This window comes from Corylus avellana, chromosome 7 (assembly GCF_965113065.1).
Source record: "Corylus avellana chromosome 7, dhCorAvel1.hap1.2, whole genome shotgun sequence".
NCBI classification, from domain to species: Eukaryota; Viridiplantae; Streptophyta; class Magnoliopsida; order Fagales; family Betulaceae; genus Corylus; species Corylus avellana.
The window spans coordinates 6,025,219-6,097,307 of NC_142496.1; the positions used below are offsets into that span (position 1 = coordinate 6,025,219).

The window sequence follows — 72,089 nt, forward strand, 5'->3', positions numbered from 1 at the left end:
AATTTTTTTTTTTCTTCAGAGTAAGACAAAAAGAAAGACATAATGGCAAGTATGCCAGAAAGAGCTTAGCTAGCTCCCTTGGTTTCGTCTTTGTCATCTTTTTTTTTTTTCTTTTTTATTATTATTTTTTTTTAATCTGAATGGTTTTTGACATGCTAGTTTTGGCACGTCAAAAATTTATGACGTGCCAAAACCAGCACGTCAGAAATTATTTCAGCTCCAATTTTTTTTTTTTTAAATTTGGTTTATTTCTGATGTGCAAGCTGTAGCACGTCAGAAGTTTTTGACGTGCTAAAACCAGCAAGTCAGAAATTTCTGACGTGCTATTACCAGCATGTCAGAAATTATTTCTGCTCAAAAAAAATTTTATTCTCCTTGCAATAGTATAGGGAAAAAAAAAAAAAAATTGATGTGCTAAAACTAGCACGTCAGAAATTTCTGACGTGTTAAATGTTGGCACGTCACTAAAAAAAAATGAGCGGGATTTTTAACTTTTTCCCTCTTTTTCCCTATCTTCTTCCCCTCTTCTTTTCCCTTTATAATTCTTTTATTTGGTCCTTTTTCTTTTATTTCCAGACTTAGCTCTCTCTCTCTCCTCTCTCAATCTCCCTAGCCTCTTCTCTCTGCAGCAGATGCAGCCGGCCAGCTCCCTCTAGAGGGAAGAAGAAAGAAGAGAAAAAGAAGAGGAAGAAGAAGAAAAAGAAAAGGAGAAGAGAAGCAGATCTGCAAAAAAACAAAAAAAGGAGAAGAGAAGAAGAAGAAGAATAGAAGATATATAAGAAGATAAGAATATTTTTTGGGTTTTTTAAAATTTGTTGAGTTTCACGTTTGGGTTTTTGATTTTTCAAGTTGATTTTTTGATTTGGTTTTTGATTTTTTGAAGATTTTTTAGGTTTGGGTTTTTGAAAATTGAGGAAAGAAGAGAGAGAGTGAGAAAATGGAGAAAAGAGGAGAAATTTAAGAAAAGAAGAGGGGGGAGAGAGCTGGGGGAGAAACACGGTGGGGTGAAATAATTAAAATATATATATATATATTTGACGTGTCAAACGGAGTGACACGTCAAAAAGGATTGCAAAAATTTTTGACGTGGCTGTTTTGCCACGTCAAAAAAATTCTTTTTGACGTGTTCTCTCCAACATGTCAAAATTTTTTAAAGTGTCACTGTAGACACGCCAAAAATCTGAAATTTTTGACACCTACCCTTTTAATCGTTGAAAAATGTCAAAAACCGCACGTCAAAAACTCCTAGTAAAAAATTATCACAATTTTTGTAGTGGATGTTTCACCACGGAATGTGATCTATTGTTTTAGTAAATAGAGGCATATGATGTTGGGATGATGGTACAACATTTGAAAACCAAATTGTTGGGAATAAATTTGGTAAGCCTAGCATTTTCCAGAAGAGAATAGTTCCACATAGAAAACAGAGAAATTAAAGGACACATTCTTAATGCCCAACTAGCACAAAACTATTTCTTTAAAGCAAGTAATACTCAAGTGTATGCACGTTTGATGCATGTATATATGCGTGGCAGTGGTTGTAGGGCACTAGTGCTGCCCTTGACCATTCATTTTAGGATGTTATAGAGAATTTCATGGCTCTATTATATTATGGAGAAGTGTTTGCTATAATACAGTGCATATCAATTGATTAGAATGAGTACTGCTAAACACACTTCCATTCTCCCACTCACACTCTAACAGTTCTTGACATGATTTTTAAAATCACCATTAGATCAAAATCTATAAGTGATTCATCCTAAATTCAATAGTGATTTCAAAAGTCATATGAGAGTAGGAATGTCTATAGCATTAATTCATCAAAATTGGTAGGGGCAAATAACTTTTTAAGAAAATCGACTCTAGAATACATTACAGGAGCATTTATTTTTCTGTTTTAAATTTTTGTATTAACAACATATGCAATATATTTGGTTTTCAAATTAATTTGTTAAAGCATCTGTGCTAACAAAGACAATGGTATTGATTTTGGTCCAAATGAGTGTTTTAACTTTTTGCAAGGCTTCGAAGAGGGATTTCTGGTCCTTCCTCTTCAACTTTTTGCCGGCAAAGTGAAGCAATCGCTTCATGGCCAAAGAAATGGTGACAATGACTGTGCAAACACGGGCCGCCGCCCATGCTGGCGTGTACTCCAACATTGTCTCTTCCCCTTCCCCACCACTCATCCTTTCCATTTTTCCTCTCTCTCTGATATAGATCAGAGTGATTAGGATTTCATGAGGAAGACTCGTGTAGATGTAAGTGTAAAGGGGCCCCAGGAAGTCGTACTAAGGAGAGTCAAGACGAGATTGCATACTCATGCAGAAGCTACATTCCAGAGGGCTTCGTCTGCAACTTCGTCTGAAGCTCGTCCAGACGAGAAGATTGAAGTGTCTTCCTGAGAGCCTCGTCTACAGCCGTCCAGACGCCTATGTTTTATTTCTATTTTCGTTCTTTTATGTAGTGACCATTCGGACGAAGTTATGTTCTGTCCGGACGGCCATCGTAGAATTTCAAACCGACTTTATTTCTATTTACTATTAGGGTTAGGATATAGGGGTTATAAATACATGCTTATAGCCTTCCTGAACGTGACTTTATATTATTCCGTTTTTATCAATAAGAAGCCTTAGAGTTGAGTTTTTTTTCAATTTTTCCTTCAAACCCTAGATAGACTCTAGTGTTTTGAGAAAATTTCTTAAATCTTTGATAGACTCAAAATTTAGAAATATTTATCCCTTCTTCTTGATGTTCTTCTTTGTATCCCACGACGTCACGCTGCATCAGTTGGTATCAGAGCCAAGTTACTTTCCTTGGCTCCATTGACAAGGGGAAGGGGCAACCACTATGCAAACTTGAACGAAGTGTATAAGCGCGATGAGGCAGTTCATGAAGAGCAATCGGCAGCTCGTTGGCAATGCATGGAGGAGCAATTAGAGGTCAAGAGGGGCCAGATGGAGGCTCTCACTACCCAATTAACCTACATGGGTGGTCACAATGGGTGTCTTCATCAACCCCCACCGCACCTTTTGGAGGAGGAAGATGATTATAGTGATGGGAATGAATCTGACAACCTTTTTGCGGAGCGTCGTGTGCAGGAACGTCAGCCCCCTGTGCAAGCTCATGCCAATTGGTGGGAGAATGGGTTCAAACTCAACATTCTGGAATTCCAAGAGAGTTTACAACCCGAAGAATTTTTGGATTTGGTGGTAGCAATTGAGGAGGCTCTCGATTTCAAGGGGATTCCTAAGGATTGACAGGTCTCTTTGGTAGCAACCAAATTCTGGGGAAGAGTTGTTGCATGGTGGCAGCAATTGAAACAATCTAGAATGTGGCAGGGCAAGGGGAAGATCAATAGTTGGGAGAAACTATTGAAGCACATGAGAGCCACCTGTTTGCCTCACAACTGCACCGAACCATGTATGAAAAATTGCAGAATTTAAGCCAAGGTTCGAAGTCCTTGGATGGGTACAGAGAGAAATTTTACAAGTTGTTGACACGTGTAGATCTGGTCGAATCTGACGATCAATTGGTTTCCTGGTATATTGGAGGCTCGCACTAACAGATCCAATATTCTTTGAATCTCTTTGATCCTGTCAACGTGTCGGAGGCCCACCATGTTGGGATCTATGCGTATATTTGAGAAGGTAAACTTCAAAAAAATTTCTTTCTATACACAGCGGATTAAAACGATCCCCAAGATCTTTTACCATCAAGATAAACATGTTTTTAGATTTTTAAACAAATATATAAGTCAGAATTATACATGTTGATTCAGCCTCTCCTATGCATGAAGTTGTAGAATTGCCCTTTAATTTTCCGATACAGTTGGACTTAATAATTGAAGTTGCAACACATTTGCAAACTTCATATATTCCTCCATACTTATCTTTCCTTCATTGTGTTCTTCGTGAATTTCAAGATCATTATGTTCTTCGCCAATTTCATGAACACTTGATCTCATATCAAGAATTTCAAGATTACCTTGCTCTCTGGCGAGCGCTCACTCTTGAGGGCAAGGGTTCGGCCAGAGAGTTAAGACTCTTGGCCAGAAACTCCAAATGGTGTTTTAGAATTCAATCAGGTACTATGGGTTGGTACATCTCTCCCTAGGCCCTTAACAGACACATTTAAGTACAAAACATACTATCATGCAACTTTAAGGAAAACAAAGGCAAGTTGAAAGCTTTTTAAAATCATTTTTGGTTTTGTAAGAAAATGGGTACAAGAGTTTGTCAAGGCATACTTAAAAATGTGTAACACTAAGAAAGCGCACAATAATAGCAGCATGAAGAGTAAGAAATACACTAGAAATCACCTTGATGATGGCAAGACCACGTCTAACATGGTAGAACTAGTAGTATACCATGTATACTGAATGTGTGGAATCAGAGCCACGTTTATCCCACGCAACTTTTGGGATAACTAGTAGTTTAATACGGTATCAGAGCCACGTTTCTGTTTCTGCGGCTTTCAATAAAAGTCCTATGATGTTTCTATGGTGTTTTATAGTATTCTCTTATGACAATCTTCCAATTTTGTTGTGATCCACAACTTTATTCATTGGCGAATCTTGGCACAATGTGGTTTGACCCTTCACAGGATTTTTAATGGCTAGTTTCCTTTCTCGGGCCTCATTGTCAGTTTCGGCTTGGCCTTTCATTGAATTCTTTTAGCGGCATGTATCCGTTCTCCGGTATTTCTTCAACCGTCACTTTCAACCTTTCTCGTCTTTCTTGTCGGAGAATCTTGGCACAATGTGGTTTGGCCCTTCATAGGATTTTTAATGGCTAGTTTCCGTTCTCTACCCTCATTTTCAATTGCGCCTTGACCCTTCACCAGATTCTTTTAGCGGCTTGTCTCCATTTTTCAGTATTTCTCTAGCCGTCACTTTCAGCCTTTCTCGCCGTGATCCAACCATCGACTTTGGATGCCTTTAATTTCTTCTCTTTTCCAAACTCAAGCTTACACCTTGAGTTTGAGGGGGGATGTTGGAATATTTTATATTTTCTAAATTAGGTTTATTAATATTTTCCTTAACAAGTTATTTCTCTTTATGTTAGAATATTTTTATTCTCGGTTATTATATTTCTTTGTAAGATTTATTCTCTTCCTTAATTAATTTAGGTCTACTTTAAAATTTCTTGGTCACTATTCATTGTCTCTCTATAAATAGAGAGTTATATAATATTGTTTGATATATTGAAGAAACAAGATGTAGCTCATACGTTTCTCTCCGCTTCTGCTCTCTTTACTTTAATACATGGTATAAAAGCCAAAGATCTTAAAATCAAATCTTGTCTCAGTCAAATCACCCCCATTTAAATTAAATATTTCGCGTGTTGGGCCTCAACTATTAAAAAAGAATTTGAGCCCACAAGGGAGAGGGAGTGTTAAAGAGCTTAAACTTTTGGGATAATTAATAATTTAACATGATATCAGAGCCAAAAGTCTTGGAATCGAACCTTGACTTTGTTAATTTACCTTCCATTTTCAATTAAATATTTCACGTATTGAGCCTCTCCTATTAAAAGAGAATTTAAGCCCACACGTGAGGAGAAGTGTTAAAGAACTTAAGCTTTTGAGATAACTAGTGATTTAACCGTAAGTATGTTGTTGTTCTTCTTCTTGCATGATTGCATCCAAATACATGAAAAATTAATTAGAACTCCATAAGAAACTCCTTGTCCTTCTCCAGCCTCTCCATCGTCGCTGCCTCCAAGCTAATCTCCACATTGATGCTCCTCCCACCACTCTTCCCCTGCAACAAGTACACCATCCCATCAAACTTGTTGTTGGACCCCATCCTCACACTCTCCGCCTTCCCCCACCCGAAATCCACCTCGTACGCCTTGAACCTTGGTGAGCTCCCCACCACAACGGAGTTCACTCCGGCATCCTTAAATTGGAAGATCTTCGGTGACCTCTCCCACTCTTTGTTGCGCTCCTCGATGGCCTTGGCGTCATGCATTTCTATTGATTTCTGAATCATTGCCGCACCAAACTCTGCCGGGTTCGCCGATAACAACCCGACTGTCGTGACGGTGAACACTGCCTGGATTAGGTTCCCGAAGTAGCTCTTCGGCATCGGCGGCTCAACCCGTTTCCGGCAATCTGCAAAGACGGTGAACACGGTGTGGTCTTCGGGGTTCAGTTTACGTGCATGGGTTACATGGCGCCAGATATGGACGGAGAGTGATTGGAATGTGGAGAATGGTTTCGAGCCGTCGTATGAGGAGGAAGGATTTGAGTTGACTTTTAACTTGATCTTGTCGATGGCAGCCTCGGAGAAGCTGAAGATCTTCTCCCTGAGTTGTGGAGCCGTCTTTGCGTCGCCGTTGGATGAAGCGAGTGTGTCCGAGGGGAGCGAGATGTCGAACTTCACGCGTGTGTTGCGGGCTTTGGTGCGGTCGAGGAAGGGTGGGACCGAGATGGAGTGAGCCCCGCCGCAGATCTCGGCCCATGATCTCATGAAGTGCCACGTGGAGGTCCCGTCGAGGATCCCGTGGTTGAATGCGCACCCCATTGCGAGTCCATCTTTCAGCTTGGTTAACTACGTACGTCAACGACGAAGATACGTGTGTTAGTGGGCTCAACTCACATGCATGCTACATATAACATTTATTTAACGAGAAATAGAAATGTATTTTAATCATATAATTAATTAAGCTTCAAATTAATGAAAAATAATAATAAAGAAAAGAAAGAAATTGATGAAGTTGAATATGATTGGACGCTAGTGGCGTCTCAAACAGACCAAAAGTCTCGGCCCTTATCCTTGAATGAAGTGTAAAGTGTTGCTTTCAAGAGACGACTGACAATTTGCGAAAAAGGCAATTATTTGCCTGGTGGAACATCCAATCGGCGGACATGTGATAAACATTTGAAGGCACTGGGCCCAAATACGACAGCATGATAATTTTTTTTTTAAAAAAAAGTAAGCTACCTATTAAATTTAATATGATATTAGATTATATATATATATCTTTAGTTCTTATAATTTATCACTTATTTTAATTAAATAATTTATATATTGAGTTTTTATTAATGAGAAATTTAAACACACACTTTAATTAAATAATTAAAAATAATAAAATATTAATTAAATAATTAAATTTATTATTTTTCAATGATTTAAATTTTTTTAAATAATTAATTATTTAACAAACATCCTTAATATATTACTATATATGGAACTTTGGGCTGCTCTTGATAAGGATAACCTCATGAAACAGCTAATCCCCACTTAACAACCTAAAAGTCAACTTTGACATTGCCATTCGCACCTCTCAATCTATTCTGCCGCCATATGCACAAACTTTGAAGGGTTCATTAATTGACTAGCTCATAAAAACACCCAACTCTGTCATAGTTGGAGGATCATCAGAAATTGTAGATTCTCACCATTTCGTATAAAATGAAGTATCTTATTTTTTTTTTGCTATTACGAAAAAACGTCTTTTTAAAAGTTACGAAAAAAATAATAATATAATTTTTTTTTTTTTTCAAATTGTTTGATGCAAAATAAATATTATAAAATTAAGCAATTTAATAATCTACTATTTATCCTTATCCGGTTGGGGAGGGGTGTGATTCATGCATGGTTGTGCTTCAATATTGGGGCAATTTCCACTATTTTTTAAGCAATAAAAACAAGGTCGTCGACCTTAATGGTTTCAACTGGACAAATTGTTCCATTTTTAACCCCTAATTATGATAAATAGTTTCTATCAAATTGTGAATAAAAAAAAAAAGAAAAAAAAAAAGGATTTGCATGAAATTCTAAGTGTTAATTACCTGCACTGCTAACAGAGGCCTACGGATGCCCTCCACGTTCAAGACCCCAATGTATGGTATCAACTCCTTCAAAGTGCTGCAGCCCTCGTCGGCGGGCAGATCAGAAATTTGGATCCCGTCGGCGATGGCCTCCGCCACCTCCACGCCGTCCATTTCATCGTCATACTCCACCCTAAAGACCCCCTCCTCATCTTTGCCTAGCCTTCCGGCCAGCTGATAGAAGTCTTCCAAAACTACCCCCAGCCCATCTCTTAATTTCCCCGCCATCGCCTCAAAGTCACTCCCTCTGTAAAGCAGCAACTTTTGGTTGTAGTAGAAAGCTAAGTATGGAAGATCAAATGTTACCAATTGACATTCTCTTCTTCCCAGTTTCTTGTTGGGCATCACATGGGTTTTGCCAGTTATTTTCACTCTCTTCTTGTCTTGATCCGCTCGCCCAAATTCAGCTCCCATGGTTGATTGATGAGATACGAAGGTGAAAGTGAAAGGGGTTTTAAATTTTTTATGAGAAAAAAATGAAGAAAATTTGGTAACGTGAAGAAAGAAATTTGAGTTTTTTGAAAGAAACGAGGGAAAATGATTGCTAAACATAGCCATAATATTGAAGGAAAGAAAAGCTTAGTTAAGTTGGGATCGAAGGACTAATCCATGAGATGTAGATACGTGGTCCAAGTTGTACTTATAGGAGATTACATTTGATGCAGTTGGCAAAAGGAACCTCTCCTATTGAACAGGGAAGATCCGGTTTCAACGTAAAATTAAAGAAATTAAGAAAATCTTTATTTCGAATATCGCCCTCAATTTTAAAAAATATTATTATTAAAATATGACAAATAATAAATAGTAAATAATTGTGAATAACAGATACAAGCCGTTAGAGCATTCCCAACAGCTACCCAACCATGTTCCCTATATTTAAGGATCCAAACCACTTTTTGCTTCTCTACCTACAAAAACTCCACAATAGCTTCCCTTTATCATTCCCTACATCATTAAAATATTATTTTCATTTTCATTAAAATAATATATTATTTTATTCTAAAAACATTTTTTTTTTTCATCTCTCTCATCTCCGTCTTCTTTCCCTTCCCTGGTCACATCTCCCTCTCTCACTCTCTGTTTTCTTCTTTTCTTTACACCAGCCACACCTCCCTCTCTCACTCTCTGTTTTCTTCTTTTCTTTACACCAGCCACACCTCTCTCTCCCTTTCTAGATCTCACTCTCTACCTCACTTTCCCCCAGTAGATTCTCGCTCACGAAGACAGAAAAGGGAGAATTTTTGCTATGCCGAATGGTTATCCTCATATTCTTATCCTCTCAATCATTATCTGCAGCGAAACCAGCTTTAGAAAACAGAGAGAAAACGTGAGAGTGAGGGAGGGAGAGAGAGAGTTATGGGTATTTGATTGTGATGGGGTTGATTCTCTGGGTATTTTTATTTGGGTAATCAATTGTGTTCTTGATGATTTTTGATTGGGTTGTTGTGGAGCTTGTGGTTGAGTTTTGGTTGAGTTTTGGTGAGTTCTGGAACGATTTAAGTTGTTTGGGGATGATTGATTTTGTGGGTTTTATTTGTTGTTAATTTTGGGTGTAAATCCTTTGAGTGGCCGTGAGAGTGAAGATGGAGATTTGGTTTCTTGAGGGCAAAAATCAACTGGGTTTATATTTCTGCTAGTAATTTTGCTTTACTTGAACTAGATGAAGTGCAGAAGAAGAAGAGGGTGGAGAAGAAAGAACGGAGAAAAATAATGGTGATGACTGCGTGAAAAGGAGTAATAGGAGAGAGAGCGTTTTTTTTTATGATTATAATAATCACAAGGATTGCTACAGTTGAACCCCAAACATTGGGTTCAACTGTAGCAGCTGATGGTTTAAGGAACCATATAGGGAATCTGCTGTGGGGTGTTTTTTGTGATTTTTTAGACATATTCCCTAAATTTAGGGAACAGACCCCCTTATAGGGAGTCTGCTGGGAGTGCTCTTAATATTCACCTACATCTATGTTCCTAAACAATATATTGAAATTTTGAGGACCGAAATGTAGTTTCAAATGAAATAATAATAATAATAATAATAATAATAATAAGAGTGGTGATATTACATACGCCAGCATAAGTGCACAGTGTCTCACGCTGGTGTGAACAATAACCAAAAGTTATTGTTTCAATATTTTTTTAATATTTTTTTGGTTACTCTTCACACCAGCGTGAGGCACTGCATATTCACTCACGCTGGCGTGCGTAATTTCACAACTCTAATAATGATAATAAAAGAAATTGATGTAGTTGAATATGATTGGAGTATGAAGTGTAAAGTTTTCCATCCTTATCCTTGCATGAAGTACTGTAAAGTGTTGCTTTCAAGTAGGGCTGAGCAAATTAGTGACTAACCGACTTTCGACCGATTTCGATAGACACCGACTGTTAGTAACTAGATGGAGGACGGTAGGCGGCATGATTTTTTTTTTTTATTCCGAACTTTTCAGTTTGATAAGCAGAAGAGGTTTTTTAACCGAACCGACTTTACCGACCGACTTTTAATCGACTTTACCGACAAATTTGCCACTTTTTCACATACCGACATTACCGACTTCCGACTGACACCGACTTTTTCGACCACCATTTGGTTCGAAATGCAAAATAAAATAAAATTTGGCAGAATAAGTCGGTAAAATAATCGACTTTACCAACATTGTCGGTTAGAAAGGTGAAAATAAAATTTTTCTACCGAAACCGACATTACCGATCGGCGCTTAGCCCTACTTTCAAGAGACAAGAGAAGACTTTTCAAAAAAAAAAATAGAGACAAGAGAAGACTTTTCAATAAAAAAAAATAGAGACAAGAGAAGAGACAAGAGAAGACTTTTCAAAAAAAAAAATAGAGACGAGAAGACTTTTCAAAAAAAAAAATAGAGACAAGAGACAATTTGGGAAAAAAGAAATTGAGTCCTCCATCCTTAATTATTGGGCTGGTGGCATGTGCTGACGGCGACGTGATAAATAATTGAAGGCATTGGACTGGCCAATTTTTTTTTTTTTTTGATATGTCCGCACAAGAGGGTGAAGGGAGATTCGAACTAGTGACTACCGCTTCATTAGGCGTGGTCTCAGCCGATTGAGCTACCTCTTGGGGACCTGGACCGGCCAATTACATACGAAAGCATGTTAATTAAAAAAATAATAATAATGCTACTTAATAAATTTTAAAGATAATTTAATATGGTATTAGAGTATATAACTTTAGTTTAAATCTTGATTCTATAATTTATCTTTCATTTCAATTAAATAGTTTATGTCTTATCTATGAAGAGTTTGAACCTGCAATTAAAATAAAGTGTTAAAATATCAATTAAATTATTAAATTAATTAATTTACTTTAGGTTATGTTTTCCAAATAATTGATTGTTTAACAAAGATATTCGATTACTATAAATCTTTTGGCAGCTTTAGACACAATCCTTACTATGGAACCTCAAGAAGCGGCATATCATTGTGGCAGACAGATGTTGTATATATATGTGTAAGAGGAATGGAGAGTATGTGGACCATCTTCTTCGATCACTCATGACTTATGCCATGAGTGCCTTTTTTGGTCAGTTTGGTTTGTCTTGGGTCATTTGCGCGTAAACATTAGTTGACTTATATACTTGTTGGTGGACTATCAATAGTACACGTAGTGCAATTATGTGGAAGATGGTGTCTACTAGGGGTGCAAAGGCGGTTACGGTTAGCGGTTAGTGGCAATAACCGCTAACCGTAACCGCCCTAGCGGTTAGTAAATTTCACTAACCGCAACCGCTAACCGCCTAGCGGTTAGCGGTTAGCGGTTAGTGGCCGGTTAGCGGTTAGTGAAATAGATAACCGCCCGCTAACCGCTTTTTTAAAATTGGGCTTTTTTTGGGCTTTTTGGGCTTTTTTTTACCCTCATTTTTTTTTCTTCTATTTTTAATATCTTCTTGGGCCCAATTGCTATAAATATTTGAATTGTCATTTGATCATATGATTAAGTGTTGATCTTATAAACTTACAAACAAACAAAAATACTTCAATTGTAGTTATAAGTAACACATTGTTTAATCCAATGTCAATTACTTAATTTGATATTATATGAATCACATTGTCATTGTCATTGTACATGAATAATTGATTAAGTATTGGAATTGTAATTGGATCATATAGTTAAATATTTATCTTATACATTTATATTATTCAATATGCATATAATATAACTATAAGCAATTATTTATCAAAAAAAAAAAAAAAAAACTATAAGCAATTATATATATATATAAAAAAAATTCAAAATTGTTCAAAATTGTTAATTTTCTTCTTTTTTTTTTTCTTTCAAAAAATGGTTAAATTTCTTTTTCTAAAAAATGTTCAAAAAATACATTAATACTTCAATTGTGATTATAAGTAACACATTGTTGAATCTAATGTCAATTACTTAATTTGATATTATATAATCATATAGTCTCATTAAATTATATCATATGATTCATATGATTAATTATTTAAATTCTTATCATATTTACTTATAATCTTTTTTCTTTGAATTGAACTTAATATCTAATGGTAAATGGTAATGTTCAAACTCCTAAATCCTAAATTCCTAAAGTATCTAATAATGCTTTAATTAAATTGTAGACTTGTAGTTATAAGTAACATATTGTTTAATTCAATTGAATCAATTGTGATTATCATTGTACATGAATCATATGATTAACTTGTAGACTTATGACTTATGAGTTATGTCATATTATATATTTATTATTTATTATTATATAATCATATGATTTAATGATCAAGTCATCATGTGATATAATCATATCAATTATAGTGATAATATATAAATTACTAAAATTATAATGATAATACATTAATACTTAAATTATGTTTATAAGTAACACATTGGTCATTGTTTAATTCAATGTCAATTACTTAATTTGATATTATACGAATCATATCATCATTGTACATTAATAATATGATTCACTTGAAGTCTTGAATAAAGTATTTGAATTGTCATTGAATCATATGATTAACTATTGATATTATACATTTATATTATTCATATACATATGTAGACTTATATAGACTTATAGGTTTATAACATACATTGGAAATAAGTCTCTAGATATTTAATTGTTGTATTAGTATGAATTAGTATACTTATGAGTTATGTCATATTATATATGTATAATTTGTTATTATATAATCAAATGATTTAATAATCAATCTCATGTGATATAATCATATAAATTATAGTGATAATATATTAATACTCAAATTGTGATTTAATTATTTTTTAAAAAAAATTGTGATTTAATGATCAAGTGATTATATGATATAATCATATAAATTATAGTGATAATATATTCATACTCAAATTGTATACTCAAATTGTGATTTAATTATTTTTTAAAAAAATTGTGATTTAATGATCAAGTGATTATGTTATATGTATAAATATTTTTACAATTATAATTATAAAAATATATTATATAAAAAGGCGGTTAGCGGTTAGCGGTTACGGTTAATAGACACAATAACCGCTAACCGCTAACCGCTAGGCGGTTATGGCGGTTAGGCGGTTAGCGGTTAATGCGGTTAAACGGTTAGGCGGTTAGGCGGTTGGCGGTTATAGCGGTTAGCGGTTAGCGGGCGGTTAAAAACCGCCCGCCTTTGCACCCCTAGTGTCTACGTGCCTTTTATAATGTTCATGAAAAGAAATGAATGACAGAATTTTTTTTTGAGAACCCATATAGGACTCTAGAGGAGATTACGTCTTTGTTCTTCAAAATTTTGTATCTTTAGACATTTGCTTATGTTTTTTCTTTGTCAATTAGTTATAGTAATTTTCTTGTACTCTTTTTGTTTCCTTCTAGTTAAGTATGTGTGTTTCCTCTTGTATATTTCCTACAGATTTAATTAGGGACGGCTTTGTTTTTTTAATAATACTTTTTGATTACTTATAAAAATTATTTAACAAAGAGAAATGTAGATAAGAAAAAGAAAAAGTTAAGGGAAGTGTAAAACACTAAATTTTACTTAAAACACCTTACCTCAATAAAATAGAGCGCAAGAAAACAAAAAGGGAGAAAATAACTCAAATGAAAGCACCAAAGCTGTTAAGATCATTTCAAACGTTAATGAAAAATAATAACCCATTAATCCATCTCAGACGGAATTGTTTATATATAATACTTTTTTGAATACTTGTACGATCTCCAAGTTATGCCTGAAGAAGTATGGACAAAAATTAAGCTAGGTAAACGGTGATCAAACAAACATCCTCTCGAACGAAAATAAAAAAGTGATAAGTTATTTCAAGATTTAATGTTGTTATATATAATGGTATAAGAAATTTCACATCATTTAAAATAGTTTGTTGAAATTGTGAAGAAAAATGGCATTGCATGAAATTCCAAGGCTTACCTGCAGTACTGCTAACAGAAGCCTACGGAGGCCTTCCAAGTTCAAGACCCCATTGTATGGTGTCAACTCCTTCACAGTGGTGCAGCCCACGTCGGCGGGCAGATCAGCAATTTGGATCCCATCGGGGATGGCCGCCACCACCTCCACGACGTCCATTTCATCGTTGTACTCCACCCTAAAGATCCCCTCCTCATCTTTGCCTAGCCTCCCGGCCAGTTGATAGAAGTCTTCCAAAACCACGCCCAGACCATCTCTTAATTTCCCAACCATCTCCTCAAAGTCACTCTCTCTGTAACACAGCAACGTTTGGTTGTAGTAGAAAGCTAAATATATGTGGAAGTTCAAATATTACCAATTGACATTCTCTTCTTCCTAGTTTCTTGTTGGGCAGGACATGGGTTTTGCCAGTGATTTTCACAAATTCAGCTGCCATGGTGGATTGATGTGATACCGAAGTGAATGGAGTTTTAAATTTTTTTGTGGTAAAAAAACAGAAGAAAGTTTGGTAACATGAAAAAAATTGGACTTTTGTGAAAGAAACGAGGGAAAATGGTTGATAAATATAGCATAATATTGAAGGAAAGAAAAGCTTAATTTACTTGGGATCGAAGGACACATATGCATGCGTGAGTTGTAGATAGATGGTCCAAGATATAGGATATTACATTTGATGCAGTTGGTGGGTGCCAGACATCAATGAGTTGTAGATACATGGTCCAAGATATAGGATATTAATTTGAAAGTAGCCAGACATCAAAGCATTACAAATTTACAAGAGACACCAGTAAAGGCATTTATTTATATGGCTGTAATATAATCAACATTTGCATCATTTGATAAAATTAATTGGCTTATATTAGGAGGCATTTATCAAGGTACGATGTCGTTGAAGAATTTTTGCAAAGCTACAATAATCTCATACTCATAAGGTATTCTTACTCAGAGATAATTAGGAAGATGACCAAAAATTTTAGGGACAAATTGGGTGAAGGAGGTTGTGGCACTGTATTTAAAGGAATGCTTCGAAGTGATCATATTGTGGCTATAAAGATTTTAGGTAAGTCCAAAGCTAACAGACAAGATTTTATCAACGAAGTTGCAACTATTGGAATGATTCGTCTTGTTAATGTAGTGCAACTTATTGGTTTTTGCGTTGATGGATCAAAACAAGCTCTTGTATATGAGTTCATGCCTAATGGTTCCCTTAATAAATATATATTTTTGCCAGAAGTACGTACGCTCCTAAACTATGACAAAATGCATGATATAGTTTTAGGAGTTGCTCGTGGGACTGAATATTTACATCAAGGATGTGACATGCAGATGTTACATTTTGATATCAAGCCTTACAACATTTTTCTTGATAAGAATTTTACTCTCAAGGTTTTTGACTTTGACCTCGCAAAATTGTATTCAGCAAGTGAAAGTATTGTTTCTTTGACTAGACTAGTATAAGAGAGATTTTCATATAAATGGCTCCTGAGTTGTTCTATAAAAACATTGGAGGTGTCTCATACATAGCTGATGTTTATAGTTTTAGAATGTAGCTGATGGAAATGGCTGGTAGAAGAAAAAACTAAATGCATTTGCCAAATACTCAAGCCAAATACACTTTCTTACTTGGGTTTATGACCAATTGAATGGCGTAAAATGACATTGAAATGAAAGACACCATAGAGGAGGAAAAGAACATAAGCAAGAAGATGGTCATTTTTGCGTTATGGTGTATATAGATGAAGTGTAATATTGATAACCCTTCAATGAACAAAGTCGTACAAATGCTTGAAGGAGAAGTTGAATGCTTACAAATGCCTTCCAAACCTTTCCTATCATCAACAGAGAGACCCATGATAGATGCGAGACCAGATCCCATCGAATAAAACTTGCTCATCAATTCAATCAGCTCAATTTTATATGCAACTTAATTGATATGTCAGTTTCCGTCCCCACTAAATACTAATGAAGACAAATTAGTTTTCTCATATATATTTGATATCACAAAGATACATGCATATATAGCAAAATAAGAGTTTGTTCGATTTATGATAGCTCTTCTTATTACATCATTTTTCCCTGTTTGATTCCATTTGCTCATACTCTTCCGGATACGCGTAAAAGATATAGAAGAGTAGTTTTGAAGTCACAAATTGTTGCACAGATAAGAGTAATCAAATTCTAGCACTAGCACGTAAAAGTCTCGAAGACTTTGAATTCATCAATAGACAGCCAGATATCGTTACTAACACTCGCTAAGAGTTCACACTCATTTTATTTATATGGGTTGGTTGATATGTTTTAGGCGATTTTATTTTTTACTTTTATTTTTTATAAAAATAAAAATTATTTAAAATATATTATTTTAATTTATATAAAATAAATGCAAAGAGTAACATTATTCTTAACCGATTAAAACTATTGTTTACACTGTTGCTAATCTAGACGGATCTAGACTCGTCTAGCCCTGATCTGTCAATTGGTGCTACTACCGATGTGATAGGAGCTTTGTGGGGTGTGTAACAGAAGAGACAGATTCTTAGGCGGGCCTCTCGGCACGTGGAATGCTGCAGGCGCGTGGAAGAGTGACAGAACCTCCTGGACGCACGTGACAACGTGTGGAAGCTTGGATGGCAGTGATTTGAATAGATCTAGACTTTTCGGCATCTAATTTGTCCTCTGGGACAGGAGCCGAGGCTAATGGTGGAGTGTGATGGCGCGTGGAGGTGCGTTGAAGAGCCGGTGGGGCGTGGCGGCGCATAAATGAGCCGTTGGCGGTGGATCTTCCACAAATTCGTAGATTTGTGCCTTGCAACCTTGATTCTAGGATTACTTTTCCAGATGAGGTTGTGGTGAAGGTGTGGAAGAGATTTACAGATGAGGCTTGGTGGCGCGTGGACGGCCAGAATAGAGGTTGTGGGAGGGAGCGTTGGGAAACGTCAATGACGTTTTTGGAGGCTAATACTATGTTAAATATATTGTTGAATATATTGGAGAGTGGAAGAAAGAGAGAGAGAAGAGAGAAAAAAGTGAAAGCATATAAGGATTACATTGTATTGAGTAGTATATTCTCTTCTATATATAATATGTTTACATAGCTCTCTATTTATAGAGATAAAAGACATAGTGGGAAGAAACCCTAGACTAAACCCTAGAACATATAAGACAACATAATAGAATAATATCAAATATTCTAACATTTCTCAAAAGGCTGTTGGGTCGTTCTTGGACTTGGGGGTTGCACATAATGGAATTCTAGCACCAAAACACCATTTTTATAGCTCAAAAAATATGATATTTGCGTGTTTGATACACGATCGAACATTCTAAGTCGACTCTCGACCGTTCGCAATTGACTTTTTAGCAATTTGACCGCATCACACAATGTTTAGTAAAGCACACATAACTTTTACTATGGATCTTAGAATTTCACATGTGACCCCATATATTCCGAAAATATCTTTCTGAGACGCACATCATGATATATATTCCAGTATTTTTTAGTTTCTTCTTGAGATTTGAAAATCTAATATTTCTCTCTTAAGACGGTGTTTCCAATGCTTTCAAGTCGTTTAGAAATTCTACGTACCTTAACCGCCACTCCATAATTGATCCCTTAATCATTATCCTATTCATTTTCATTTAGTTACCATTTATTTACAGAAAGGGCCGTGGTGGCAAAATAAATGTTCTCAAACTCTCATCCGACTTTCATTTATTAAGCATTGAATAACAACTTATTTAGCATTGGGAGTTTGTTATTCAATGCTTAATAAGTTTAGGAGCTCCTTAATTTGAAGTTTGTCAACTGGATACGTGAATGCATAACTTCTCCTAGATTTTATTGCTTTAAATGGAATCATTGTTAGATATTTTGAAGGTAGGAGGGATTTAAGACAAGATGTTTCAATTTCTCCATATCTATTAATTTGTGTAATCTATGGAGATTCTGTCCAACTTGATAGAAGATATGTCAAAGTATGAGAAAGAATTTGGTTATCATCCTAGATGTTCTTAAATTCAGGGGAAAAATATAAAAAAGCCCCCCAAACTACCAGCCGTTTTCGATTTAGCCCCCTAATGTTCCAAAAGTGATAAAGTAGCCCCCTAAACTACCAAACTATTGCATTTTGGCCACTCCGTTAGTCAAAACCGTCAGTTTGGATGGAAATAGCAAAATGACGTCGTTTGTTACGAGTAAGTTACTACAATACCCTTTTGGGAAAAATATAAAAAAGCCCCCCAAACTACCAGTCGTTTTCATTTTAGCCCCCTAATATTTAGAAAGTGATAAAGTAGCCCCCAAACTACCAAACAATTGCAATTTGGTCACTTCGTTATTCATTACCATCAAATATGATGAGAAATTTAAAACTACGTCGTTTTGGCAATGGTAAGTTACCAAAATGCCCTTTTTGAAAAAAAAAAAAAAAAGCATATTAAAACAAGCAAGCAAAATGGCGCCGTTTTGCTTGAAATTAGGGTTTCCTTACACTTACCAAAATGACACCACTTTGGCAAGTGTTAGGAATTAAAAGAAAAAACTTTAGACCCCACGCAGGTGACCCACGAAAAAACCCCCAACCCTAGTTTATCTCTCTCTCCAAAACCGCCGGCCACCACGTCGTCTATCTCCGACAGCCTGTAAATCTTACCCATAACTCAATCTTTTTATTGTATTTCATGGTATAGCTATCGGATCGGTGTTGTTTATCTACGAACGTGGTTTTTTTGTTTGATTTCTACAATGGGTAAGAATTTTTCGGTGGCGCTTCGTAGCTAGTGGATGGTGTGGCCGGTGGTGATGGATGGTGGTGGCAGGGGCAGTCGGTTTTGAGAGAAAGAGAGAGAGGGGTGTTGCGTTTTTTTCACTTGAGGGAGAAGGTTGCCGGAGATAGAACAACGTGGTGGCCGGCGGTTTGGGGGAGAGAGATAAACTGGGGTTGGGGGTTTTTTCTGCATGGGGTTTAAGGTTTTTTCTTTTATTCCTAACACTTATCAAAACGGCGCCGTTTTGGTAAGTGTAAGGAAACCCTAATTTCAAGAAAAACGGTGCCGTTTAGCGCGCTTGTTTTAATATGATTTTTTTTCCTAAAAGGGCATTTTAGTAACTTACCCTTGTTAAAACGACGTAGTTTTGAATTTTCCATCATATTTAACAGTAATGACTAACGGAGTAGCCAAATTGCAACTGTTTGGTAGTTAGGGGGCTACTTTATCACTTTCTAAACATTAGGGGGCTAAAATGAAAACGGCTGGTAGTTTTGGGGGCTTTTTTATATTTTTCTCAAAAGGGCATTGTAGTAACTTACCCGTAACAAACGACGTCGTTTTGCAGTTTCCGTCCAAACTGACGGTTTTGACTAACAGAGTGGCCAAAATGCAATAATTTGGTAGTTTGGGGGGCTACTTTATCACTTTTGGAACATTAGGGGGCTAAATCGAAAACGGCTGGTAGTTTGGGGGGCTTTTTTATATTTTTCCCTAAATTCAGCTTACTCATATATGTTTTGTTGATGATCTTCTGTTATTCTCTGTGGCAACATTGCAGTCAGTGCAAAGTGTTAAGAAAGTGCTTCATGAATTTGCTGATTTGTTAGATTTGCAAGCAAATCCAGCAAAGAGTACTTTTACCGTACGTGTGGGTGTTTCACAAAGATTGAAGGAGTCGATGCTAGAATGTTTAATACGAAGGAAGGAAAACTTCCTTGTGAAACAATTGGGAGTGCCTCTAATTTCAACAAAAAAAAAAAAAAAAAAAAAAGAAAAAAAAAACACTGTTAGTTACTGGCTATATATCAAGTAATCTGTCTTTTGCAAGAAGATTGCAATTCTTGTCTTCGGTTCTATGTATAGCATTCAAGTCTATTGGTCGAATATCTTCATTTTGTCTAAGAATTTTATAAGAGCAATTGAACAAAAATTCAATGATCACTTCTTATGGAATGGAAATTAATGAAGATTGTCCAGCCAAAGAAAAAGTATCCTGGAAGTTGATTTGTGTCCCAAAGAAAGAAAGAGGGTTAGGGCTAAAGAGGATAGAAGAGTGGAATAAGGATGCAATCTTGAAGCATATTTGGAATTTGTTTACTAAGTAAGGTTGTCTTTGGGTGGCATGGATTAAGGTAAATTTGCTTAAAGGGAGAAGCTTTTGGTCGATTAAAATTCAACAGAATGCTACTTGGAGTTCAAAAAACAGATTCTTAAGTTGAGGGATTTAGTTAAGAATTTCTTAAAATTCTCGATGGGAGATCGATGGAAGCTGTATTCACTTATGGCTTGATATATTGATGCGCATATGAATTGTATCCTTTATGCACAATATATATGGTTATAGGGTAGCATATGGTGGAATAAGATCATTTCAAATTCAAATGAAATGGATAGATTTCCATTTCATGGTCCTGATGTAAAGTTAATACATCCAACGGTGTATATGAAGTTAATATTAACATGTCTTTTTGATGCAGCGTGACTTAGTGGGCTGCAGTGAAAAACATCAATAAGGAACGAGATAAATAATTCTAAATTTTAAATCTATCAATGATTTGAGAATTCTTCTCAAAATTTAGAGTCTATTTATGATTTCAAAGAAAAAAATATGAAGAAAACTCACCTATGAGTAATTCTTATTCAACAAAATTCAATAAACAACATAAACTGATAAATTAGAGGTTATAAGCATGTATTTATAGCCCCAAGATCGACTCCTAAACCTAATAAAATATGATATAAGTACCCCAAAACCCTAAACTAAATAAAATAACGAAAGAAAGACTCTAAAAAACCTAATGTTAATAAAGTAACAACATAAAGTCGGTTTAAATAATAAAAAAATGAAAATAACATATTGACTCCCCGTGTGCGCTCGATCGCAGGCACGCGGGCGATCGATCGCACTTCTAGGAACCTGTGCGATCGATCATGCGCTTGATCACAGGATTGAGCGCAGTAGCAGAACGTGTGTTCTGCGATCAGCATCACTTTTACAAAATTTAAATTATGTATCATGTATACTTTTAAATGTGCTACTTATTTTATTTGAAATAGAGAAGATCCTTGCTCGTATATGATGGAAGAAGAAAATTGGAAGCAAAGTTAGCAAGTGTAACGAAGGGAAAGGAGTGGGATGGACAGTATTCTATTAAGCATACAGAGTAAACTGCCGCTTGTGAAATATTGTGGAAATTGATAAACCTATAAGGGTGATTTCTAAGAAATGTAGTTATATATAATAGTTGAGAAACATTGGAGGCAATTCGAGCTAGGCAGCCAAGAGTGGATTGGTGCTAGATCCTTTGTATAGCATCTGGTGGTCCAGCTTGTTGGCTGGAGAGTTTTGTAATTCTTTGATTTGTTGTCAATAAAAATTCATTCATAAAAATAATAGAAATAAATAAATTATAAATTGATGCCTTTATCAATGTTTGAGATGTAAGCACTCAATACCCTCAAAAAGCAATGCCAAGGGAACTCTTAAATTAATTAAAGCACTTGAATTGAAATTAATATAAATCAATTGGAAGAATATATGCAGCGTTACAAGTTATCTATCCTTTAACTGGATTATTTCCACGTGGAATTTCCTAGTTCGTTGATGACACCCATTCTTGACAACTTCAAGAGCCATCCATGATGTGTCTTTATCAATGTTTTCAAATGCATGTAAACCCTCAATACCCTCAAGAAACAATGGTGCACGGTTTGAAACTTGTATAAATATAATTAGACCAGGACTTACCACCATGCCTCAATACTTTCTCTTTTCTAGTTATCTTTTTGAACGAATTCTTATAGTTTGTTTTCTCCTGCAAAATTCTCCTTTTTTTGTTTTTTTTTTCCCCTTTCTTGGGAGAGATTGAGAGTAAAAGAAATAGCCCATGGCTGATTTCATTTGATGAAGAGTGTGATTAACTGCTCAAGGCTGTTCTTATTGGCCGGAGACTCTGGGAATTGGGAAATCAATTCTTCTTTCAAGATTTTCAAAGCTCACCACAGGAGTTGAATTTGCTCATCATGGATCAGATATTGAACACTGCAGGCCAAGAAAGGTAAGCATCTGCATCTCCATGTTTTAATTATATCTGCAATACATTCTTTAATTGTGTTCTCATTTGCTATATCACCATCTTTTGGGAATTCAGGGCATTTTTTCTTTAAGCCAAATTCAGAGAGAAGCCTAATTAAACGAGTTATGAGAACTATATGAAATGCAAATGATGAAAAATAAAACGTGTATAGACATGGGTCAGAATATGTAAATTATCTAGCAAAGTAGGTATAATCTATGTATCAATCCTATATAATTGAACTATGAAACGTGCTAGGGAGAATCGGAGATATTGTTTTTCATCTGCCATGCTTCTCAAAGAAAAAAAAAGGGGGGGAAAACGTCACTTATTAGACTCTCCTGACGTATTAAGTAGTTTTGCAATCATAACTTAAAAGTTTCAGAATTTGTAATGTTTTAGCTTCTTAGTTCCACCACATTTTTTTTTTGTTGATAGCCCAAAATGCCCCCATTTTTTTTTTTTTTTTTTTTTTTAATGTAAAAATTTTGATGAACCACGACATTGTTGTGGGTCAGCAAAGACCAATATTGGCCTAGCCGTGGGTGAGTTCAAGGTATTTTTGAATTTTCATTTTTTTAAAAAAAAAAAAAATGGGGGCATTTTGGACATTTTAACAAAAAAATGGTGAAATTAAAAGGGACTAAAACATTAGATACTGACATTAAAAAATTTTAAACTTCAAGACTATAATTGAAAAAATTGTACTTTAGGGAGCGTAAATGAAGTTTCCAAATTTAAAAAATAAAAAATAAAAAATAAAGAAATAATACTTGTTGATCAAAACTGAAAGTCTGCAAGACCACAAAGCCTCTTAGCATCTCCAGCAGAATATATAGGCAAATGTCCCAAAACAGCTAAATTTGACTAGCAGAGCATCTACCGTAACAATTATTTTTTTATTTTTTTATTTTTATTTTATAATCTGAACTGTAAATAGGCTCTTCTGCCTATTCCCTATTTTCACTACAAATTTTTTTAAAATTATTTTCTCTCTCTCTCCCTTTCTTTCTTTCACTCTGTTTCACATAAATGATTATTTAAAGAAGAAAAATCTATCAGAATGTATTTTAAAAAAAATAATAACTAATTTAAAATTTTTTACTTTTTTCAGTAGCTATTTTGACTATTCATTCTCAGGGTTCTCTATGCAAAAGAATATAATTATAAGGTCTTTAGAAATGCTTTTCCAGCTCTTAAATAATAGACTAAATATTACAAAGAGTAGAAGGACACAGAAAAGGCAAGCAATGGCTTTACTACAAAGAGTGCTACTTGGAGCCATAATTCTAGCAGCAATAGCAGCAGCAGCATCAGAACCCAATTCAAGCTGCATCACAACATGTGGATCTCTTAATATCACCTACCCATTTGGAACAAGCGAAGGCTGTTACCTGAATCCATCTTTTCTCATCACTTGCAACAACTCAACACCATTTCTGAGCCCCAGTAATCTAACGGCCCTCAACATATTAATGGACAGTAATGAACTACGAGTCTCAATCCCCATAGCCACTGATTACAACTGCAACACCACCGATGCCTATAACTATTTGGAATTCACGGAGTTGAATTTTCCCATCTCACATGAGAAGAACAAGTTAACAGCAGTCGGCTGTGACACTTTCGCTTATCTTAATGCTACAGACGCACATAAGAAATACTCCAGTGGATGCTTGTCACTCTGGTATAGTATTGACAGTGTTGTCAACGGCTCTTGCAAGGGCATCGGCTGTTGCAAGAGTATTATCCCAGAACAGATTACTAGTTTTACTGTCAATGTTGGGATCTTGAACACTCACTCTGTTGCCGGCAACTTCAGTACATGTAGCTTCGGTTTTATAGGGGAAGAAAAAGCATTCAACTTTTCCTCGGAACTCATAGATTTGCAGAAAAGACACACAATTCCTGTGGTGCTTGATTTTTCTGTCGGGAATCAGACATGCCTAGATGCTCGGAAAAATTTGACAAGCTATGCATGTAAGGCAAAGCATAGCTATTGCGACGATTCGAAAAATGGTCCTGGGTATGCTTGCAAGTGCTCCAAAGGTTATAAAGGGAACCCATACTTCCCTATTTTTGGTTGCCAAGGTAGCCACATATATACATCCCCTTTCTTCCTTTCTTTCTTTATTTATTTTTTATTTATTTTTTGTCTCTTGTAATCATTTTTTTAAAGTTCAAAGACTTTCAATTAATGTATCAAACATGAAAAAGTTTGGAATATCATCCCTCTCATTAGGGCAAATTGGTAAAATGACATTTATACCATTGTAAAATTTATAAAATTATAAAGTTAACCCTAAATCATAACGGGATGAATGACATTCCAAACCTTTTAAAATTTAATATATTAAATTGAGAGTTTCTTAATTTTAAAAATTAATTGCAAAAAAGAAGGAAGTTAGATGGCCTCAAAATGAAGTTTCTCCTTATTTTTTTATTTTTTTATTTTAGGCGGAGGTTAGAGCCTAGAGGGCCGATTTTCATTTGCACAAAAATATTAAAAGTTGGTTGTATTGCTAATGCACTGTGTTTTCAGATATTGATGAGTGCAAAAATTCAAGCCTCTGCAGCAACGGAAAAAAATGCTTCAACACTGAGGGGAGTTTCAGATGTCGTTGTCCCAAGGGGTCTGAAGGTGATGATTGTCGTAGACGTAGTAAAGACAGCCCTAATAAAAGAATGGTTGTTGCATTAATGGGTAAGTATATAAGGATTGTGTTATAATTTCCTATATGTTTTTGGCCTCTCAAAGTTTCGACAAAAGAAAGTAAATTCAAAACATGGTTCACTTTTGTATTTTATGTAACTTTTTTTAGAAAAAATAAAAAATAAAAAATAAAAAAATTAAGTAGTTCATTTAAATTGGTAACGAAGACAGAGGTAATATTATGACACATTCTACTTAATTTGGTCGAAATGGTTTTTTGAACTTATGTAGGTATTAGCATAAGCCTCTTAAGTCTACTGGTGGGAGGTTCTTGGATAAATTGGGGACTTAAAAGAAGAAAGCTCATCAAGCTCGAGAAGAAATTCTTCCAACAAAATGGAGGCTTAATGTTACAACAACAACTCTCGAATTGCAGCAGGACTGTAGAGACAGCAAAAATATTTAGCGCAGAAGAGCTTAAACGAGCCACTAACAGCTACGACGAGAGTAGGGTTCTTGGCCAAGGAGGTAATGGAACTGTTTATAAAGGAGTATTATCATGCAACAAAGTGGTTGCTATCAAGAAGTCCAAAATTTGTGATCATAGCCAGATTAAGCAATTCGTAAATGAGGTGTTTGTGCTTACCCAAATCAATCATAGGAATGTGGTTAAGCTCTTAGGTTGTTGTCTTCAAAGGGAAGTGCCCTTATTAGTTTATGAATTCATCACAAACGGGACTCTTTTGGACCATATTCATGATAAAAGTCCCTCATCCTCACTTTCATGGGAAATGCGTCTAAAGATAGCAGCAGAAACTGCAATAGCCCTTGCATACTTACATTCTAAAACTTCTATACCAATTTTTCACAAAGATGTGAGAACTACAATTATACTCTTAGATGATAACTACACAGCAAAAGTGGCTGATTTTGGAGCTTCTAGACTGATTTCTCTTGATCAAACACAAGTAACCACTTTGGTGCAAGGAACTTTCGGGTATTTGGACCCAGAATACATGCACACTGGCCAACTTACAGGAAAAAGTGATGTTTACAGTTTTGGTGTTGTTTTGGCAGAGCTATATATTGACTGGGAAGAAGGTAGTTTTTCTCAATAGTACGGGACGTGATAGAAAACTTGCAATGTACTTAGTTTCTGCAGTGAAAGAGGACCGCGTACTTCAAATTCTTGAAAATCATGTTGTAAATGAGGGTAATATTGAGGAACTAAAGGAGGTCGCTAATCTTTAAAAAATGTGCTTAAGTGTGAAAGGGGAGGATAGGCCCTCTATGAAGTAAGTGGCGAAGGAGCTAGAGGCTTTGAGAATTGTTGAAAAACATCCGATGGGAAAGGATAATTTCGACACAGAAGAGACAGAGTGCTTTCTCCCTACTTCCACACGCTCTTTTAGCTTTGACACCAACCGTACGATTGCCGGGTTTGATAGCTTTCCAAACCATGCATTGAAACCATTGGGCGATGGCAGATGATATCAACAACAGCCAATCATCGTCAAACTGGCTCTTGACTATCTGAGAAAGTCAGCTAAACAGTGTTGTAAAAAATTTCAAAATTATTAAGAAATTTACGTATATGTTTTGGGCTTTATATATATGTATGATTAAATTACAGTTTAATATTTAATATTAGCTAATCATTAATAACAGGTAGGATTCAATTAATTATGATAATTAGATGACCATTCGTAAAGGATGCATCTCTTGTAAAAGATGTGATCTTTGAAAGCATACGGTGATCGTTGAGATCAAACGGTTAAAATTAAATTACTGTTCATTTTGAAACAGGGTATCTTTTCCTAAAATGACATTGTTTCATGGAAAGACACATTTTCATTAGAAAATAAAAAAACACAGGTTCTTGAAAAGGTTTATGTTCATCATAAATACAAAAAACGTTTTCTTCAAATTATCATTGCAAGCTATTTACTACAGAAATATGTTTCTAATCTCTTCACAAAAATATAGTATCTCTAAGAGGGTCGGGTTTAACTTCGTTTGTGCTTAATGCAATTAAAAAACAGATATACTGTTGGCGAATTCAATGTAACCAAATGCACTAGTTTGGTAGGGGCAAATTTCGTCTTAGGGATAACAGCTTTGCTACGCGCCTTTAAGCAATCATATATTCATTTATCTTACAATATCTATATGGATTTTCCCCAACAATCTGAAGACAATATTTTTTATTTGAGACTTGTACAAGCATAAAATGGGAGCAAGATATCTACATTTGCAATTGACATATCTGAAAAGCTATGTCCGACTCTCTATCATGATACTGAAGGGTAAATATCTCGTAGAGCACACTATAAATAAGAAATTTCTGGCTACAAATTTTTTAATTATAAAATTATTGATTCTAGGCCAATAGTTGAATAGTTTAATGAGGTTATGAATAATCCGAATCATTTGTGTTCGGGGTGCTCAAACGGTTATAACCAGCAGGTATTGGCTATAACCGCAACCGCAACCGCTTTGGGCGGTTATTGATTTTTACTAACTTCAACCGCAACCGCCAAGGCGGTTAGCGGTTATTCAATCTAATAACCGGTGGTTTTATAACCACCTTTTTATATGGGCTTTTGGGCATTTTAAGTGTTTTGGGCCTAAATTGGCCTATTTTTTTGGGCTTATTTTATGGACTTGGACTATTTTATGGGCTTATTTTAAGGGTTTAAGGCCAAAATGTTCCAAAAAATATGGGAAAAAAACATGTTTTTTGGGCCAGACAATTTTTTGAATAAAGATTAGCCTAAAACATCACATACCACGTTATATATTTCACATACAGTCATAAATAGCCCAAATCCATTAATCCAAATACAAATCAAAAAATTAATATATTTTATTAATATAAAATATTTAATATATATATTTATACTATTATATATAAATGAAGGAGGTTAGCGGTTATAACCACCTTGCCCTACACCCTAAAACAGCTAACCGCAAATGTCCTAGGCAGTTAGCGGTTATAAATGGCTAGCTGTTAGCGGAGCAGTTATAACCGCACCATTTGAGTAGCCCTAATTTGTGTTAGAATATTTAAAATATATATTTTTCTTTGTTAGAATATTTTATACTTTTCTTATTTTATTTCCTTTGTAGAATTTATTTCCTTCTTTACGTATTTTAGGATTTATTTCAGTTTCTTGCTCACTACTCATTGTCGTTTTATAAATAGAGACCTATGTAATAAAATTCAATAATAAAGGTGTAGTCCATGTTAAGGATATAAATCCTTCACGATAAATGTTGATTTTGTATTATCTAAATCAAGGGATTTAAATAATATTTGTTAACCCTGCTTTAAGGAATATGTTTGTATTCGAAATATTTCAAATCACATATAAAGCTCTATAAATAGTACTGACACATATAAATCACATATAAAGCTCTATATAAAGCTCTATAAATCACATATAAAGCACTACAAAAATCATGTTTTTTTTTTTACCAACCATTTTTGACGTGTCAATGGTACTGACACGTCAGAAAACCCTTTCTGACGTGTCTCAACGGTTAAAAGGGCGGGTGTAAAAAAATCCAAATTTTTGACGTGTCAATGTTAACACGTCAGTAATTTCTGACGTGTCAGAAACTGGAACGTCAAAAAAGATTTTTTTGACGTTCCAGTTTTACCACATCAAAAATTTTTAACGTGGTGAAAATGCTACGTCAAAAACTTTTTTTGCCGTGGTGATTTTCACCAAAAAAACTTTTGACTTTGTGAGTTTCACCACGTCAATTTTTTTTTTGACGTGGTATTAAATTTCACTACGTCAAAAAAAATTATTGACTTGCCACACCGTTTGACACGTCAAAAATAATTTTTTTTTTTTTCATTTATATATTTTCTGAATTATTCGAGTTTATACCCAAATTTACGTATTAACTTGATATCCAATACATTCAATATATATCCAATATATCCAATATATATCCAATACATTCAATGTATATTCAATATACATTCAATTTAATACATTCAATATCCAATATCTAATACATCCAATCCGATACATTCTTTTCTTTTTGTACCAAACTTTGCATTAGAAACAAGAGAGCATACAACCCTCAAGTTGGAAAGAAAACAGAAGGAGGTGCTACACCACTACAAATAATAGGAGGGAGAGGAGAAATGGGAAAAGTGGGAATGCAGTCTGAGTGAACTCTAGCCGCGGCCCAATAAGCCACATGTTGGGCGCAGAAGTTAGCACTTTTGTTAATCTTCTTTGCCTCCCACTTAGGAGAAGGAGGAAGAAGAGCTAATGTATCTACTATAACCTTTTCTATGTGCCAGTCTTGTATAATTGATGGATGTTGAAGAGCAGTAATGACAATGAGGGAGCCTCCTTCGATGGTGAAATTTTTGAGCTTTAAAGACACTGCTAAAGAGGCAGCCAACAGAGCTGCCAGTGCTTCCCCAATGTTAGGAGTGCAAGAAGGGCTGATCATGGAGGTAGCTTTGATAATTTTTCCTTTGTGGTCTGCAAATGGCTGCTTGAGCTAAGAAATGCTCTCTAATGGCTATATCAAAGTTGATCTTGTGATAACCTTCCTGAGGAGGGGACCAGATTTCGATTACTCTAGGAGAAGAGGATTTCCAAGTTGCAGCATGAGATAAAGTGGACTTTTTGATGGAATAAGCTAAAGTGGCAATGTCTGGAATGACACCTTCATGTTGAGCTTTATTCCTGCTAAACCATAACAGATCACAAAAGACAGCAGCATAAATTTGGAAAAGGTGAACCTCAGAATTTGGAATGCCAAACGTAATATGGGGATTGATGATACCCTTAATCCAACTAGAGAGGCTTATAGAGGACCAGGCCGTAGAGTCCAAAGGCTAGAAGGAATTTCTCTAGGCTAGTCGAGCAAAACAGCATCTGAAGAACAAATGGGGAAGAGAGTCTTCTTCTGATTTGCAAAGGGGGCAGAGGGAATCTGAAGAAAGATTTGCGAAAATAGACGTAAGTCTGGCCTTAGAGGGGATTATATCCCAAGCAATTTTCCACAGAAACAGTTTGAGTCTGGCATTCAGCTTGAAATTCCACAGAAGTTTCCAGGAGATAGAGCTAAGAGGGGAGGGATAAGAGGAAACTCTGGGACTGCTGATCAATTTGTAAGCTGATTTTGTGGAAAATTTGCCAAAAGCAGAAAAAGGCCAGAAAAAATCAGGACAACGAGAAGGGCTGATAGAGATTTTTAGGATTTCCCTAACACTATGGATGTCAAAAATAGATAGAAGAAGAGGGGTATTCCAGGTGGCATTAGGATTGAAGAAGTCCGAGACTAGACGAGGAGGGGAAGAGAAAGAAGCTGGAGAAAGAGGAGAGGGGCAGAAGGAAGGGATAGAAGGGATCCAGGGGGAATTCCAAATAGAAAAGCTGGACAAAGAATGAACTCTATGGCAGGCTCTTTTGGAAATGATAGGTTGAGAAGAGAGGATGCCTTGACATAGCCAAGAGGGGTAAGAATGGGGGGGGGGGGGGGGAGAGAGAGAGAGAAAAGAACCGGAAATAAGATACTTACCTTTGAGTTGATTCACCCATATGGAGTCTGAGTTGGTTTGGAGCTTCCAACCTAGCTTAGAAATGAGAGCTATATTAACTTCTTTCATTTTCCTAAATCCCAAACCTCTAGCATCTCTTGGCATACAGAGAGAATCCCATGATTAAAGGGAAAGATTTCTAGCTTTTGTTGGAGGGAAACCCCACTAGAAATTCTTGAACATTTGATCTAACTTATTACAAATGCTAGCAGGCAACAAAAAAGTACTCATAGCATACGAAGGATAGCTGCAGCCACTGCTTTAATGAGCACCAACCTACCAACTTGGGAGAGGGTCTTGGCTTTCCAACCTTCAATTCTATTCTGAACCTTGTCTAAGATTCTTTGGCAGGCTACACGTTTGGATCTACCAATAAGAATTGGGAGCCCAAGATAAATGGAGCAGGAAGGGTTAGAATTGTAGGGAAGGATATTTAGGATGGAGGAGGAGGTGGAGGAATTGGTATTTTTGCTGAATCTGATAGAGGATTTGCAAGTGTTGATGGATTGACCAGACCAAGAACAGTATTTGTCTAAACAATATTTGATAGTATTTGCTTCAAGCAAGGAGGCCTTTCCAAAAATAAGTAGATCATCTGCAAACAGGAGATGATGGATGGCTGGAGATCTTATGGCAATCTTCATTCCTTTTATGTTGCCAAGGCTTTCTTCTCTAAACAATAATCTTGACAAAACTTCTGAGCCCAAAATGAAAAGGAAAGGGGAAAGGGGATCACCTTGTCTCAACCCTCTTTCAGGAAAAAAACTTGCCAAAGGGGCTTCCATTAATAAGAATGGAGAAAGAGGAGGAGATGCAAGTTTCAATCCAACTAATCCAAGTAGCATGGAATCCCAACTTCTTCATGACTGTCAGAATCAAGGACCATTCCATTTTATCAAAAGCCTTTTCCATATCCATTTTAAGGAACATAAAACCACCTTTCCCTTTCTTATTCTTGAAAGAATGCAGGAGCTCATGAGCTAATATGGAGTTGTCTTGAATGTTTCTGCCAGGAACAAAGGCTGATTGTAGAGGGGTGATAATCTTGGGGAGCAAACACTTCAGCTGATTTGCTAGGATTTTGGAGATAATCTTGTAAACAATGTTACAGAGGCTTATGGGCCTGAATTGATTCACTGTGTGAGAACCATTTTGCTTAGGCATCAGAGTAATGAAGGTATCGTTCTGCTCTCTGATCAGCTGCTTGTTTTGGAAGAAGTTCCAAACACAATCCTGCACCTTTCTTCTAACAGTAGGCCAGTATTTCTTGTAAAAGAGGGCTGTGAAACCATCTGGACCAAGGGCTTTGGTAGAGCCAAGACTTGAGATGGCTTGAATCACCTCTGCTTCCAGGGGGATAGAGCAAAGAGAAAGGTTTTCATCTTTAGATATGGTAGGGCTGAAATGGTCCAGAAGTTCTTCTTCAATATGGGGAGAGGAGGAGGAGAACAAGTTGGAGAATGGGAAACAAAATTTTCACCAATTTCTACTCTATCAAAAACCCAACCACCATTGCTGGTTTTAAGGAAATTTACTGCAATGGATCTTCTTCTAATGATAGTGGAAGTGTGGAAGAATTTAGTGTTACGGTTAGTGCAGGTAAGCCAAACTTCTCTGGACTTTGATTTCCAGAGAATCTCCTCTTTGATGAGAAGTTCATCAAGGTTAATCTTCAAGTTAGCTTCTATGGAGAAGGAGCTAGGGCTAGGAGAAAGCTGTTGGACCTGATCAATCTTAGGCTTAGTGGCTTTTATCTTGGACTGGATGTTTCCAAAGTGGAGTGAGTTCCATCTTTTGAGAGAGGCTTTTGTGTGAGTCAATTTCTTGCTAAGGTAGAAGCTAGGAGAACTAGAAATAGGCTGATTCCAAGCAGCATTGATAACAAACCCACACGAGGGATCTCTTGTCCAAAATTCTTCAAATCTGAAAGGCCTAGGCAGCCAGGTAGAATGGTAGGCAGTATTGAGAGAAATGGGATGATGGTCAGAGTTTGAGGCAGGGAGGTGAATAAGAGAATATTCAAGGTGCAGGTGAATCCAGCTGAGGGATACTAAACCTCTTTCTAGCCTTTCTTTGATAGAGGCATTACCTTGCCTATTGTTACACCATGTGAAGGGATTTCCATCAAAACCAAGGTCAATAAGGCCAAATTGATTGATAAACTATTTGAAAGGACATTTAAAGGAGCTAGCTACATGCCTTCCTCCTTGTTTCTCCGATTAATCAAGAACAAAATTGAGGTCACCAATACAAAGCCAAGGATTAACAAAACCTTCACCAACAAAGGTAAAGGAGTCCCAAAAAGCTGTTTTGTCTTTCTTACTGGGAGGGCCATATATACAAGAAAGGATATGTGAAACAATTCCATTTACCTGTGTTTGCTTCTGAGAAGCCAGATAATAAATATGATGAAGAATGAACTTTGTTTCATAGGCAAGTTTGTGGATATCTCAGGCAGTGGGTAGATGATGATGTTTTGAATCATATTAATGGTGAGACACATGCATGCACACTTTAGAACAAACTTGAGAAGTTGTATGCTCGTAAGACACGAAATAATAAAATGTTTCTAATGAAGTAGTTGATGTATTTGAGATACCAAGATGGAACTCCCTTAACTGATCACTTGAACCTTTTTCAAGGAATTATTAATTAGCTGACTGGGATGGGTATCAAGTTTGATGATGAGGTTCAAGGGTTGTGTTTACTTGGTACATTGCTAGACTCTTGGGAGACATTTAGAATGTCATTATTTAACTCAGTTGCAAATGGTGTAATCAATATGGATCTGGCTAAAAGTAGTGTATTGAATGAAGACATAAGAAGAAAATCACAGGGATCCTCTTCAGAATCAGAGGTTTCGGTTACAGAAAGAAGGGGGAGAAGCAAGAGTAGAGGTTCGAAGAATAGAGATAAATACAAAAACAAGTCCAACCGGTTTGCTAATGTTGAGTGTCATCACTGTGGCATGAAAGGGCACATCATGAAGCGTTGAAGAAAATTGAAGAGAGAGAACAAAGAGAAAGGGAAGGAGACAAAGAATGGCAATGGCAAGAATGATGATTGAGTTGCCACCACTACTTCTGGAGACTTCTTCATTGTTTATGATGATGATGTTATTAATTTTGCATGCCATGAGACCAGCTGGGTGATTGATAGTGGCGCCTTAACTCATGTTATATCTCGACAAGATTTCTTCACGTCCTATACAGCTGGTAACTTTGGGACAATGAAAATGGGCAATGATGGCTTGCCCAAAATCATTGGTATTGAAGATGTGTGCTTGGAGATGAGTAATGGCATGAAGTTAGTTCTTAGAGATGTGAAGCATATTCTTGACATCCGTTTGAACTTGATTTCTGTAGGTAAACTTGATGATGATGGGTATTGCAACGCCTTTCGTAATGGTTAGTGGAAGCTCACTAGAGGTGCTATGGTTGTTGCTCGAGCACAAAAGTTTTCTACGTTGTACATGCTGCAGGCAAAACTCTCCAAAGACATTATTAATGCAATGGATGATGAGCCTTTAGTAGAGTTCTGGCATAAGAGACTTGCCTCATGAGTGAGAAAAGGCTTGGCAATATTGGCCAAGAAGAATCTTCTATCTAGGATGAAGATAGCATCTTTGAAAAAGTGCACATATTGTTTGGCAGGGAAGCAAAACAGAGTCTCCTTCAAGAGTTCTGTAGCACTCCTACTCCAAGTAGTATGAAATTGTCCACTTTGAGCCAAGCCCGCACGGTTTTATTATTGGGTTTACCCTCCAAAAAGCCTCATACCATTTAGAGAGAGTATATTCCATATAAACAAATCATTTTTTCCATGCCCAGGCAATGTGGGACGTCACAATCACCCCTTTTTAGAACTGGGGACTCTTACGGGCTTATGCACGCTCCTCCCATCTCAGGCTGGACTATGGCTCTGATACCATATGTAATACCCCTGCTCCAAGTGGTATGATATTGTCCGCTTTCGGCCAAACCGGCACGGTTTTATTATTGAGTTTACCCCTCCCCAAAAGGCCTCATATCATTTAGAGAGAATATATTTCATATAAACACATCATCTTTTCCATGTCCAGGCAATGTGGGACGTCACAATAAATGTAACACCCCTACTCCAAGTGGTATGATATTGTCTACTTTGGGCCAAGCTGACACGGTTTTATTATTGAGTTTACCCTTAAAAGGCCTTATACCATTTGAAAAAAGTATATTCCATATAAACACATCATCTTTTCCATGCCCAAGCAATGTGGGACATCACAATCACCCCTCTTAAGACCCAGCGTCCTAGCTGGCGACTCTCATGTGGGCTTGTGCACGCTCCACCCATCTCAAGTTGGGCTATGGCTCTGATACCATATGTAACACTCCTGCTCCAAGTGGTATGATATTGTCCACTTTGGGCCAAGCCCGCACGGTTTTGTTATTGGGTTTACCCCCCCAAAAGGCCATACCATTTAGAGAGAGTATATTCCATATAAACACATCATCTTTTCCATGCCTAGGCAATGTGGGACGTCATAGATCATGAGTCTCATCCTGTAAAGGAACATCAATATCACCTAGACCCTGTTGGTCATTTTGAAAATCATGTTCAACCTACTGGTTATTTTGAACACCATGTTCAACCTGTACTGGCAAATTTGTCAAAGGAACCGGATCCAAGTCAATCAAACCATCACTGTATTGAGGCACTGCCTTTTTTGTCTTCTCTATATCATGTACGGTTTGATCTTCCATTAACACAACATTTCGACTTCTCACTAGTTTCTTCACAATTAGGTCATACAATCTGTAGCCAAATTCATCTAGGCTATAGCCTAAGAAGATACATTGTCGGGTCTTCATATCCAGTTTAGATCTCTCATCTTTGGGAATATGCACAAATGCCTACATCCAAAGACGCACAAATGATCATAAGAAACATTTCTGCCAGTCCAAACCCTGTCTAGTACATCAAAATGAAGAGGGACATATGGTGTGAGATTAAGAACATGTACTGATGTACTCAAAGCCTCCCCCCAAAAGGAATTTGGCAATTGTGCTTGTGACAGCAAGCACCTTACTCTTTCAACTAGTGTTATGTTCATCCTTTCAGCTAAGCTATTCAACTGAGGAGTCTTTTGATATATCCTTTGATGCCGAATACCTTGTTGCCTACAATATTCATCAAAAGGACCCAAATACTCTCCTCTATTATCTGTTCTGAAGCACCTCAGCTTCTTCCCAATTTGTCTCTCAGCTAAGGCCTCAAACTGTTTAAACACATCCAATACCTGATCTTTTCTTTTCAAGGTATATACCCACAACTTCCTTGAATGATCATCTATGAAGGTCACGAAGTAAAGGCAACCAGCAAGTGTTCTAATCTTCATAGGGCCATAGACATCTGAATGTACAAGATCAAGTATACCTGGCTTTCTTGTGGAAGGGGAACTTGTGACATCCCACATTGCCTGGGCATGGAAAAGATGATGTGTTTATATGGAATATACTCTGTCTAAATGGTATGAGGCCTTTTGGGGGGGGGGGGGGGGTAAACCCAATAATAAAACCGTGCAGGCTTGGCCCAAAGCGGACAATATCATACCACTTGGAGCAGGGGTGTTACATGATCAGTTGCCAATACCATAAATACCACCAGATGTTTCACTCAAGAGGTCTACCAGAGACCGACATCCTTCCACTCGGTATTCTGTAGAAGAGTTCGAGTTACTAACTGACAGGGGAGAGCCCGAGTGTTATGCAGAAGCCATGGAAGATGAACATAAGTCAGAGTGGGTTGATGTTATGCAGGATGAGATGTAGTCATTGCATGACAATCACACTTTTGAGTTGGTGAAGTTGCCTAAGAGCAAGAAAGCTTTGACAAACTGGTGGATTTACAAGGTAAGGCAACAAGAACACGGTACAAAGCTAGACTGGTTGTCAAGGGATTCATGTTAAGTGACAAAATATTCATATTTTAGCCCTTAACTTACATTTGTTAATTCCTTAGTTTTGTTAGTTTGTGTTATTTTATTTCCTTTTTGTATTTTCTATGTTTTATAGGTCATGGAAGAAAAGAAAGTGTTTCCGGAGAAGTTCCAAACTTAAAGGACAAATTGGGAAGACCTAGAAGATATGGTTAAGCTTAACCAATCATAATAGATGACCTATATGATGTGGTTAAGTTTAATCAAATAAATGAAATGATTAAATCGGAATTTCTCAAATTGGAATCAAAATCGGATTGGATTCAAATTTGGATTCTGCATACATCTCGGTATTTTAATCATATTTGTGATAATCATATTGTGTTGCTTAACTTGATTAATTCATTTTTTCTTGAATTCCTCCTATGTATGTGATTGGCCATTATATGCATGTGTTATGGATTAGTTAATTAAATCAATTTAGATGATCGAGTCCTGGGTTTAATAAGAGTAACAAAAGAAATCCACACCGGGTTCTTGGGTTAATTAACATGGGGAACCGGGAGTAGACACCCATGCCCTAGGCCGCATGTGTTTGTCTATTTCTACAGATTTATGCGTTCTTAAAAAATAACTTAGTAGACAATATTGCTAAATCCTTTAAGAAGGAAAAGAATTAGAGTAGACACTCATGCCTAATTCGTTGCTTAGAAAAATCAATAGCTTAAGGAGTCGACACCCATGCTAAATCCTTTAAGAAGGAAAAGAATTAGAGTAGACACTCATGCCTAATTCGTTGCTTAGAAAAATCAATAGCTTAAGGAGTCGACACCCATGCTAAATCCTTTAAGAAGGAAAAGAATTAGAGTAGACACTCATGCTTAATTCGTTGCTTAGAAAAATCAATAGCTTAAGGAGTAGACACCCACACCCTTAGGTTGGCAAACATTAAGTATTCATAATATGATTGGATCATTGGCATATTGTTATATTATCTAAGTATAATTAGTGGTGGATATCAAAGCCCTACCTTTACCTTATCTTTAGCTTTATTTCTTTTCCTTATTATCAATATCAATCTCGTGACAATTTTGGTATTTTAATTACTTCTAAAACAAAATCAACAATCCTCGTGGGATCGATCTCGTACTTGCTGTACTATATTATCGTTTGATCTTGTGCACTTGTGAGTAAAACGTACTAAATATTATCTATTAATTTAGATAGTATTTAGCACAACAGTTCAGACAGAGAAAAGGAATTGACTTTGATGAGATTTTCTCTCCTGTTGTGAAGATGTCATCCATGTGTATTTCTTGGTTTAGCCACTAGCCTAGACTTAGAGATTGAATAGATGGATGTGAAAACTGTCTTCCTTCGTGGTGATTTGGAGGAAGAGATTTATATAAAATAGTTAGAGGGTTTCAGGGTAAAAGGAAAAGAGGACTATATCTGTCGGCTTAAGAAAAGTCTTTATGGTTTGAAGCAGGCATCCAGGCACTAGTATAAGAAGTTTGAGTCTATTATAGAGGAGCAAGGCTATAGGAATACTACTTCTATCCATTGTGTTTTTGGGCAAAAATTTCCTAATGATGATGTTATTATTCTATTGCTTGATGTTGATGACACATTGATTATTGACATGAATTCTTCCAGAATTGATAAGTTGAAGAAACAGTTAAGTCAGTCATTTGCAATGAAGGACTTGAGGCTAGCAAAGCAGATTCTTGGGAGGTTCAACTTGAACAACACTAAAGTGGTTAGCTCTCCTCTTGCTACACACTTTAAGTTGAGCACAAAGCAAAGCCCTTCTACAGATGAAGAGAAGGAAGATATGGAAGGAATTCCATATGCCTCAGCAGTAGGAAGCTTGATGTATGCAATGGTTTGTATGAGGCCAAACATAGCCCATGCAGTTGGTGTTGTTAGCTGGTTTCTTTCAGATCCAAGAAGAGAACATTGGAATGTAGTAAAGTGGATTATGAGATATCTGTTAGGCACTTCCAAGTTGAGTCTTAGCTTTGGGAGTGGCAAACGAATGTTGGTTGGCTATACAGATTCTGATATGGTAGGAGATGTGGATACCCGTAAGTCTACTTCGGGTTATTTGATCACTTTCTCAAGAGGGGTTGTTTCTTGCCAGTCAAGGTTACAAAAATGTATTGCACTTTCTACAACTGAAGCAGAGTTGATTGCATCAACGGAAGGTTGTAAAGAGTTGCTATGGATGAAAAAGTTTATACGGGAGCTTGGCTTCAAGCAACAACAATATGTGTTGTTTTGTGATAATTAGAGTACTATCCACCTTGCTACGAACTCTTCATTTCATTCGAGATCAAAACATATCGATGTAAGATACCATTGGATAAGAGCTACTCTTAATGACAAGTTGCTAGCACTTGAGAAAATTCACACCGACGATAATGGCTCTGATATGTTAACGACAGCTCTAGCAAAGGAGAAGCTTAAGACTTGTCGCTCGATCGCTGGGATGGCGAATACCTCCACCTAGTCGGGAAGGGGGAGATTTGTTGGGTTGGGTTTCCCTCTTAAGTGGAGGATGGCCCAAACTTGTGTAGCCCATGTGTGTTTTTATTAAACCCATATGGAGAGGCCTATTTGGAATAGGGCTTGCTAAACCTAATACCCTTTGTTATTGCAAAGAGAGTATAATAAGAAAAAGAAAAAGATACAAACAGCCACCAGAGAAAGAGAGGGAAATAGCTTCAAAAACCAGAATCTCGAAATTCCGTCCAGCCTTGATCAACAGCTCTGATCGACAAGCGTTTATTGTCCGATTGTACTAAAAATTTGTAGGGATGTTCATGACACGTGACTCTTCATTATGAATGGTGGAGATTGGATTCTGAGTATGCTATATCAGTTTTTGAGCTCGTGAACAGTAGCCTCTGTTTTTGATGAAATCTTTTTCTAATTCTTGTAGAAGTTGATTCATGCCAAGGAATTGTATTTCTTGAAGATAGTTGCTAATTGTACGCCTCTAGTTGAGACTAGAGAAGACTCATGTATTCCCATTATTGTTGATAGTGGAATTGTTTGGGTGGACTACTGTCCCATGGTTTTTTCTTTCTCACACCGAGAAGGTTTTTCCACGTAGAAAATCGTGTGTCTTGTGCTTATGGTGTTTGGATATATATTTTCTGCATATATATTGCTCTATTTTATAGTTCCCTATAGATTCACACAAAGAGAGAGTTTTGTGTATTGTTGTTTCTCCCAACAGCTTTAGGGCTTTATCCTATAAACATAGGTCATAGACCAAACCACATAAATCTCTGTATCACTATCTTATTATTTCCGCATTATTAGTTTCTTTGAAATATAGCTATATCTAACAATTCGGGCATATTGTATTGACTAAATGGGTTGGTTTGTTCATTTGTACTCTGGATAGTTGTGTTCTTTGTATAGCATCGGGTGGTCCAGCGTGTTGGCTGGAGAGTTTTGTTATTCTTTGATTTGTTGTCAATAAAAAATTAAAAATAATAAAAAAATAAACCAATGAGATGTGTGTATATCACGGTGTGAGGAATGCCCAATAAAAAATTCCATATAAGCATAAAGAAAAAAAAATAGGAAGAACATATGGGGTTTCGTTTAACTGGTTTATCTCTAGGTGGATTTTCCTGGTTTCGTTAATGACATGCACCCAATTATTCATGACAACGTCATGGAAACAGAAACAGCCATGATGTCTTTATCAATACCCTAAAAAAAAATATGCCACAGGAACTCTTAAATGAATTAAAGCACTTAAATTGAAATTAATATAAATCAATTGGAAGAACATATGCAGCATTACAAGTTATCTATCCTTTAACTGGATTATTTCCACGTGGATTTTCCTAGTTCGTTGATGACACCCATTCTTGACAACTTCAAGAGCCATCCATGATATGTCTTTGTCAAGGTTTTCAAATGCATGTAAACACTCAATACCCTTAAGAAACAATGGTGCTCGGTTTGAAACTTGTATAAATATAATTAGACCATGACTTACCACCATGCCTCAATACTTTCTCTTTTCTAGTAATCTTTTTCAACGAGTTTCTCTTGCAAAATTTTCTTTCTTTCTTTCTTGTTTTTGTTGCTTTTTTTGAAGAGATTGAGAGTAAAAGAAATAGCCCATGGCTGATTCCATTTGATGAAGAGTGTGATTAACTGCTCAAGGCTGTTCTTATTAATTGGAGACTCTGGGAATTGGGAAATCAAATCTTCTTTCAAGAATTTCAAAGCCCACCATAGGAGTTGAATTTGCTCATCATGGGTCACATATTGAACACTGCAGGCCAAGAAAGGTAAGAATCTGCAACTCATGTTTTAATTATATCTTCAATACATTCTTTAATTGTGTTCTCATTTGCTAAATAATTGAACTATGAAAATCTGCTAGAGATGTTTTTCATCGGCCATGCTTCTCAAAAAAAAAAAGGAAACTTCACTTTTAGCCTCGAAGCATAAGTAGTTTTGCAATCATAACGTTAAAATTAAAAAATTTACAATGTAGGTATCTCATATTCAGCCCCTTTTTGGTTAAAAGCTCAGACTGTCCCTTTAAGAAAAAAAAAAAGAAAAAGCATGGCTGTAGGTTATTCGAGAACCATGACCATGCCATGTATGATTAAATGGGTGAAACATGAGATACCGACATTGTAAATTTTTAAACTAGATTGTGTATGCTTTGCACCAAAAAAAAATATATATATATATAATGGATTGTTGAACAAAACTAACTTAGCTAGGGCCTAGGGGGTTTTGTATACAATAGAATATGGGTATAATATGATCTTTTCCAACTCTAAAATAATAGACTAAAGTTTAACAAAATGCTAGGCCACAGAAGAGTCAAGTGATGGGTTTGCTTGGAAGACTTTTGCAACAACAACTGCTACTTGGGGCTATTATTTTAGCAACATCAACATCAGAAGCCAATTCAATGTGCATCAGAACATGTGGATCGCTTCAAATCCCCTACCCATTTGGAACAAGCGAGGACTGTTGCCTTGATCCTTCTTTTCTCATCACTTGTACCAACTCGACACCATTTTTGAGCCCCAGCAATCTAAAGGTCCTAAACATATCATTGGATAGTCATGAGCTGCAAGTCTCAACCCCCATAGCCCGTGATTGCATCAAGGATCCGGAGCACATAGTGTTCAATTTTCCCCTTTCAGATACGAAGAATAAGTTAACCGCAGTCGGCTGTGATACTTTTGGGACTATTGAGTCTAAAGAGACACGTAGGAATTTGTCAGATTATGTGACTTGAATTTATTCATCAACCTTACTGTGGGCCCCACAGCACTATGGCATCCCATATTGTTGACTTGTGCTTTCTCTCTCACACGTCCATTTTGCTTCTCCATTCATTGAGCTTCTTCTAGAAGCTTTGAGAAAAATGCCTTATTGTTTATTATGGAAGCCATTCGGTCATCAAGGAAGAGGAGAGGCAACAGCTTTAGAAAAAAAAAAAAAAAAAAAAAAAAAAAAAAGAAGAAGAAAAGCTTGCCGAGAGAGAGAGAGAGAGATTTGTTTTGTAGAGAGAAGAAGAAATACACCATTTTGCTTCAATTTTATCTCACTTTTGGAATGCTGAAAAGCTTAGAGAATTTTAGAGAATATTTTTCTCTTTTGTATCTAATTCTCTTTTGAGTGAGATTGGGGTGTATTGGGCTTTTGGGTTTGAGTGGTTTTGTTTGTACTATTCTTTATACTCCACTCATTTGTTAGTGAATTTGTCCTGGATCGTCTCCTCCAGTGGATGTAGGCTTGTTAAGGTGAACCACTTAAATCTTAGTGTCTTGTGTGGTTGTGTTAATTTTTCTATTCTGTACTTTTCTACTTCTTTGGTGATCTTGGATTTGCATTTGCCACAACAAACTGGTATCAGAGTTCGGGAATTTATTTTGCGGGATGGCTACTGCAAAATTTGAAGTAGAGAAGTTTGATGGTCAGAATAGTTTCAGCCTTTGACGCATCAAGATGCGAGCTTTGTTACGACAACAAGGCTTGGCGAAGATTTTGGATGGCGAGGTGCCATCAACATCATCAACGGAGGAAATGAAGGAACTTGAAGAAAAAGCCCACAGTGCAATTTTGTTGTCTCTTTCAGATGGAGTTTTAAGAGAAGTTGCCGATGAAGAAATAGCCGCTAGACTTTGGAAGAAGCTGGAGAGCTTGTATATGAAGAAATCCCTCACTAACCGATTGTATTTGAAGCAACGGTTATATACCCTCAAGATGAAAGAAGGTATGGCTCTTTGTGATCATCTTGATGACTTTAATAGAATTATTTTGGATCTGAAAAATATTGATATTAAAGTAGATGATGAGGATCAAGCCATGATTTTGTTATGTTCACTACCGGATGCCTTTGATAATTTTGTTAATTCAATGTAGTACGGTAGAGATACTATCTCCTTAGCTGATATTAAATCTGCTTTGAATTCTATGGAGTTGAGGACAAGATTGAATAGTAAAGGTAGTGATAATCAGGCAGATGGTTTATTTGTTAAGGGTTGTTCAGAAAATTCTTCTAATTTTAGAGGTCGATCTAGTGAGAGGGATTCGGGTAAAGGTAAATCAAGAGGTCGATCGCAGTCCAGGTCAAAGAAGAAAGTAAAGTGTTACTACTGTAAAAGGTATGGGCATTATAAATCGGAGTATCCGAAGTTGAAAAATAAAGAGGAAGGTGACAAGCAAAGTTCATCTTCTGTGGCTGGTGTTGTGGAAGGAAATTCTAAGGGTTCAGACCTTGTCCTTGCAGTTACCGTTTCTAATGATTGTTCTAATGACAAGTGGGTCCTTGATATTGCTTGTACATTTCATATGTCTCCTAAAAGGGATTGGTTTACTACCTATGATTCAGTCAATGGTGGTTCAGTCTTGATGGGAAATAATGTCGCCTGCAAGATTGTTGGTATTGGTACAATCAGAATTAGGATGCATGATGGGATTATAAGGACTTTGACGAATGTTCGACGTATACCAGATTTGAAGAAAAATCTCATTTCATTGGGCACTTTGGACTCCCTTGGATACAAGTATTCTGGTGAAGGTGGAGTCATTCGGGTTAGCAAAGGCTCATTGGTTATAATGAAAGGTAACAAGGTTGATGGCCTCTACTTTCTTCAAGGTAGTACGGTAACAGGTTCAACTGCTGTGTCTTCTTCAGATGATCCAGATTCAGACACTACCCGGTTATGGCATATGCGGTTGGGTCATATGAGTGAGAGGGGTATGACAATCCTAAGCAAACAGGGTTTGCTTTGTGACTAGAAAACAGGATCTCTTGACTTTTGTGAGCATTGTGTGTTCGGGAAATAGTGCAGAGTCAAGTTCAGTACAGGCATCCACAGAACAAATGGTACATTGGATTATATCCATTCAGATCTATAGGGTCCCTCTCAGGTTCCATCAAAGGGTGGTGCTCGATACTTTGTTACATTTATTGATGATTATTCAAGAAAAGTCTGGGTGCATTTTTTTGAAGAAGAAAAGTGATGTGTTTGTCACTTTCAAGCAATGGAAGACATTAATTGAGAATCAGACTGGGAAGAAAATCAGGCGACTCAGAACAGACAACGGCATGGAATTTTGTGGTGGTGAATTTAATAAATTTTGCAAGGATGAAGGCATCGCTAAACATCGCACAGTTAGTTATACTCCACAGCAAAATGGGGTCACTGAGCGGATGAACAGGACTCTCTTGGAGAGAGCGCGTTGCTTACTTTCAAATGCCGGGTTGTCTAGAGATTTTTGGGCTGAGGCAGTCAATACTGCTTGCTATTTGGTCAACCATTCTCCATCAACAGCCATTGATTGTAAAACTCCTTATAAGGTATGGTTTGGTACTCCTGCTGATTATTCATTTTTAAAAACTTTTGGTTGTCCTGCTTATTGTCATGTGAATGATGGTAAGCTTGAGCCTAGGTCAAAGAAATGTATATTTCTAGGCTATGCGGATGGGGTGAAGGGATATAGATTGTGGTGTTCTGATCCTAAATCACCTAAGTTTATAGTCAGTAGAGATGTTGTATTTGATGAATCTCCCATGCTTCACTCGAGAAAGGAGTCTATTGTTTCTGCAGGAAAAGAGCAGGGTTCTAGCAAGGAGGTGGAGCTTCAGGTGGAAGCTTCACAGAGGGTGCGAGATAACACTCAAGATCAGCTTGTTACAGATGTTCATGATTCCAGTTCTGATGATGATGATCCATAAGAAAAGCAAGATACCAGTATTCAGAGGAGGCAGATTAGGCCACCTCAGAGATATGGCTATACAGATTTGGTAGCATATGCACTTACTGTGGCAGAGGACACTACAGTGTTGGAGCCTTTCACTTACTCAGAAGCTGTCACAAGTAGTGAGTCTGCTCAATGGGTTGTTGCCATGAATGAGGAGATTGGTTCTCTTCATAAGAACCAAACATGGGAATTGGTGAAATTGCCTAAAGGCGCTAAAACTGTTGGTTGCAAGGTTCAAGGTGGTGTACAAATTTAATTGTACTCGCAAGCGCACGAGTCGTGTGCAGTAAAGTGTGTGTGCAAGTGCGAGGTCGAATCCACAGGGAGTCGTGTCGTGAAAACTAATTCTTATCTAAACTAATCCTATTTTAACCTAGTTCCGATTTTTGTAATTGTGTCGTGCAAAATCATAAACTAAACCAAACAATTTAAAAATAAGTAATGGCAAATTACTAAGGTTTCCGAATGCCCCTCGTCAAATCAAACAACATGTCTTGCATTTTATGCATATAATAGTCAATCCAAATACATTGTTCAAAAGTTGTAAACATGCAAATTAAATCATTCGATGAATCCATCCGTTAAAAGAATCACAACGAATATCTAATTGAGATCAAATTATCCACTGTATCCGTAGATCACAATGGATATTAGTCTCAATCCAATCATTAGATGTACCCCCAGACGAAACACAACGAATATTAAATTAAGCATGAGTAGAAAACTAACATTTAATCAATTAAACTTAATCAAACTGTTGAATTGCCTTTTGAACAACACTTTCATAAAATAGTCTAATTGTATGTATAAAACGACAAGAACATGTATGTTTATCAATGACGAGGCTTCATCTTCAACCTTAGTTGAAGAATTAGTCTCTCATGACAAAAGAAATCATAAAGAAACTAAATTACTTCATTAAAATTAAAAACTTACAAAAGAATTCGAGTTCCAAGCTACAAAAACCCAGAAAACACGAAAAACGACCAAGATCGGCGCCCCCAGCGCGTCTCCGTATGTTTACAATGGAAAAGAAAGATATTTATAAGCTAATTTTAGGGTTTTGGTGTTGCCAGGTTGGCCGAGTGCGCTCGATCGCACTGTAGGTGTGCTCGATCGCACTCGTGCAACAAGTTTCCTGCTGTACAGGGCGCGAGTGCGCTCGATCGGACTAAACGTGTGCTCGAGCACACTTCCATCGAGAATTAACCTACTCTTGTGAAATATGAATTTGTAGATATTTGAGTTAGCTTTCCAATGACACCAAGATCGCCTCAATCCGAGCTATACAACTCTAGATATAGCCTTTTTAGTGGGACTCGTCGAGTGCGAATCATCGCTCGATCCCGATTTGCTGCCAATGCTCCATGAAGTGTCTTAAGCCCCAGAATTAATGAAATGAGTTGCGAATATCACCTTAAAGCCACATTTCTCTCTTAACAACCTGCAAATCACTAAAACACCAAAACTAACCAAAAACATCAGAAATTAACACAGCTAAGAGCTTAACAAACATAAGTTAAGGAGCCCAAATATACAATATTTGACACTCATCACAAGGCACGTTTGGTAACAAATGGCTATAGTCAGAGAGAAGGTATGGACTTCAATGAAGTTTTCTCTCCTATTGTGAGACATAGTTCTATTCATGTTTTGCTTGCCATGGTTGCTCCAAATGATTTGGAACTTGAGCAACTTGATGTGAAAACTGCATTTATGCATGGTGAGCTTGAGGAAACAATTTACATGCATCAGCCAGAAGGGTTCATTGCTGAAGGTAAAGAAGATCATGTTTGTCAGTTGAGGAGGTATTTGTATGGTTTAAAACAATCTCCAAGACAGTGGTACAAGCGCTTTGACAACTTTATGATCGGACATGGTTACACAAGAAGTAGCTATGACAGCTGTGTGTATTACAGGCAATTGTTTGATGGTTCTTTTATTTATTTGTTACTCTATGTGGATGACATGCTTATTGCTGCTAAAAGCATGTTGGAGATTAAGAGATTGAAATCTATGTTGAGTGATGAGTTTGAAATGAAGGATTTGGGTGTTGCGAAGAAAATCCTTGGTATGGAGATTCACAGGGATAGAAAAGCGGGAAAGTTGTACTTGTCACAAAAAAGTACATTGAGAAAGTACTTGAACACTTTGGTATGCATAATTCTAAACCAGTGAGTACTCCACTTCCAGCTCATTTCAGACTTTCAGCAGCGTCAGCGCTACAGAGTGAGGAGGAGGAGCAGTTCATGTCGCGTGTTCCTTACTCCAGTGCAGTTGGAAGCATCATGTATGCTATGGTGTGCACTCGTCCAGATATTTCACAGGCAATTAGTGTTGTTAGTCACTACATGGCGAATCCGGGCAAGGTTCACTGGCAAGCAGTGAAATGGATACTCCATTATTTACGGGGCATTACAGATGTTGGTTTGGTCTATGATAAAGGCAGTGGTATCAGTTCCAGTGTCACTGGTTATGTTGATTCAGATTATGCTGGTGATTTGGATAAAAGAAGATCTCTGACAGGTTTTGTTTTCACTCTCTCGGGGTGTGCCATTAGTTGGAAAGCAACTTTAGAGTCGACGGTTACTTTGTCCACTACGGAGGCAGAGTATATGGCAGCAGCAGAGGCAGTGAAAGAAGCAATTTGGCTCAGAGGTTTGATTAGTGATCTGAGTTTGCAACAGGATGAGACTGTTGTATTTTGTGATAGGCAGAGCGCAATACATTTGACCAAAAATCAAATGTATCATGAGAGAACCAAACACATTGATGTCAGATATCATTTTCTTCAGGAGGTCGTGACACAAGGTGATATCATAGTGAAGAAAATTGCTACGGCGGAAAATCTAGTAGACATGTTGACTAAGCCACTTCCGATCCTCAAGTTCAAGCATTGCTTGGGCTTGATTGGTGTTTGTAGTTTGTAATTACCCTTAGGGGTGTTGGAGGAGACGTCTTGAGGAGATTTGTGTTGAAGACTTGATGAAATTCAAGTCAAGGTGGAGATTTGTCAGATTATGTGACTTGAATTTATTCATCAACCTTACCGTGGGCCCCACAGCAGTATGGCATCCCATATTGTTGACTTGTGCTTTCTCTCTCACACACTACAAAAAAAAGTATTTTTTCTGACGCACATTTTCTGACGTGTCAGGTAGTTTGACACGTCAGAAAACGTTCCTGACGGGGCCTTTTTGACGTGTTTCGCGCGTGAACATTATAAGAGTCAGAAATGAAAAATTTCTGATGTGTCAAGTTTCAACACGTCAGAAATTTCTGACGTGTTGAAACTTGACACATCAGAAATTATTTTCTGACGTTTTAATTTTGACAGGTCAGAAGGTTCTGGCCTGTTGAATTATGACACGTCAGAAAAAATTCTGACGTGTTAAATTTGAAGCGTCAGAATTTTTCTGACGTGTCAAAACGTGACACGTCAGGAAATATTCTGACGTGTCAATCAGAATATTTTCTGACGTGTCACGTTTGACACGTCAGAAATTTTGGCCAGTTTTTCTATTTTTTTTTCCACCCCCCCTGTTTTTTTATTTTTAGAGTTTTCGGGACTATACCCGAATTTTGGATTACAATTTACCTAATAAACAATTTATCCATCAATCATTGCAAATAATTCTAGCTATTTTTCCATCAATGTATACAAATAACATAATTAAGTCATATCCTAATAGGTCTTAACACATACAAAATAACATATATACCAAGTGCCACTAATTAACCAACCACAATTACCAAAAAACTATCTCTGTTATCATCAAAACAGATATCATAAATATAATTACATCAACAAAGTAACTTTTATACAAGTATGAATGGCGAACCAGACGGAAAAATGCTGATTATTGACCATACTCTCCATGAGCTCCATCACCTGCAAACGATAAAAACAAACAATCACCAAACAATATTCACTATGTGAATTAAAATGAAAAATGTCAAAATATTCACCCAACTTAGTTGTTGAGTCTAACAAAGTAAATGATATAAAACCCTAAAACCCTAAACAAATGATATAACAAAAAAGGTAAAACGATGATGAAGTTAATTAGCAAAAAATGCATATAAAAAAGAAACAAAAATTTATTCCACAGAGCAATCAATGTTGACGTTAAATACATGAACAGACATGAGCAGATGCGCTTCATTTTTGCCATGGTAATTATGTGAGATATATATTAACATATATAATTTGCTGAGGATATTAACATATAGGACCTTTACATATATTCAAATCATATTATATTATTTCCATAAAATTATCATATTCATCTAGTTAAGACTTGAACGTTTCATACTCTCACACTAGATTGTTAATATTCTACAAGGACCATAGTTGTACATTGATCTCATAATACCAATAAAACAGTTCAAATGCAAAGCTCGTACGTACCCACATCCACCATCAAACCAACCATAATATATAAACCAAATTCAACAGGATTTACATCATTAACTTAGAGAATGAATACAACATATATATCCATTTTACATCATTAACTTAGAGAATGAATACAACATATATATCCATACTCTAAATTTATAAGTTGACATATATACAGATTTTAAAAGTTCACATATATATAGGTAAAGTTCTAAAAACACATTTCACCATTAAAAAATGTCAGTACCTGCTTCGTCGTCAATCGACGATGGCACCACCTCAATGTGTGGGGAAGCTCCCTCTGGTGCAGAGCTGAACCGCATCATTGCCTCGATCTGGCGCAATCGGGCGTCAAACGTTGCCTGACGTGCATTGTTCGCAGCCACCAATGCATCTATCTCTTCCTTGTGCTTCTCCCTCTCCACCTCAAGAGCTCTGTCAAGCATTTCTTGTGATATCATGGAGTGGCTGGTGTTTTGTGACCGTGCTTGTGATGGTGTATAGTATGAGCGTATGGAGCCCCGCACGAGCAAAATATTCGATCCAGCCTGCTGAACCCTACCGGCGTACTCAGGCTTGTTTCCAAGCGCCTGTGCATACGCGTCATTGGGCGCCCACTTGACCGTTCCCTCTGTGATGCTAGCAGACACTGCAGGGTCGGTGGGTATCAGCTCCTTCATCCTTTTCTGTATGTTACATTAATTATTGGGTCAGTGAGTCGTACAAATGTTAATTGCAAATAATTTATCAAATATATAAACAAAGAATTAAATTGTAGCATACACATCTCTCTTCCACTATCTGATTCGGATATGTATTGTCCGCCTTCGTGTACGTGTGGATGTAACTCTCTGCACGAGTAGGATACTTGCCCAGACGTATGGCCTACCGAAAAAATATGACATACAGTTATTTTTAAATATATCAAATGATTTGTTGTTTACATGGTAAATTACACACTTACCTCCTCATGTGTCACTCTGGCATAGCTCTTCGATCCGGTGCAATGGGGCGTATCATTTAATGCGCGCAAGGCCTTCATTTTTACCGCATAGTCCTACATAGTTACCATATTGATATGTTAATAATGTAAAGAAATTTGGTTTTAGTACTCTTTATTCTTGACACTACACAATAAATAGGTAATTTCGTTTTACATGACACCCGTACATGTTAATAAAACCATATAATGACACTACACAAAATGAAGAGTTTGACTCATGACCTACCTTATTCTGACGAGTACACCATCTCTCCAATAAGATCTCCACGTCTTCAGCATTGTACTCGTCAAGTGTTCGTTCCCCCACTCTTGCCTGTACAGTATCCGGAGTATCTTCCTCCGTAATTGCACAACGTCGTTTAAGCTCGTACCTCCAAGTCCGCAGCTTTGATCCTATATCCTTGAATGCTTCATTCTTTATGGCTTCCAAATTGAATTCGGGCGGGACGAAAAAGTATGCCTGCACATGTTGAAAATTATTAAATTAAAAAAACCTAAAATATATGTGTGCAACTTAGAGCGTATATATACATATATACATTATGAGTGTTTTACATAATATGCAACACATACCATCAAGGCGTCCCAAATATCCTCTTTGGTACGCTGCGGTACCTTCGTCCAATTGTCCGGTATTCGGACATAATTGGAGCTCCTTATGATATCTCCAGCCATCCGTTTAAACCTTATGAAGCTAAAGCCGACGGGCTGGCATGCTGCATTGTACTCCATTATGATCAGCTTGCCGGCGGGAACTCCCGGCAACCTGTGCGAGTCACAGATGGTAAACACCTCAATAACTTCGTTCCCATCTGAATCGGTACCTAACAGATTAAAAAATTACCGATATTATAAGTTATGTCGAATTCAATATTAATTACAACAAAATTAAGACATATATACACGACATTCGAACATATCCACTTACTTATGGTGCGGACCTGCCGATGGCGTAACGGGTCGTCGGGAGCAGGGTCGGTTGGCTGCGGGTCAGCCGTGTCCTGTGTCGCACCAATACAATCTTCCTCGGCCGATGTCTCACTGTCGTCGGGACCTGCTATGTTTTTTACAATATTTAGAATTATATAAAGTTGTAGTTGTAGTTAAATAATATCATTGATATCGCACCAATATAGTTAAAAATTTCCAAAAAACTTGCAATCTTTCGAATAAAACTTTCGGCCATACCTGCGCTATGCTGGCTGTGTAGTTGCTCTGCATGTCCCTGGGTACTCTGTCCAAGCTGGCTCTCTGGCAGATACCCCATCTGCGCCATGCCTGCCCGACCGTATGGATTATGGAGAGGGATCTCCCCTTCCATATCGCCTGGAAGTACCGGTCGATATCCGTCCTGCATGCCCAGAAGCTGAGCAACGTCTTGTTGCTCGCTATCATCAAGGTGAGCTGACGGCGACCCAAGCTCCATAGGCTGTCGCACTATAGAGGAGCCCCTGCGTGCTCTTCTCTCCCCCCTATGACTCATAGTAACCTGCGAAAAATACCACAAATTCAATTAGTCACGTATACAATGTATGAAATATTCACTACGTTATGTATGCATGACTCACACGTATGAAATAAGATATATACCAGATTTTACCCAATAAGATATATGTATGCATATAGTGAACAACTACCAATCTAACACTTTATATATATATTCAGCTTTTATTCAATCACATACGCTTCAATTGGATCTAAGTCGGGTCTGACGTATTGGATATGATCCTGCAGATCGTCATCACAATTTCTGGTCAATATGAGCGGCTCACACTCGTGATAATTGGCACATGATTCTTGATGCCCTTCACTCTGACCAACGTCGTATATATTTCTTGGTTTGGTCCTTACGGCGCAAACCCAATCCGGGTATCTACCATCTTCTACGTAAAATACCTAATCAACTTGTGAAGTTAGCACATACGGCTCATTAGTAACCAATTCTCCCGTGTGAACAAGGTTTTTGAAGTTCACTTGTATCATGCCATACTCATCTACCTTGTACCCATTGTCCCTCGTTGTGTCTGCCCAATCACACCTGAAGATAACGTACGTAGTCCTGTCGTAGTACTCAATCTCAAGTACTTCCGTTAACTTCCCGTAGTACGTTTTGCCATCAACAGTCGGCACACACACCCCGCTGTTCTAAGTCCTCTTTCCGGCATCAGATACAATAGTGCGAAACAACTTGCCATTAACCACATATCTATTGTATCTGACTGCTGACTCACGCGGCCCTCTACAATGCATTACCAATTTCTCACCAAGTTCCTTCCTAGATCGATCATCCAATCGATCGACCTGCGAATATTTACAATACAATGTTAACACTTGGTTAAAAAGTGTTTCAGTTGATTTGGAAAACATTATGCATGCAAATATAATCCGACAATTGCTTTTGTTAACATCACGTCATTCTTACGTAGTCACGGTACTAGTCACAGAACAGCTCATAATGTTGGGTTTCTAACTGATCCTCTGTTCTTCGCCCCATAAGTATATCCATGTGCATTCTACAATTCGAAATGTTAGTAATTATAATTTGATACAGGAAATGTTACAAATTCATTCAACATACAATATGGCGAAGAAGGACCTCGACTTACGTCTGCAATTGAAGGAAGTCGTCCGAATTGAACATAATATACCGGTGTATCTGTGTCATTGTGATTCGGTCGAGCCGAACTCGTGTTCCATGTCCCTTTGAACCATCCAGATTTCTTTGTATCCTATTGTGAAATGTTAGTGTATTATCTAAATATCTCGAACAGAATGTCACCAACTCAGTAGCTATGTAGCCCTCCGCAATGCAGCCCTCAGGAGCCACTTTGTTATGCACATTAGATTTGAAAACTCCAAGGCTCCTAAATATGAACGAATACAATCAATCAGTGCAGTTAGTACTTGTCTTGTATTAGAGTTAAACCATAAAATCTGAAATATCCGTAAACAAATTTTACCTCTCTGCCGGATACATCCACCTATACTGTACTGGTCCACCGAGTCGACATTCACCGATAAGATGCACAACCACATGAACCATGCTTGTGAAAAAGCTGGGGGGGAAAACCTGTTCCATCTTGCACAACGTGATACACACGTCACACTGTAGTCGGTCAATATCCTCTTATGTCAATGTTGTTGAACATAGTCCCCTGAAGAATGCAGACATCTCAACAAGAGGTCTAACCACGTTGCTTGGAAGTGATTCACGCAATGCAATAAGTAGAAGTTGCTGCATCAGTACGTGACTGTCATGACTCTTTAACCCCGATATCGTACAGTCCTTAAGTCGTATACAACGGGAAATGTTCGAGGCATATCCATCAGGCACCCTTACATTTCGTAATACTTTTAGAAAATGTGTCTTATCATCCTTGGACATCGTGTGGGTAGCTTGCTGCATATAGGTCTTACCATTCTCGCCAGGGTAGGGATGCAGTGTACGTCTTAAACCCATTTCTTACAAATCTAAGCGGGCGGCGAAGTTGTCCTTAGTTTTCCCTGGAATGTCCAGTATTGTACCAAGTATGTTGTCCATCACGTTTTTCTCTATGTGCATAACATCAAGGTTGTGCCGTAATAAATTATCTTTCCAATACGGCAACCTAAAGAAAATACTTTTCTTCTTCCACACTACATTAGAAGTATTTGTCTTCTACTTCTTTCCTTTTTCTTTCGCAGCCTCCCTTGCCTGACCAGCATTCTCATCCCTAAACACTATCCCTTCTAATTGGCTCATGATTTCGACTCCACTTGGCACATCAGGGGCACACTCTAATTCTACGTTGCCGTCAAATGTTCTTTTGTTCCTCCTCCATGGATGATCCATGGGCAAGTATCGCCTGTGCCCCATATAACACTATTTATGACCATGTTTTAACCACTTCGACCTTGTCGAGTTCATACAGCACGGACATGCCTTCTCACCCCTAGTAGACCATCCAGACAAATCTGCATATGCTGGAAAGTCATTAATTGTCCACATCAACTGCGCTCGTAGGACAAAATTATTTTTCTTTGAGACGTCGTATGTGCGCACCCCTACGTTCCATAGTTCTTGTAACTCCTCAATTAAGGGTTGAAGGTAGACATCTATATCCATTCCAGGTGAACTTGGGCCTGGAATAATCAATGATAGTATAAAAGATGTCTGTTTCATGCACATCCAAGGAGGCATGTTATAGGGCATAAGCAGTACAGGCCAAGGGCTGTGAGATGTGCTCATGTTTCCAAATGAATTAAATCCATCCGAGGTTAGTCCGAGCCTTACATTCCTGCTGTCTGCTGAAAACTCCGGATGCAAATTCTCGAATGACTTCCATGCTTCGCCATCAGCCGGATGCCTCAATACGCCGTCCTTTGTGCGGCCTTCTGCTTGCCACCTCATAAAGCGTGCAGTATGCTCTGACATAAACAATCTATGTAGTCGTGGTACAAGTGGAAACCACCGTAACACCTTGACCGGACGTTTCTTGCCCGACGATATAGGTTGACCATCCTCATTTAAATTGATTGCATCCATCCATTTAGATTTTCCACATACGGTACATGAATCCAACTCCTTTGTGCCCTTCTAGAATAACATACAGTCATTATGACACGCCGGTATCTTCTCATACCCAAGTCCCATATCTCGTAAAAACGTTTTTGCCTCATATGTATTACCTAGCAGCTTTTCATCACTCTCAGGCAGCAACTGGTTGATGAACTCTAGGAAGGCCTAGAAGCTCGCGTTACTAAGTCCACCAACGCACTTCAGGTTGTACAAGTGTACAGTCGCACTTAGTTTGGTATGTTTTGTTCCGTTATGAAGTGGTTTCTCCGCCTTTTTCATAAGGTCGTAATACTTTACTGCATCACCTTCAGCGGCTTCTTCGTTTTCAATTTCTTCACCCCCTTGCACCACGACTTGAGGCTCATAATTGTCTTTCCTAACCACTTCGTGTATGCCGAATAAGTCACGCAACATTGCGTGCATGTCTCCACCCTGATTTGCGGTTGCACCCACATCTGATGAGGCGGGGCGATTCGAATTAGATCCTGTATCAGGACCCTGTACATGCTTCTCACCGTGATAGTACCATAATGTATATTCTGGCATCATTCCTTTTTCCCCTATCAAGTGGTCGAAAACGACATCTAGCGAGTGCCGCCGGTAATTTTGACAAATCTTGCAAAGACAATTGATTTTTCCATCAGGGGTTCTACAGTTACTAACTGCAAACTCCACGAACAGTCTACACCCGTCTCTGTATTCCCTCGAACCCCTAGACTTTGTCATCCAACTCTTGTCCATTTTTCGCTACGTACATAAATTACGAATCATTATAGAAGACTTAAAAAATATATACCTCATTTCAAGCACATGCATATATATAAACCTAAATATTTCAACCACGTTAAAAATATAAACCTATTATCATATAGGTTTAAATTTTTTATGTCCAAATATAATGCATATTCATGCGAGTATATATATATATATATATGCATTTGTTATATATGATCGAGGACCCTAAAATAATTAAATAACTAGGCCAGGTTAGTTATTTAATTAATATTCATATCCAATATTCATGGATATGAATTTGTTATAAAAATTAAGGGGATAGTACCAAAGTGTGTATTCATTTGGAGTCTCTCTAAGTTTCACAATGTTTGCACTTTTGCCAATTTTTTTTCCAATTAAATCCATGGAATTCGAATTGAATCCTCGCTACCATGAGAATGTATAACTTACAAATTAATAAGAGATTTAATTTACGTCTCAATATTAAGACTCATTCAATTTAAGTATTAATTAAACAAAGTCTGAAATTAAATCTCTATACTTATCACCACGTACTACACGTACTTAATTAGAAGGTCAAATGATTAAAATTGAAATAATGTTGTATAAATTATTTACTAATTAATAAGCCAACATTTTTCAGCTAATCAAACAAAAAATAAAAAAAAATAAAACAAGAAGCCACATTTAAAAAACTATTTTATTATGAAACAAAAACCTACCTACCATGAGAAACATCATCTAACTTGCATGCATGCATGTGCATATACAACCAACGTACAATAAGTAAATAATATATATATATATAAATAAAAAAACAAACACCTTCATCAATTAATACATACTCAATCAATCCAATGTATTAACCAAACATCATACGGATTCATGATATTTTACTACATAAATTTGATTAAAGAACACAATATATATATATATATATATATATATATATATATATATATATATATATATATATATAGGAGAGCGGCCGGACAACTGATCACGGAGGAGTTTCGCCAGGCGAACCGCCGGAGACGGCAACGGCGAAGTGATGGAGCACGCCGGAGATGAGGAGTGAGCTGGCCGGAGAGAGCTAGAGAACTTGCTAGCTAGCTAAGAGATAGAGCTGGCCGGGAGAGAGAGCTGAGAGAGAGAGAGAGCGCGCGGGAGAGGGAGCTAGCTGTACGTGGGCGCCGGAGGAGTTTGGTAGAGAAGAAAAAACCAGGGGACGGAAGAAGGAAGGGAGCTAGGCGGGAGAGGCGTAGCAGATAGAGGGAAAAGAAAAAAAAAAAAAAAAAAGGGAAAAAGATCAAACCATTGGGGCGTGCGTGGCTGATGGGTGCTGGCCTTCCCAAGGCCACGCCTGACGTGCCAAGCTTGGCACGTTAGAAATTCCTGACGTGCCAGCCTGGCACGTCAGCACACACACACACACATATATATATATATATATATATATTATATTATATATTATATATATATTATAAGTTATATAATATAAGCTTTGTATAATATATAAGTTATATTGTATATTATATATATATATATATATAAAAGTAGGTTATACTTATATCCTATAAATATAATATTCTAATTAAGTAGTATTTAATTAATGTAAGTGTAATATATATTGTAATTAACTTATAGCAAAAGTTCTAACATGCATTCTAAGTATTTTTATAAAATCAAAGAAGAAAAAAAAAAGGGTTTGTAACTTAATGTATAGTATTTACAAAAGATGTTGTGTTTTCATCCATCAAGTTGCAATAGCATACAAATTAATTTAAAATGTCATTTTATACGTACAAAAATAGTAAATCGACATGTTTATATATATATAAAATATGTTTTGGAATGATTGGTTTTGTAAAACAAATTTTCCAAATCAAAGCTATAAAAATGACATGTACGTACGTGTACGTCAAACCTAAATTAAGGATATATATATATATAACATTATCCTATAATTTAGCTCGTTCATTAATTTGGAATCTACTTAAAATAATAAAATTAAGTAACATTATTAGGCATATTGAAGTATGTAAATATTAAATAAACATTGTATAAAAAAAAAAATAAATAAAAAAAAAAAAAATAAAACATGCAACACAAAATAAAGCAATAATAATAATAATAATAATTAATCATAATATAATTATAATAATGAAAGAAATTTCTGACGTGTCGGTTTGACACGTCAGCAATTTCTGACGCGTCAAAGTTTGACACGTCAGAAATTTCTAACGCATCAAAAAGACACGTCAAAAATTTCTGATGTGTCAAACCAACACGTCAGCAATTTCTGACGTGTTGGTTTGCCAAGTCAGAAATTAATACATTTTAATTTTAATTAAATAAATTGTTTAAAAATTATATTTGGCTAAATTTTACTGACGTGTCAATTTTTAACACGTCAGTATTTCCTGACAGGTTACGGTTCACACGTTAGAAAATAATTTTCCTGACGTGTCTGTTTCACACGTCAGAATTTACTGACGTGGCAAAAAACAGCCACTGTTTGCCACGTCAGAAACTTACCTGTTTTTTGTAGTGACATGTCCATTTTGCTTCTCCATTCATTGAGCTTCTTCTAGAAGCTTTGAGAAAATGCCTTATTGTTTTATTATAGAAGCCATTCGGTCATCAAGGAAGAGGAGAGGCAGCAGCTTTAGAAGAATAAAAAATAAAAAAAATAAAAAAAAGAAGAAGAAGAAGAAAATCTTGCCGAGAGAGAGAGATTTGTTTTGTAGAGAGAAGAAGAAATACACCATTTTGCTTCAATTTTATCTCACTTTTGGAATGCTGAAAAGCTTAGAGAATTTTAGAGAATATTTTTCTCTTTTGTATCTAATTCTCTTTTGAGTGAGATTGAGGTGTATTGAGGCTTTTGGGTTTGAGTGATTTTGTTTGTACTACTCTTTGTACTCCACTATTTTGTTAGTGAATTTCTCCTGGATCGTCTCCGCCAGTAGATGTAGGCTTGTTAAGCCGAACTACTTAAATTTTGGTATCTTGTGTGGTTGTGTTAATTTTTCTATTCTGTACTTTTCTACTTCTTTGGTGATCTTGGATTTGCATTTGTCACAACAGAATTACACCATTGGATGCTTGTCACTCTGTCAGAGCATTGACAGTGTTGTTAACGGATCTTGCAGTGGCATTGGCTGTTGCCAGACTTCTATCCCAAAGCAAATGACTAGTTTTACTGTCGTTACTGGGAGCATCAACCATCACAACGCAGTCGACAACTTCAACCCATGTAGCTTCGGTTTTGTAGTGGAAGAAAAAGCATTCAACTTTTCCTCCTTGGATCTTAGAAATTTACAGGACAGAGAGTGTTCCTGTGGTGCTTGATTTTTCTGTCGGGAATGAGACATGCCTAGATGCTCAGAAAAATTTGACAACCTATGCATGTAAGTCAGAACATAGCTATTGTTACAATTCCACCAACCGTCCCGGGTATGCTTGCAATTGCTCCTCAGGTTATGAAGGGAACCCATACAAGCTCGATGGTGATGGTTGCCATGGTAACAACATACATCTTTTTCTCTTTCTCTCTTTTTTTTTTTTTTTTTTTTTTTTGGGAAAATATTTAATTGGGGCTGTTTGAGTGTGTGTTTAAGCGGCTTAAAAGTATATTTAATACTTAAAAAGTCCGTTTAAAAAAAAAAAAAAGAGTATCCGTTTGGTAAAAAGAAATTGAAAGCACTTTGAATGGTCCAAAAATGGTCAGAATGTATTTTTGGTAAAAGCTTAAAAATGCATGTTTTTTTTACTTAAAAGCTCTATTTCTCAAACACAATCGCAAACATGCTCTTAATCTCCTTGAACTTTTATTCATTTTCGTAATTATTTCTTAAATTTTAAAAACTTTCAATTTATTGTATCCAACTTTAAAATCAATGATATCCCGCCCTTAAGATTTTTTGTTAAATTCTAACGAAGGCCTTAGAAATTTCCAAAATGCTCATTTATAAGAAATTTTTTTATAATGGTATAAATGTCATTTCACCTATTTTCCGTCTCATTTAACCCTAAAACCTAATAGGAAGAATCTCATTCCAATCTTTTTAAAGTTTGATATATTAAATTAAGTATTTTTTTAATTTTAACAGATTATTGAAAAAGCGGTAAAAGTTAAAGGAGTTGAGTTCTCTTTATTTTTTACTTTAGACGGAGCTTATTGGGCTGTGTTTTCAGATATTAATGAGTGCGAAAATTCAAGCCCCTGCGGCGATGAAAAAAAATATTGTTTCAACACTCCGGGAAGTTTCAAGTGTTATTGTAGCAATCGGTACAAAGAAGATGATTGCCATAAAGTCAACTCTTCTAAAAGATGGGTTATTGCAATGGGTGAGTACATAAGGATTGTATTATAATATTTGAGATTCACCCCTTCTTTTGCCCTTCTGAATTTCCTTGACATTTTTGGGCTCTAGCAATTTGGATTAATTAACAAAGGAAAGAAAGTCAATTCGAAACATGTTCACTTTTGTATTTTATGTGACTTTTTTTTTAATTTTTTTTTATTATGTCATATAAATTGGTAACGAATTAAGACAGAGGAAATGCTTTTTTTGAGCTTGTGTAGGTATTAGCATAAGCCTCTTAAGTTCGCTTGTGGGAGGTTCTTGGATAAATTGGGGACTTAAATGGAGAAAGTTCATGACGCTCAAGGAGAAATTCTTCCAACAAAATGGTGGCTTAATGTTACAACAACAACTCTCGAATCGCAACAGGACTGTAGACACTGCAAAAATATTCAGTGGAGAAGAGCTTAAACGAGCCACTAATAGCTACGACGAGAGTAGGGTTCTTGGCCAAGGAGGTAATGGAACTGTTTATAGAAGAGTATTATCATGTAACAAAGTGGTTGCTATCAAGAAGTCCAGAATTTGTGATCATAGCCTGTTAAGGATAAAGATAAGTCCCAAGATAATCTCCAAAATCAAATTCAAAAGAGTCTCCAAGATAAAGCTTCTCAAGATAAGGATTATAAAAGGAGTTAGAATTTAAATTATATGTTTCAGAATTCAAATGTATTTCATATCTTTTAGAATTCAAATGTATTCTCAAATCTGTAAATTGTTATCTATTGTAACAACTTTAATTATAAATACAAAGCCTATACCAGTGTTAAGGTAAGGCAGTACATTTGAAAATACTTCTGATTATCAAAGTCTTTATGGTATCAGAGCTATTTTTTTGACTCACGTCAGTTTTTCTTTCCGGCCACCCATTTTCATTTTTTTTCTTTTCCCATCTCACTACCCATTCAAAATTTTTTTTCTCACTCCTCTCAACCGCAATGACTGATGCATCATCTTCCATTGTGGTTCCCACCCCAAATGCTACCATCACCACTGCCGCCACCACTATCCACACTTCTGTTACTCACAAGCTTTCAAAAAAAAACAATTATCGTTTGTGGAAGGCTACTATTGTGCCCATTCTCAAAGGCCACTCTGTCTATGGCTTTGTTGATGGCACTATCAAACCTCCACCCCAAATCATTGAAGTCGTGTCCTCCACCACTGATGGAGTTGAAACCGTCGAAAAGAAACACAATTTAGCGTATGCGACATGGAACCAGCAGGACCAACTCATCCTGGGTGCTCTTACATCCTCCTTAATGGAGTCCATCCTCACTTATGTGCTCAAGTGTACCACTTCCCATGATCTCTGGTTCACTCTTGAAAGCCTGTTCACCTCTCACTCTCAGGCTCACCCTATGCAAGTTCATCTCCAACTTGCTACCCTCAAGAAGGGTGATTCCTCCGTCTCAAACTATTTTTAGAAATTCACAGGCCTCGTGGATACTCTTGCTGCCGTTGATCAACCACTCAATGATTTTGAGCTCACTGCATTTCTCCTTACCGGCCTTGGGTCTGACTATGACTCCTTTGTCACATCTGCTACCACCCGTGTGACTCCTATGACGATTGATGATCTATATGGGCATCCCCTTGCTGCCCTTGCAGATGAAAACTTTGTGACTAAAAATAGGCCAACCCGTGCACGTGGAGGCCACCATTCTCCATCCAATTTTAATTATCGCCGTGGTGGGAGATACTCCTAGCAAAATCATCCACCTTACCAATTTGGAAATCAGCGTGGTAGGGGGCGTGGTGGACGATCCTCTCATTCTTAGTCCCGACTTTTTTGTCAAGTATGTCTAAAAGCTGGTCATGGAGCTCTCACATGTCACCACCGATTTGATGACTCTTTTCAACAAGAGCATACATCAAATGCTCACGCCTATGTTGTTGCACCTCCCTCCCTTGTGGATCACAATTGGTACCCAGACTTTGGGGCCTTGCATCACATCACTTCGGATCTTTCCAATCTCAACTTGAAGGCCGAAGAATATGGTGGTTCTGGCCAAATCCGTGTTGGTAATGGTACTGGGCTTTCTATCAAGTATATTGGGACTGCCCAAATTTCTACCCCTTCTCTTAAATTTCAATTAAATAATGTTCTCCTTGTCCCTCCTGTGCATCAATTTACTAAAGCTACAAAAACTTATTTTGAATTTCACCCATATAAATTTTTTGTGAAGGACCAAGCTACGGGGAACACTCTTCTGCATGGGCGGAGTAATCACGGGCTCTATATCATTCCTCCTTTTTTATACGTCAATAAAGTGCGTGATCCAACTGCTTTGGTGGGTGAATGTGCGTCTGTGTCAAGTTGGCATTCCCGTTTGGGTCATCCGGCTTTTAGTGTCGTTTGTCATGTCTTATCTTCATTCAAGCTTCCGTTTCTACAAAATCAAAAGGACTCCACGTCTTGTGCTGCTTGCCTTGGATCCAAGAGTCATCAACTCCCTTTCTCCAAGTCTCTACATCGTAGTAAATTTCCTTTAGAATTAATGTACACAGATGTTTGGGGTCCTTCTCCCAAAGTTCAAAATCTGGTTTCAGATATTATGTTTTATTTATGGATGATTTTAGTCGCTATTCCTGGCTTTTTCCAATTATGCGCAAAAGTGATGTCTTTGCTATTTTTGTTAAATTTCAATCTTACGTTGAACGATCTTTTAACAGAAAAATCAAGTGTGTCCAATCTGATTGGGGAGGCGAATACCGCTCTCTCCATAAATATTTTCAACAAAATGGCATCACTCACAGACTATCTTGTCCTCATACCCATCAACAAAATGGGGCTATTGAAAGAAAACATCGACATATTGTCGAAACTGGATTAGCTCTTCTCTCTCATGCATCTGTTCCCCTTCGTTTTTGGGAAGATGCTTTTGTCACGGCATGTTATCTTATAAATCGAATGCCAACAAACACTTTACAAAAAAAATATCCATTTGAAATTATTTTCAAAATTCAACCTGACTACAATTTTTTTAAGGTTTTCAGTTCAGCCTGTTGGCCAAACTTACGACCCTACAACACAAATAAGTTGCAGCCTCGGTCTGTCCAGTGTCTCTTTCTTGGGTATAGTCTTTTACACAAAGGTTACAAATGTTTGCATATTCCAACCAGTAGAGTTTACTTCTCACGAGATGTGATATTCCAAGAAGAAATCTTTCCTTTTTCCCAGGCTAAAAAATCGCCTTCTTTGTCCTCATCTAATGCATCAATTTTGGGTCCAGCTCCTTTTCAAATCTCTCTCCTCCAGCCCGTGAGTTCTCTACCAGCACCAAGTATGCTCCTGCAAGCTACTTCACATGCACCCAGCCTCACCCACGTCACTCCTCACATGCCAAACAACCCATCTACGTCTACACAAAGACCCACCTTTGCGCCTAGACCAACACCCTTATTAACTGGTCCCTCAATGGCTTCCCAAGCACCTCCCACAAACACATCTATGACAAGTCCCTCTCAAACTCATCAATTTCCTTCCACATCTGTTGAAAATCCAGCCCCTACCCCGCCTAAAAATCACTCAACAACGGTAGCTCACCCAAACTACATTCAACCCGTGAACCCCCTAGTCTCCCCCACTCCCACATCTATAGGTCGCCACATTACAAACCAAAATATCCCTACCAACACCCATTCCATGACTACAAGAGCCAAACATGGTATTATCAAACCAAAAATACCCACCGATTGTACCACAAAATATCCTCTCCCTCATGTTCTCCTAACCGAAGCTAACTTGGATTTGGTAGAACCAACTTGCTACTCTTCTGCCATCAAGCATCCAGAATGGAGAAAAGCAATGAATTGTGAATTTGATTCATTGTTACATAATCGAACATGGAAATTAGTTTCCCCTTCTGAGGCTCAAAATATTGTAGGATGTAAGTGGGTATTCCGCATCAAACGACGGGCTGATGGTTCGGTTGAAAGATACAAAGCACGTCTTGTTGCCAAGGGCTTTCATCAACAACCTAGTGTGGACTTTGGTGAAACCTTCAACCCTGTAATTAAACCCACTATGGTACGTATAGTTCTTTCTATTGCAATTTCAAATGGCTGGGCTATTCGTCAAATTGACGTAAACAATGCATTCCTACATAGGGTATTATCTGAAGAAGTTCATATGACTCAACCCCCTGGATTTACTCATCCTCAATTTCCTCTGCATCTATGCAAGCTGCAAAAAGCTCTTTATGGGCTAAAACAAGCGCCCCGAGCTTGGTTTTCAAGGTTAAGCACTCATTTAATTGCTCTTGGTTTTCATGGTTCAAAATCTGATACATCATTGTTCATATATAAATCTACTACCATGACAATGTATGTTCTCATTTATGTAGATGACATAATTATTACGTGCTCCATTACTACTGCCATAACTGATTTGATCTCAAAATTACACTCTGAGTTTTCTATCAAAGACCTTGGAAGTCTGAATTTTTTTCTAGGAATTGAGGTTCCATATCATTCGGGAATTACATACCTATCTCAGCAGCGGTATATCCTAGACCTCCTAACTCGTACAAAAATGGGTGATGCAAAGCCGATTGCCTCACTAATGGCTACATCAACAAGTCTCTCGGCCTTTGAAGGGACTATTTTTAAAGACCCCACTCTCTATCGTAGCACAATCAGAGCTCTCCAATATTTATGCATCACGAGACCGGACATTGCCTTCACTGTCAACAAGTTGTCACAATACATGCACAAGCCTCTTGAGCCTCATTGGCAAGCTGCCAAGCGTCTCCTGCGCTATCTCAAACAGACAATGACATTTGGTCTAGAGTTTCGACGTTCCTCCTCAAATTTAATTCAAGCATTTTCTGATGCGGATTGGGCAGGCTCCCGTGATGATCGCCGTTCTACAGGAGGTTTCTCTATTTTTCTTGGCCCGAATTGAATCATATCTCTTGGAGTTGTCGTAAGCAAAAAAGGGTTGCTCGGTCTAGCACTGAAGCTGAATATAAAGCCCTTGCAAACGCTGCTGCTAATATCCAATGGCTAAAATCATTATTGCATGAACTTGGTGTAACTTTAGTTCAATCTCCGGTTTTGTGGTGTGACAATATTGGAGCAACTTATCTTTCCTCAAATCCAGTCTATCACGCACGCATGAAACACATAGAGATAGACTTTCATTTTGTTCGTGATATGGTCAACAAGAAGACACTTGCCATTAAATTTCTATCTACTAAAGATCAGCTTGTAGCTATATTTACCAAGCCTCTATCATCTACTCAGTTTGCATCTCTTCGTTTCAAGCTCAACGTTGTTCCTTTACCGTTGAACTTGAGGGGGCGTGTTAAGGATAAAGATAAGTCTCAAGATAATCTCCAAGTTCAAATTCAAAAGAGTCTCCAAGATAAACCTTCTCAAGATAAGGATTATAAAAGGAGTTAGAATTTAAATTATATGTTTCAGAATTCAAATGTATTTCATATCTTTTAGAATTTAAATGTATTCTCAAATCTGTAAATTGTTATCTATTGTAACAAATTTAATTATAAATACAAAGCCTATACTAGTGTTAAGGTAAGGCAGTACATTTGAAAATACTTCTGATTATCAAAGTCTTTATAGCTAGATTAAACAATTCAAAAACGAGGTGTTTGTGCTTACCCAAATCAATCATAAAAATGTGGTTAAGCTATTATGTTGTTGTCTTCAAACAGAAGTGCCCTTATTAGTTTATGAATTCATCACAAACGGGACTCTTTTTGACCATATTCATGATAAAAGTCGCTCATCCTCACTTTCATGGAAAATGCGTCTAAAGATAGCAGCAGAAACTGCAATAGCCCTTGCATACTTGCATTCTGAAACTTCTATACCAATTTTTCATAGAGATGTGAAAAATACAAATATACTCTTAGATGATAACTACACAGCAAAAGTGGCTGACTTTGGAGCTTCTAGGCTGATTTCTCTCGATCAAACACAAGTAACCACTTTGGTGCAAGGCACTTTCGGGTACTTGGACCCAGAATACATGCACACTGGCCAACTTACAGAAAAAAGGTATGTTTATAGTTATGGTGTTGTTTTGGCAGAGTTATTGACTGGTAAGAAGGTAGCGTTTCTTGATAGTATGGGACGTGACAAAAAACTTGCAATGTACTTTGTTTCTGCGGTGAAAGAGGATCGCGTACTTCAAATTCTTGAAAATCACATTGTAAATGAGGGTAATATTGAAGAATTAAAGGAGGTCGCTAATCTTTCAAAAAGGTGCTTAAGTGTAAGAGGGGAGGATAGGCCCTCTATGAAGGAAGTGGCAATGGAGTTAGAGGCTATGAGAATTGCTGAAAAAATCCAATGGGAAAGGATAATTTCGACACAGAAGAGACAGAGTGCTTTCTCACTACTTCCACACGCTCTTTTAGCTTTGACATCGACCGTACAATTGCCGGGTTTGATAGCTTTCCAAACCATGCATTGAAACCATTGGGTGATGGCAGATGATATCAACGTAGCCTCTCTCTTCCACCAACAGCCAATCATCATCAAATGCTACTTCACTTGCTGGCTCATGGCTATCTGAGAAAGTCAGCTAAACAGTGTTGTAAAAAAATTCAAAAAATAATTAATAAATTTATGTATATGTTTTGGGCTTTATAAGTATGATCTTGCAATGAAATGAATTGGATCGTAAGATTAGATTAAGTACAGTTTAGTAGTTAAGATTAGTTAATCATTAGTAACAAGAACGATTTAATGGTGATAATTAGATGACCAGTAGTAAAGGATTAATCTTTTGTAAAGGATGTGATCTTTGAAATCATACGGTCCAACTTAAGTGATCGTTGCCATCAAATGGTTAAAATTAATTAACTGTTCGTTTGAAACAATTTTCTAATCTCTTCACAAAATGATAGTATCTCTAAGGGTCGGGTTTAACTTAAGAGTAATGCTAGATACCATCTTTTTATCCTCCTAAAATCCTCCTAAATCTAATGTGACTTTTAAAATCACTATTGGATCAGAATTCAAGTATGATTCATCTAAAATTTAATGGTGATTTTAAAAGCCACATCAACTTTAGGAGGATTTTAGGAGGATAAAAAGATAGTACCTAGCATTACTCATTCTTAATTCATATGTGCATAATGCAATTAAAAAATAGATATTTTGCTGGCGAATTCCATGTAACCAAACGCACTAGTTTGTTGGGACAAATATCGTCTAAAGGATAACAACTTTGTTACGTGGATTTAAGCAATCATTTATTCGCTTCTCTTACAATATTTATGCCCAACAATTTTAAGATTATATTTTATTAGATGTAAGCGTGGGGAGTAAGACCAATAAAATATTGCTGCCAAGAATAATAAGTGTTACTACTCTAATTGAGTAAGCGCTTTTTTTTTTTTTTTTTCCCAGGGAAATCTTTCATATTTATTTCTTGAAGAAAGCTTAAGAACATAAAGATCTTATATCATAGAGCATAAAGCTCTGATAAATCATAGCCAAAGCTATGAGGCTACTATGTCATAGAGACAAACATAAAATTCTTACAATCAAGTCTTATCTATGACTTTAACATTTGCTAACCAATGTCCAAACTTCAGTTATAGAATTGATCTGTTCTAGGCAGACTTAATCTAATACATAGGTAGCTCATATTCTCAACTTTTATTTTCTCGGCCATAGGAGTAAAACCCTTACACCGAAACTAATCCTCATTGACCGAAAGGGCAGGATAAAAACCTTCACCTCAAAGATCGCTCATAAAAGTAGATCTAAGGATAAGTCAAACCCTAATTAAAAAAAAAAAAAACAAAACAAAACAAAAAAACACAATAAAAACACCAGAAAACAGCTACAACAGCCGGGGCAAAAGAGGCGAAGCGCACTGGCCGACGCGTAGTGGACGAGATGGAGCCATTTTTGCCCCGATGGGCAGCTGAGAAGCAGGGGAGCATGGTGGGTAGGCGCGTGGCTGAGCAAAACCAGTTGAGGAGGGTGGACGGAGGCAGCCCACACTACAAAAAAAAAAAAAAAAGTTTTTGTTGACCAATAGTTTTTGACGTGTCAAGCATATTGACACGTCAGAAACCTTTTTTGACGTGTTAGTATTGACGTGTGTCAAAGGTTAATAAGGCGGGTGTCAAAAATTTAAATCTTTTGACGTGCCAATTTTGACATGTCAAAAATTACTGACGTGTCAGAAATTGGCACATCAAAAATTCTTTTTTGACGTGGCAGTTTCACCACGTCAATAATTTATTGACGTGTCAAAAAGTGCACGTCAATAATTTTTTTAACGTGCCACTTTTTGACACGTCACTAAAGTTTAAAAAAATATTTAAAAAAAAATTAATAATTTTTTTTTAAAAAAAAAAACATAATTTAAAAAAAAAAAAAAAATTCAGGAAGTTTTTTTTCAATTAAATTTACTTCATGCTTAATTTATCATCAAAAATCCAGTTGTAACTTAAAACCCATATAAATCCCTACAAATGTTGAACACCCATATATATCTAACTATTGAAGGAAAATTCCCAAAATCTCATCATGAATTCACTACACAAGTACGCCGATCTCTAAACATCCGGTAGAAATTCCTAAAATACTTCAAACCCCCAAATAATGTGGAGGAACAAATCTAAAAGTGGGTTAGCAAATTTAACAAAAAAAAAAACTTATATATAAGAGACTAATAGATATAGAATAACTCAAATTTAAGCATTTATACCTTAAAACCTCCAAATATTCAGACCCCTTCCCTTCTTTCTCCATTTCTCTTTCTTCTTCACCTTTTCTCCTCTTCTCTAGCAGGTTCCTTCTCTTCTTTTCTTTTATTTTGTTTAAGCTACAAACAAGGGACGTGGGCGTGAGAAGAAGAAAAAGGAAAAAAAAAAGAAGAAATATATATATACAGAGATGGAGGGGAGGGGGGGGGGGGGGGGTTAGGCCATGGTCCCCCCCAAAATAAGGGGAAAAAAAATTATAAGTAAAAAAAATAATAATAATAAAATAAAGTTTTAAGTTTAGTCATTTGACCCCCTAAAAAAAAAATTTGCCCTATTTTTAGATTTTTTGGCCATATCCAATAAAAACTTTTGGCCCTATTCTTAATTTTTTTGGGTCATACCCATCAAGTTTTTTATTTTTGGTCCTTACGGTAGTCTTTAGTTTATAAAAAATAACGAAAATAATTTTTTTAAATAAAAAATTTCTAAAGAACCAAAAAACAAAAAAAAATTTGCTGGCCCTGCCATAAAATTTCTTGGCTCCGTCCCTGTATATATATAAGTGAGAACCGAAAGATAAGCAGAAAGAAGGAATTTGGGAAAAGAAATTAGTTGAAAGGAGAAGGAAAAAGGAAAGAAAATAAGGAAGAGATCTCATCTAGAAGAGGAAAAGAAAAAGAAAAGAAAAAAAATGACAACTTATTTGAAAAGGAAGGCTGTGGGCGCACGTGGGAGGAGAAAGAAAAAGAGGAGGGAAAAGGACAGAGAAAAAAAAAAAAAAAAGGAGTCCAGCTGGTCTCGTGCGTTTTCGATGAGGTTTGATGTGTCTACAGTAGACACGTCAATAAATTACTGACGTGTCACATGTGGCACGTCAAGAATTTCTTGACGTGCCACATGTGACACGTCAAGAAAGTCATCATATAATTAAAACATTGCATAATTTTTATTATTAATTAATAACCATATATATTTTGTTACCTAATATTAATTATTTCCAAATAAATTAAAGAACACAAATTAAGCGCATATATATATATAATAAAAGCATTTTATAATTTTTATTATTAATTAATAACCATATATAGTGAAAGCATTGCATAATTTTTGTTATTAATTAATAGCCATATATATTTTGTTACCTAATATTAATTAATAACCATATACCAATTATATATATATATATATATATTATACATACACCAATTAAATTTTGTTATCTAATATTTTTTTAAAAACAAATAACTAATATTATTAATTAATTAATTTTTTACGTGTCAAAATGTGACACGTCAAGAAAATATATTGAAAATAATAAGAGAAAAAGAATTATATGATCAATTATTTTTTTTAAAATAATATATACTTAAAACTAAGATAATACATATATATTAATCTTCCTACAATATTGAAAATGTGATATGTATTAATACTATCACTTTAGTTAATAACCATATATATTTTGTTACCTACTATTAATTAATAGCCATAAATTAAAGAATATAAAGCACATATATATAATAACCATATATAGTGAAAGCATTGCATATAAGAGACAAGAACATTAACTAGTTTTATAAAATTTTAATGGGTTTGAATATATCTCTTAATATATGACCACATATACCAATTATACATATACCAATTAAATTTTGTTACTTAATATAGGTACCAATTAATATTGTTATCTAATTTTGTTAACCAATTAATTCAATTTTGTTACTTAAATAGGTACAAAAAATAATTAATATTATTAATTAATTAATTTTTGACGTGTGAAATAATGGCACGTCAATAATTATTGACGTGTCATTTTGACACGTCAATAATTGTTGATTGACATGTCAAAATGACACGTCACTATTTATTGACGTGCCATTTTGACACGTCAATAATTATTAACGTGGCTTTTCGACACGTCAATAATTATTGACGTGTTAAAATGGCACGTCAATAATTATTGACGTGCGGAAATGGGCCACGTCAATAAAGTTTTTATTGATGTGTCACTGTAGCCACGTCAATAATTATCGACGTGGCAAAAAGTGTGTTACTATTTGCCACGTCAAAAGACACCATTTTTTTGTAGTGGCAGCATAAGTAAAAGGATGGCCAGAGCAACTGGACTGGTCGGAAAAAGGGAGAGGGAGAAAAGAAGAGGAGAGTAGGGGGGAGGAGAAAGGATGAGGGAGCAAGAGCTCCCTCCTCTCTGCATGTTTCTAGAGAGAAAACCTAGGGCCTTTTCTTCCTGATTAAGTAAGCTTGATTCCATTCAAAAGCTTGTTTAGTTGTATCCTACTTATGCCTCTCTTTGCTCAGGAAAAGCCAAAGTAGCTAATCCTTAGTCCAATGGTTGAATTTGGGAGACCAAAATACAAAATTAGTTTTCTTTTGGTTTCAAATAGGTACATTCATCAAGTTCTTGTCCAATTAATTAATAATATCTCATGCTATGTAACGATCCAATGAAATCAATTAACTGGTAATTGATTTTATGGTTCGCCTTCTAGCCTTATTCTATGAGGAAAAGATTCAGGGATCTTATCCTCTCCGAAGAGAGTTTACAACAAAAGACTTTTTACTAAATCATTGAGATAGCTATAATTTAAATCTACAATCATAATAACTAGAGTGAAACTTAATGCATCGTAACATAGATTAGCTCCCAAATGTTGCGGTCAAAGACGAGTCATCCAAAATATAATACAAACCACATCTAATTGTTCTAGAAACAACATCAAAGCCTACATTTAACTAGATACAACATAAAGATAATATCGATCATATCTTAATGAGTAGCTCCATTAGTGTTCCACATGAACTTGAGCCAAACAGGGTCCAAGTGGTCCAAGTCCTGAAAAGATATCCTCAACAAATCCCTTACAACCACTGAATGACTCCCCGGGTCCATCCCCTGCAAGGCTAGCTAAGATAGCACAAATACACATATGGAGGAAAATGAATACAAGAGAAAGTCTGATGACTGAATGAGTAAAAATGCACATGACGTACACGTTATTAAACGGTGAACTTAGTTGTTTATAAATCACATGCAGCATTATGATGTGATAGTTTATCATATACTCATATGGATGTAATATGGATATAGTTTATGTTGTAATATAATAATCATGTCATAGTTTAAACCATATGGTCTACTCGAGATATTACATCTTCTTAACATGATTAGCACTATCCCAAAGGACTTGTAATACAATACCGATGCCCCGGATATTGCACGCTACCGTGCATAACACTAGTAATCTGACCGAGTCTGACCTCGGGTGGTCCACACTACTAATTATATATGTCCTATAGTGACCTGCCAATCAAACATGGCTGCGGAAGTCACGAACAACCATTGTATTTAAGGCCCACACACACACTCACACACACACACACACACACACATTTTGACTATATAGTTAACTTATATAGTAAGCAAATAGCCGTTATCTCGCACGTACCGGTGTACAACATCATACGATGCAATTAATCTTGTCCACTTTTACATGCATGCTCTTAAAATTCTCATTTTTTTTCATTATCTTGCTTAATCAACATACGTTTTCACAAAATACAGTTAATAATAATCCAAAATGTATTTCATG

General features: G+C 36.7%; 2 protein-coding genes and 3 pseudogenes across 2 annotated transcripts; 2 read left to right on the forward strand and 3 right to left on the reverse strand.

Moving 5' to 3' along the window:
- Nucleotides 1–5,662: 5,662 nt before the first annotated feature.
- On the reverse strand, nt 5,663–8,250 carry LOC132185387 (BAHD acyltransferase DCR pseudogene; annotated as a pseudogene).
- A 15,298-nt stretch (nt 8,251–23,548) lies between these two features.
- Nucleotides 23,549–26,442, forward strand: LOC132185386 (putative wall-associated receptor kinase-like 16; annotated as a pseudogene).
- Nucleotides 26,443–29,049: 2,607 nt separating this feature from the next.
- LOC148584379 (uncharacterized) lies at nt 29,050–32,861 on the reverse strand. The gene is made up of 5 exons (XM_088518421.1): nt 32,799–32,861; nt 32,007–32,688; nt 31,293–31,869; nt 29,561–29,669; nt 29,050–29,472 (listed from the first exon to the last, which is right to left on the reverse strand). The coding sequence occupies exons 1-5, from the start codon at nt 32,859–32,861 to the stop codon at nt 29,050–29,052; spliced, it is 1,854 nt and encodes a 617-aa protein (XP_088374547.1).
- An 8,458-nt stretch (nt 32,862–41,319) lies between these two features.
- Nucleotides 41,320–66,247, forward strand: LOC148584380 (putative wall-associated receptor kinase-like 16; annotated as a pseudogene).
- On the reverse strand, nt 48,572–55,220 carry LOC132178930 (uncharacterized). The gene is made up of 5 exons (XM_088518108.1): nt 54,852–55,220; nt 50,078–50,107; nt 49,897–49,998; nt 49,361–49,799; nt 48,572–48,603 (listed from the first exon to the last, which is right to left on the reverse strand). The coding sequence occupies exons 1-5, from the start codon at nt 55,218–55,220 to the stop codon at nt 48,572–48,574; spliced, it is 972 nt and encodes a 323-aa protein (XP_088374234.1).
- Nucleotides 66,248–72,089: the final 5,842 nt, after the last annotated feature.

Bases quoted from the DNA above. Each gene is read 5' to 3' on its own strand.
- LOC148584379 (XM_088518421.1), bottom strand. From the start codon at position 32,861: ATGGCCCTCCCAGTAAGAAAGACAAAACAGCTTTTTGGGACTCCTTTA. The intron at 32,689-32,798 runs GTTTTGTTAATC...CCTTTCAAATAG, and splicing joins CTTTACCTTTGTTGGTGAAG to TTTATCAATCAATTTGGCCT. The intron at 31,870-32,006 runs GTGAAAATTTTG...CCCTGGAAGCAG, and splicing joins TTTTGATAGAGTAGAAATTG to AGGTGATTCAAGCCATCTCA.
- LOC132178930 (XM_088518108.1), bottom strand. From the start codon at position 55,220: ATGCCAGAATATACATTATGGTACTATCACGGTGAGAAGCATGTACAG. The intron at 49,999-50,077 runs GTAAGTGTGTAA...TTTTTTCGGTAG, and splicing joins CCAGAGTGACACATGAGGAG to GCCATACGTCTGGGCAAGTA. The intron at 48,604-49,360 runs GTACTGACATTT...TATCGTTTGCAG, and splicing joins GTCGATTGACGACGAAGCAG to GTGATGGAGCTCATGGAGAG.